This window comes from Sus scrofa, chromosome 13 (assembly GCF_000003025.6).
Source record: "Sus scrofa isolate TJ Tabasco breed Duroc chromosome 13, Sscrofa11.1, whole genome shotgun sequence".
In the NCBI taxonomy this organism is placed as follows: Eukaryota; Metazoa; Chordata; class Mammalia; order Artiodactyla; family Suidae; genus Sus; species Sus scrofa.
Window position 1 is genome coordinate 61,702,865 of NC_010455.5, and position 71,860 is coordinate 61,774,724.

Sequence of the window (71,860 nt, forward strand, 5' to 3'; positions counted from 1 at the left end):
TATTTCCTGGAATTGTCGGATACTAAGAATTGCCGAAGCGTATTTGTTAGACACATTGCCCGGGCCCTCTATCTATAGGTCTAGGACAGGACCTGGGAATGTGTATTTTACAGTCACCGTGAGCGCTTCTTACAAGTTAGGGCGTTTTAATAAAAAGGGTTCAAATTTTAAGTTAAAAGAAAACAAATTAGGGTGTTTTAATAAAAGTAATTCAAGATAACGTTTTACGGCAACATCCACCCCCCACCATGTAAAAAAAACTTGCCCTTGGTATGCCAAAGTAGCTGCCTTATATAGAAATGTCCTTTTTTCGTTCCTTGTTCCTTATGTCTTAATTGTTACCGTCCCTAACATACAGCTCCGGTCCCAGCGCGGAGCCGGTTCTACTGGAGCGGGGCGGGTCCTGGGCCACGTCCCTGTCCAGCCTTCAGCTGCAGGTTCCGTGCCGCGCTCCCATTGGCTGGAAGTTCCCTCCTCCGGAGCCCGAGCTGCTCCTACTCGCCACGCCAGCCCAGCCGACTCCGGACCGCCCTGGGGGCGGGGCCGAAAGGACGGGGCGGGGCCTCGTGGCGTTGGGGGCAACCAGGTGGCCTATGGCGCCTGAGGGAGTCCCACGCCTCGCACAGCGAGGCCGGGCCGGGGCCGGGCCAATCCGGGCGACTGGGCGGGCGAATGCGGGGCCTGGCCGGCTGGGCCCGGAATGCTGGGGGTGGGGGACAATGGGCCAGTTCCTGGTGCGTCACGGGGAAGTTCCTTAAAGGGGAAGTGAGCGGGGCTACGAGGCGGACGTGGGGTGCGGTGGTCGGCGGGGAAGGTCCCCAGCGTTTTAAAATAATGCCCGCGGCGCCCGCGCGACCATGCAATGGCGAGCGCTCGTCCTGGGGCTGGTGCTCCTCCGGCTTGGCCTCCATGGAGTGCTGTGGCTTGTCTTCGGGCTGGGGCCCAGCATGGGCTTCTACCAGCGCTTCCCGCTCAGCTTCGGCTTCCACCGCCTGAGGGGCTCCGACGGCCCCGCGTCTCTTGCCTCGGGGCCCGCGGGCAGGCCGGGGACGCCTGGGGGGCCGTCGTGGCTGCAGCCGCCGGTTCCCGCGGCGGCGGCGGCGGCAGCGTCTGCGGGGCGGCGGCGGGCTCCGCGGCGGCCAGGGCCGGGTGTGTGTGGCCCGGCCCACTGGGGCTACGTGCTGGGCGGCCGGGACCGCGGCCGGGACGAGTACGAGAAGCGCTACAGTGGTGCCTTCCCGCCTCAGCTGCGCGCACAGATGCGCGACCTGGCGCGAGGCATGTTCGTCTTCGGCTACGACAATTACATGGCGCACGCCTTTCCCCAGGACGAGCTCAACCCCATCCACTGCCGCGGCCGAGGGCCGGACCGCGGGGACCCGTGAGTACCCCGCGCCGGCCGGACGCCCGGGACCGCTCACCGCACGCACTTCCTTCCGACCCCGGGGGTGGGTGCTGCCGTCCGTCCTCTGGGTCCCCCTAAGGGTGCCGGGGTGTTTAGGGTGATGGGGGCTTGGGGGTAAGTGGAAGGGCCGATGTCTGCCCTCTGTCCTGATTCTTCCGGAATCCGAGTTACTGGACTGCTGTCTGCGCAATCTCTTTTACAGATGGGAAAACTGAGGCTCAGAGAACAGAGGGCACAGTAGCAGTACCAAGGGGTGACTTGGGGGGACCTTAAACTCCCATCTTCACCCTTTCTCCAGGTGAACATAAAATCAAGATGAAATCCCTTGTAAATGTAGCTTCAGAACTAGCCCTTACCTTCCCCCACCTAGCCTACTCCCCACTTTTCTGTATAGAAATATATAAATTCAGAAGTTGATCCCGGGAAGGGACTTCTAAAGCCAGGCAGTGAATCTGAGGCAGAGCAGGGCTACAATCTTTCTCCTTCATCACAGAGGCTGCTTTTTAGGCTGAGGATGGTTAGGTGGAAGGGAGGGAGGCTGTGAGGCCTACATTTGGGTTCCTGATGCTCAGGATGGGATTCCTTTGCCTTACTGTAGGGTCTGTCCTGCAGGTTCTCCCCGGTCTGGTGGCAGGGCTGTCAGGAAAGGTGGACCAGTCCTGTCCTTGGATCAGGCTTGTTTGCAGAGTGAGCTTCAAGGGTCATTGCTGTTGACTTCAGAGTCCAAGAGGACAGCACACCCAGCTGAGGACCTCCTGGCTGGAGGGAACCGGTGTGCTCTGACTGACCCTGATGGCTGGATAGGTGACTGTCTTCCCCTGGGTTCCTCCTCTCAGGCGGGAGTGGAGGAGTCCGTTGCTTGGCCCCTTTTGACAGTGAGCCCTGTGTTTTCCTTCACCTGGTGAAAAGCAGCAAAGGCCACTTCTCAGGTTCTAAAAAGGAAGCCCATAGAGTAAAGGAGGCAGAAGAGCTTTAAAAATGGTTTTATTATCTACAAACTCATGTCATAAATTTCAATTTGAGAGCATGAGGGCACAGGGCAGGTTAACTTAAAAGGACTGGGTCTTTCTAAAATTGTAGGAAACTGTTGAGGTACTTTTCGTGTTTCACTTTACGTGTAAAGGTTGATATAGTTTAAATGTATAACTGGCCATATGTATAAATATATTTTCAATCAATTTTTTTGAGAAAAATTTTTATTAAATTTTGGAAAAAATTACTGGGCCTTTTCATATTGTATGAAATTGAGTTGTTTTCCCTAATTAGCTTAACTATACCAGACTTTATACCCATGTGTTTTCTTTCTTTCTTTTTTTTTTTTTGTCTTTTTGCCTTTTTGCCTTTTCTAGGGCCTCTCCCGCAGCACCAGGTGTTTTCTTTTGATCTCAGTTTTTTGGGGAAAAAAGTTAAAATTAAAAAAAAAAAAAAAAGCCTAAAATCCCACCAGGCAGTTATTTTTAATTTATTTTTCCTGCCAACTCCTGCCCAGATGCCTGCACACTTTTAATGTAGTTGAAATCAAAGTGTGTGTACGTATTTCGGATCTTAATTTTATTTTCTCACCAGTGCTCATGGTACTGCAAGAGCAAACACACTGAGTTGTTCTCCCTCACAGATTTTTTTCTCAGGCTTCCTTTTATGGCATAGACCTAAGGAGAACCATTTAAGGAGGACTTGTGATAACACTTTCTATTGAGAATATGATGGTCTGGGAGTGAGTTTATGACATTTTAATGCTTTTCCTAATAAACTTTGAGAACTCTCTGCAGAGTTGGAGCCTCCCTCCAGCAGGGTGAGGTGGCCCTGGCTAGCTTGCTGGGGCCCTGTGGTAGTTGCTGGTGGGGCTTTGCTTCAGGATGATGACTGCTGAGGTGTGGTTTGGTTTGACTGTTAAGTGACAATCTTGGTAAGTTGAGGTCAGGGTGCTTTGAGCAGATATGCTGCTGTTGGAAAGTTGGAAGTGGAAAGACTGAGGCGATGCATTTGGAAAGGGTTGTGCCCACAGGTAATAATCACCCTTGTGGCTGGTAAACCTTGGTGTCTTTCAGAAGGTAAAAGAACTCTGGGGTTATAGCGGCCTTGACTAGATCCTCATAGTGGCCACTTGAAAAGACTGGAAAGTTAATTTTTCTTGCTCCTTTTCCTTTAACTTAATTCCTCTCAGACTTCAGTATTTTCAAGGCAAGTTTAGAACCAGAGTTTTGTCATTCTGGCACACTTACGTCCCCTGAAATAAGCAACCAGTAATGAAAATTCTTTCAGATATTTATTTATTTATTTCGCTTCTTTGGGCTGCACCCACTGCATATGGAGGTTCCCAGGCTAGGGGTCCAATTGGAGTTACAACTGCAGGTCTATACCACAGCCATAGCAACTTGAGGGGATCCATGCCACATCTGCAACCTACACCAGAGCTTATGGCAATGCCAGATCCTTAATCCACTGAGTGAGGAGGCCAGGGATCCAACCCAAATCCTCAGGGATCCTAGTCGGGTTTAACTGCTGAGCCATGAAGGGAACTCCTCAGATACTTATTTTAATCAAAGGTATTCTAATGATGGTTATCAAGTGTATTTCAGTGATTTGTTTGAAAAACCAGAGTGGCATGACCATAAGAATATTAGGTGAAAGGTACACAAGCAAAATATAAGCACTAAACTTGTGTGTCTTTTCTTTGTAGTCACATTTACTTGAGGCTTCTCTTGCCTCTTTTGTTTGACTGGAGGTAAGATAAGGAGTATTTACATGAAGTAGATAAAACCTGAGCACATTTTAAAAATAGCAAATCTTTCTGCCCAGCTTTATATCACTATGCAAATTCTGTTCCTTTCACATCCCCAATTTGGGTTGGAGGATCGAAATTCAAAAGTTTCTTCAAGTAAATTTGGATGTTAACATTTTGCAATCTTGTGAATAATATTAGTTCAGACCTTGGGCGCATGATCCTTCTTTGCTTTCTCCCCAGCCATATTGTTCTTCAGACAAAAAAGCAAATCAAACCAAATAGATATTGGCCTCCAGAAGGACTCCTACGCACCCCTAGTTTTACATGGCCTCCGCTGCATTCCTCTTTCTGAAATCCTCACCTCCTTCACGGTCAGGCTCAAGCCTTTTTCCATGACACCTTTGAGGTGTTTGAAGATAATTGTCCTTGTCTACTCTGTTCTCCTTTTAGTTCCTTTCCTCTGAGTTGCTGTTTCGCATTTTGACATTGACTGAGAATTGAGTACTGTTGTGTGCTTTCCTTCTTTTCCCTTTGTCTTGTCTCCCCAGATTATCAATCCTTGAACACAGGGACTACTTCTTATATTACCTTTCTGCCTACGCAGCACCAGATAGATTTCTGAACAGTTGTGACAGATTAAGTATATGTGGGAATTTTTTTTTTAACACATAGGTTTAATTTTGCACATGTTACTTTACCATTAGGTTAGCTGCGTAATCAGAAATATTCTATCAGAGGCCATAGTTCTTTCCAACTTCTCTGTTTTGAGGTGAAAAGAACTTTACAAATTCATAGTGGGGTGAATGTCATGAACAGTCACACATGGTGAATTAAGTGGAGCGTCTTCATGGTTCAGCAGCTGGTTGTGTGGAAATATGGGCACTTTTGAGCCTTGCCTTGTACTGAAAGATTGAGTTCTTGGCTTGAGGCACTTAGAAGGGATCAGGTAAGGCTGGCCGTGGATCCAGATCTGCATGGGACAAATGCACAGTCTCACCTGCGTGGTGGGCTGGCATGTGTGGAATCATGATAATTTGATACTGTTAAATAGGGTTTTGTGGAGTCTACTTCTTCCTCCCTTCCCCTCCCCACATTTTTTTTTTCCTTTTCTGCACATTTTGAAAGAGTATGTAGCAATTATCTGGTAGAAGAGAATTAAGTGATCTTTGAGTGCATTTGTCTGAGTTGGAGAGAAGAAACCACCACGGTTATTACAAATAGGCTCCCCCCCCACCCCCCGCTGCCGTGGCCACTCTTACAATCGTTCATTGTCAGCGACTGCTTGGATGTTCTATGGAGAAGCATTTAAAAACTGGATCCATTTTAGTTATAGCCTGAAAGGAAAAGCACGGTAAAATCTGGAAGGAGTGCAGTGATCCAAATTAGTCAGACATGCCAGGGCTGGTGCAGGTGGAGGGTGACATGCCACAGATGGGGTGTTACCCAGGGGAGAGCCGTTACATGTGCTTCACTTGCCATCTAGCTGCATGCTGAATGATGGGAGTTCCCGTTGTGGCTCTGTGGTTAACGAATCCGACTAGGAACCATGAGGTTATGGGTTTGATCCCTGCCCTTGCTCAGTGGGTTAAGGATCAGGCGTTGCCATGAGCTGTGGTGTAGGTTGCAGATGCGGCTCGGATCTGACATTGCTGTGGCTCTGGCATAGGCCGGCGGCTACAGCTCTGATTAGACCCCTAGCCTGGGAACCTCCATATGCTGCGGGAGCAGCCCAAGAAATGGCAAAAAGACAAAAAAAAAAAAAAAAAAAAAAAAATGACAAGGTACCCATTTTCAGATAAGGAGGGTTTTTGGAGCCAGCTCTTGTTTCTGGGCAGCAGAGCAACATACATAAATATTTAAGGTCAACAGAATGTTCTTGAGTTGGCAGAATTGAGAATAAGGATTTCCCTTCTACTTCGACCTTCTCCTCTCCTCCAGCTTTCAACATCTCCTATATCCTTCCTGGCTGGCACTGCCTTTGAAGTGCTTATTTGAGCCCACAGCTCTTGCCTCTAGAGGACCTCTTGCAATCATATAAATGTATTTGGAAGAAATCAGCCACCCGAAGAAGCAGGTGCAGTTTTTCAGCCATGCAGTGTGCTGGCTTCACAGCCTGTGAGAGATGAAAGCTTTGGTTCCTAGATAGCCCCTTCTAGATAGCATGTTTCAAAAAACGCATCTCTGATTCTGCTTGCCTAGATTAAGTGGCATATCCAGCATAAAACAGAGGCTCAGGCAGGATCAGAGGACATAGGAGGTCTAGAGCAGAGCCAGCCATCAGGGACCCGGGAGTTACTGCCACAGGGAGGCAACCCATTAGAGACATCCAAGGAGTAAGTAAAGTGGTCTGGGGAATTGATGGAAGACATCATAATATTGGTGAATCTGGTGAAAACCAGGGCTTTTTCACTGGTCTTTCATGAATATTATCTTCAATCGTCATCCTCTTTCTCTTCTTACTTAGATCTTTTTCTTCTCCCTTACTTTCAAGTCTTTTTAAGCTTCTGCAGTTACTTGCTGGGTGTGTGGGAATGGGACAGAGGAATAACTGAACTGCCTAGAATTTGTCAAGCTGACTTTATTACTTTCACTCTTGATCTTTCCTCACCTTTCCCAGATGTACTAGTGTCATCTTTGTCATTTTTAGTGTCATTTATTTATTTATCCTCATTTATCCTTATTGTAGTCCTGAGGTTGGTGTCTTAAGATTGTTTTGGAGTCGGAAATTGGTGTTGGTTGTGGGGCAGGAGGTGTGTGGCAGAAGCATTAATGCAGCTCCGATAAAGAGAAGTCCTGCCTTGGTTCATGTTAAAAAACAGCTCTTTAGTTTTGATGGAGCAGGAGGGGATCCTTGGGGTGAGATGTTAGTGAAAAAAAAGAAAGGGAATAAAGCAAATAATTTATTACCCCCACCCACAGGACAGATGAGTGATATTGAGACTGTAACTGAGGTATTTATTTGCTTCTTTTTGTGTGTAATCTGCTGGAGTGTCTGGTTTCTGAAGTTTTATTTGCAGGTCATGTGACAAGGCTCTCCTTTTTCATTCCTAACGATTTCGAAATCAGAGCTTTTTGAAGCTGGACGGAGAGATCATTTGTGGTGATAAAACAGAATCTCAGAGAGGGCAGTGACTCTTGTTCCCGTCCCCTGGCTTCCTGTTTCCGTGTTCTTTCCACCATAGTATAAGTGTGCATGTGTCTGCTATCCTGTGACACTACAGAAACCATCACTTGTGAGGTAGAACCACCATCACCATACTAATCCATCCACAATAATCCCTGAATAAACAAGAGGTTCCAACAATTTTAGTTTCTGATGGTTGTTTAGTTTTATTATCTTTTTTCTCTTTTAAAGTAAAGTGCCTTTGTTTAATTTGAATTTTCCTTGTTTTTCAGTTCAAATTTGAACATCAATGATGTCCTTGGGAATTATTCATTGACTCTTGTTGATGCATTGGATACACTTGCAGTTAAGTGTTCAGCTTTGTTATTATTTTTAAACATTAATTAAGATAAGGTATTTTTGAGTTAATTAACATTAATTTTCCTCCAGGAATGAGAGTTCCAGGAAGCTTAATACTCAAAATGTATTCATAGCTCTGATAGCTTTTGTTTATTTTAATGAGCTTAATGCTGGGAGCAAAAAAAAGCGTCGGAGGTTAAAAGAGGGGAAGTGTGATTTCCCTAAAAAAAGGGAGAAGAAAGTATTTTTGTTTTGGGAGAAGCTGTTTTTCTCCCAGCTTCCCACTATTTCATTCCTTAAAGGAACCAGTGTACAGTTACTCTAGTTAAGATTTGAGAAGTACAAGATAAGTCATCAGGATCTTAAGGCCTTCACAGGACAAGATCCCCTGAAACGTCAGCTGGGTCCTGGCATCCCAAGAGCGAGAGCGAATCTGAGCCCTGGCCCCCCACCTCTGCACAGAGACCCTCTCTGTTAACAGCCTCCTTTTATTTGCTTTCCGTGTTTTGTGGACACCCCCCTTCCAGCCTTGGGCTGCCAACTCAGGGACCACCTTTACCTCCTCATCTCTTGGTTCCCTCAAGGCCTCCAGAGACCTTGGAACAGATTTTTAGAAGCGCACTGAAAGCAGTAAAGCCCTGTGGAGGGTACCTGTTACCAGACTGCCATGTGTGCTTGCTCTGCTTCCTGACTTTTTGCTCTAGAATCCAGCAAGGGGACTCAGTTCCACATAGCGTTTAAAAGTTTTCTGAGTAAATAAGATTTTACTACCTCTGCTCCCCTTCATTGCCCAGCCAGGCTTTACCAGTAGAAAATTTTTACTCTCATCAATGTCAATCCTCCATTTTCTTTCCTTAAAAAGAATTTAAAGCTGTCCAGAATTAGAATTGGGTGATGCTATTTCAAGCTTGCACTATGAATGAGCAGGATCTTGTTAGTAGTAGAACTGCTGGAACTTGAGAGGTCTGTCTACATCCTCCTAGGCTGGTCAAATAGGAAATCCGGGGTTTCATCCTGCCAGTTGCAAGGCAGTTAAAGTTTCCCAATATCTCCTGCTGAAGTTATTGCTGCTCCATTTTTGAGTTATCCACCATCACTGATCAGAATGTGCCCAGACATGTATGTTCACCCTAATTACACTTGTTGAAGGTGGCAGAGGCTGACTCAGCCTGCAAGTGTTGCTTTAAACAAAGTCCCAGGACTCATAGATAGCTTATGAAAGCTGGTCTTTTCTCCCTGAGCTCTGTCTTTTTGCTGTATTGTGTCTGTTTATCCCCCTGCCATGCTCATTAAATACAGAGACCTTGTCTCTGTTAATCACTGCTCTCTCTCCACACCTAATGGTGTCTGATACTTAGTAGGAGTGCAATTATATGTCAGGAAAATGAATTTCTACTAATCTGAATTTCCCAACACAGATTCCAAGGGTAAATTCCCTGAAAGAAGAATTCTGTTCCAAATGAACTGGAGAAATTTTCCAAGTCTGTGATCTTATTGGAGAGCCACAGTATACACCATCATTTTAAAGGCTCTGAGAAATTCTACAGTAGAGAAACCCATTTAACTCTTCTGTCCAATCCAGCTTTTCTTAAGTGAATGATTTCATAGCCTCGTTACTCTCTTCTGTTCCTGTCTAAAATGGTAAATTACAACACGTAATTGAAAGTTGTTGGCTTCTTTCACCACCCCCCACGTGATTTAGACCATATTAGCACCTGCAGCTGCTAACAGATATTGCTGCTGGTGAACATCTGTAAGGAAACAACCCCATCTCTGTGGTTTTCATTGCAGAATATCCGGTCTTTAAAGTATACTTCAGGCTTATTTTTCAGGTGTCACTTCTGTTGAGGTTTCCCTTTTCTTTTGCTAACATTTTAAACAAACTTTAATGGGTGTGTTTTGGAAACATTTGGACGATAGCAATCCCTTGACCATTTGATGCAACTTGCAGCGTGATTGCATAATCCTTTAAAAAGAAAGATCTGAAAGCCAGAAAAGAAATGTCTGTACTTTTTCTGCATGTTACAGCAAAATAACAATGAGGGGGGTGAAAAGAAAAAAAAAATGCACAAGACCAATAAATACTAGGAAATAAGACATACCTGAAAGAAGTAGTGTCTGAATGGAATTGTTTTTTCTAGTTTTCATGTGTGTCCTTATGATGTCATTACAGTCCCAGAATTGTCATGAAATTTTGAATAGCATGAAAGCATTTCAGTTCAGTGTTAAGTATCAAATTTTACACCCAATTTGCACTTCATATAGGAGAGAGAAGCTTAGAATACCTTATCCACGCACCCAAAATAGAAATCATAATTCTAGATCACTTTTTACAAAGGACGTAGAGTTGATTATGTCTATGTTTTGATTGTCCTGAATGTCATTAGTTTTATGCTGTTATGCTCTAAAAGATAACACCACTGTTTCTCAAATTGTTCAGATATCTGGGTAACAAGTCACAAGTCGGTTTCCCAGATGTTTTGGTCTCCTGGGAGCCAAGCGCCGAAGCTGTCCAGTTACTTGAGGAGCAGCAAAGTTATGTTTTTTGTTTGTTCAGTTTGGGGGCTTATTTTTACTCATTTCAGTAATTTCAGGAACTATAATGCCTTGCATGCTAAATAAGATCAGGTTGAAGTTGAGGGAGAGTGGAGTGGGATCAATGAGGAGTGCTAATGATCTTATGAAGAATTATTTTCCCAGTTTCGCCATTTGGAGTTAGGACTCTTGAGTTGTTGGAAATGGACTTGATGTCTGTCCCAGAACATATTTTAAGAGATAACTGTGCTTTTCTGCCTTTTGTGTTTCTGTTCCCACAAATGGTAAAACCACACATTAGAGACACTCAGATGAAGTGGCCTACCTCCCTGCCATCATGTAGCCTCAGTTTCACTTCAGGCTGTGGTAATGGTTTGTGTTCCTCTTTTTAAAGATAATGGGAAATTCATCCGAGTTCCAGAAAGCAGTCAAGTTAGTGATCAACACAGTTTCATTTGACAAAGATTCCACCGTCCAAGTCTTTGAAGCCACAATAAGGTAAAAGAGTACCTAAAACGGATTGAAGCCTTCTTTTATGTGTGTAAGGAGAAAATTCCTGTGAGGGTCCACCAGCCACGAGGTCCAGGTCGAGGGTCCAAGCCTGTGATAGCCTACCACCTATGATAGACCACTGCTGAGCATTTGGGTCTACTCGCTCCTCATGTGTCTTTCTTCCTCCCTCCCTCCCTCTAATGTGCTGGGCCCTTGTGTTATATCTTGCCCTTTTGGTTTGCTAGATTGTGACTGTTTTCCTTTTCCATTTAAACTTTTTGGAAATTGTATCACCATATAACTTTGCAGATGTAACACTTCTTTAAAACTAAAGTTATGAAAATATTCTGAAAAAATATCATGATCCACTTTGGATCATTGGAATGGGACATGAATTCATGGTTGTTCAGGGATGGAGATCGAAGCTGGTGGCCCCTACCTCTGAGTCAGTCATCTTCTTTTTCTTCTCTTTCTCACCTCGCCTCTCTGCCTGAAGTTGGAGAATTTCCTGTTGCTTGGCAGCCAGAACTACAAAAGTTGCTTAGTATTTGTTGTCTTGCTCTTTTCTGTTTCTCATACAGCTAAGTTTTTCCTTCCAAGTCAGAAACCAAGAGTAGTTTATTAATACTAAGAGGTGATATTTATTCTGAGAATGAGTAGCACGCTCCCTTCCGATGAGATGATGAAGATTACCAAACATAGTTATTACTTTAAGTGGGATTATTCTCAGTAGCCTCAGATGAATGGTTCGCTTTCTCGCTGTGGTTCGCCAACAGCTGATGGCTTACTATTAGGGCAGAGAGAACTTCAGGGGTATATTCAGTTCTGTCCCTCTGATTTCAGATAGTGCTAGGTCCCTGGGGAATGTGAGCCTGCTTCTGTCATTCTGAACTGGATTGTACACATTTACAGTCGACATGATTTTATTATTTTTTTGTTCTTCCTCTTATTAGGGTCCTGGGAAGCCTTCTCTCTGCCCACAGAATAATAACTGACTCCAAGCAGCCCTTTGGTGACATGACGATTAAGGATTATGACAATGAGCTGTTGCATATGGCCCATGACCTGGCCGTGAGGCTCCTCCCTGCCTTTGAAAACACCAAGACAGGCATCCCCTACCCTCGGGTAGGTAGACTGCCTCACCACCTTCCTGAGGGAAAATGCTTTGTTGATGAATTTATTGGGGGTCAGGAGTGGGGCTGATGTGGAAGAGGAAAGCCATGTCCTTGAGAGAAGAATTTGGACCTAAATATGATATAAATAGTTTTTAATTCATTCATCATTTACTGAACACTTGCTGTGTGCTGGGCATACAGCGACATATTTGACTTCATTCTTTCCCTTAAGGAAATTATGTTCCCGGGCTCAGTATTCTTCCTTCCTTCCTTCCTTCCTTCTTTCTTTCTTTCTTTCTTTCTTCCTTCCTTCCTTCCTTCCTTCCTTTCTTCCTTCCTTCCTTCTTCCTTTCTTTCTTCCTTTCTTTCTTCCTTCCTTCCTTCCTTCCTTCCTTTCTTTCTTCCTTTCTTTCTTTCTTCCTTCCTTTCTTCCTTTCTTCCTTTCTTTCTTTCTTCCTTTCTTTCTTCCTTTCTTTCTTTCTTTCTTTCTTCCTTTCTTCCTTTCTTTCTTTCTTCCTTTCTTTCTTCCTTTCTTCCTTCCTTCCTTCCTTCCTTCCTTCCTTCCTTCCTTCCTTCCTTTTTTTCCAGGCTCAGTATTCTTAAGTCCTTTTGCATGTGGCATTTATATCCAATGCTACCAAACAGTGGCGGGAATTTATTTTCATTTCTGACTTGGGTCCATTTCCCAACACTTTCACATGTACATATATTGTAAGAGCTCAGTGAATGTTCTTAAAAACGCTTCGAGGAGTTCCCGTCGTGGCGCAGTGGTTAACGAATCCGACTAGGAACCATGAGGTTGCGGGTTTGATCCCTGGCCTTGCTCAGTAGGTTAAGGATCCAGCGTTGCCGTGAGCTGTGGTGTAGGTTGCAGACGTGACTCAGATCCCGAGTTGCTGTGGCTCTGGTGTAGGCCGGTGGCTACAGCTCAGATTCGACCCCTAGGCTGGGAACATCCATATGCTGCGGAAGCGGCCCTAGAAAAGGCAAAAAGACAAAACAAACAAACAAACAAAAAAAAACACTTCGAGTGGATCTTTCAAATAAAGCCTGCACACACCAGCAAATTAGCTTCAGATTTAAATGCAAGATCTGGTAAGAGATTCTATCTTTGTGGCATTAGATTTGCTGAGCCCAGAACTCCTCTGGGAATTGAGTCAGCCTTTAGGTAACCAGTAGATAATTGCCTTACCACCCAGCCTCAGTGATGAAACAGGCTGTTACATACTCACTCATTCTTTCCCGGTTTGAGATTTGTTTCTGTTTGCTGAGCAGGAGTGAGTTCATAGCAGCTCACTTAAGATTTCTAAGTGATTCCACAGCTTGCCTTTGTTCCTAATGCCAAAGCCTGGTGCTGTGTAACCATGAAGAGAACCTGCTGAAAAGAGGCAGATTAGTGAGTAGTGTTATAATGATTCCCCTAGGACTTATTCTTGTTAATAACACAAGGCTCTGCTGTTGGTATTGTCTCGTTTGTGTCTTTTAAACTTACTGCTATATTCATCTCGATGTAAAGTGGGAGGCAGTGAGACTCACACTGCAGGAAGCCTGATTATTAGTGGAGTGTGGTAGCTGTGACCTGGCCTTCTAGCCCCGTGGGTTCCTTGAATTTTGCCACAAGTTCTTTGTCTCTTCCTGTCCCCAGGTGAATCTAAAGACTGGTGTTCCTCCTGACAGCAATAATGAGACATGCACGGCCGGTGCTGGTTCCCTCCTGGTGGAGTTTGGCATTCTGAGCCGACTGCTGGGGGATTCCACGTTCGAGTGGGTGGCCAGGCGAGCAGTGAAAGCTCTTTGGAACCTGCGGAGCAATGACACAGGATTGTTAGGTATGGGCACCTGTCAGGCCCTTGGGACTGCACGCATTGCCCCTTTTCTCTCCATCTCTCTGGAACTCTCCCTCCTCTCCACTGCTCCTTTTTTGTACCACTGACTCTGAAAATTGACAACTCAGAATGGCCCTTGGTGTCAGCTGCATCTAATTTCTCTATTGGGACTTTTTGCTTAGAGTGAGGCTGTAAGGCTTGATGGGACAGAAGGTCTTTTGCTATTTGAGGACTCCCTTCTGATATGATCTCTGGGCATATTTTGCTTGGAAATAATTGCTAATGGGAATGCTACAAAGAGCACTGTCTCTGAGGTAGATTATATTGCTTTAGTAGAAGGTTCCAAATAGAGGGATCTAGAGGTACTGGCAGAGTGGCTTTGTCTTTTTAAAAAATCTCAGCATGGAGTAGTAGGTTGAAAGCCCAGATTAAACCTGTACTAGATATTGTTTCGTTTTGTTTTTCTTGAGAATTTTGGGTTAAGATGTTATTTAAAAGTTACAGAAAATTTAAAACACATATGGAAGTAGGAGGAAGTATAATGAACCTTTATGTACTCATCATTTACCTTCAATAATTATCTGTATTTTGCCAATTCAAGACATTATTTATTTATTTTTACCTTTTTCAGGGCTGCATATGGAGGTTCCCAGGCTAGGGGTTGAATCAGAGCTGTTGTTGCTGGCCTAGCCACAGCCACAGCCACAGCCACGCCACATCCGAGCCACATCTGCAACCTATACCACAGCTCATGGCAAAGCCAGATCCTTAACCCACTGAGCAAGGCCAGGGATTGAACCTGCGTCCTCATGGATACTACTAGTCAGATTCGTTTCTACTGAGCCATGTTGGGACCTCCTCAGATGTTATTTTAAAATAGATTTTGCCTCTTGTTTGTCTTACATTGAAAAAAAACTTTTTCCCCATTTCATGGGAACTGGATTGCTGGCCTTGGAGACATAGAATGTCATTGCAAAAGCACTGCTTTTTAAAAGTGATCTTTTTTTTTTCTGTCTTTGGTCTTTTTAGGGCCGCACCTGCGGCATGTGGAGGTTTCCAGGCTAGGGTTCCAATTGGAGCTATAGCCACCAGCCTACGCCACAACCACAGCCACAGCAATGCCAGATCTGAGCCGCATCTGCCACCTTTACCACAGCTCAAGGCAACACTGGATCCTTAACCCATTGAGTGAGACCAGGGGTTGAAACTGCAACCTCATGGTTCCTAATCGGATTTGTTTCCACTGCACCATGACGAGAACTTCTAAAAGTGATTTTTGATTATTCCTTAAGTTCTTAAATTTGTTTACAAAATTGTATTTATCAATAACAGTGGGAATAAAATAGTTGCCCCATTGGTCACCCCATCACCAATATCACCCCAAATTGTCAACTTTAAAATTTCCATAAGCCCTTGCAGCCTGGTGTTTGCATCTTTTGTAACCTTTCAAATTATAATATAAATATTTTATTCTGCCTTAATGTTTGGCAAGTCACGAAGGTGTTTCAAATTGTTATCTTGTTTTCATAGCTAGTGTCTTTAAAAATCTACATGACAGTCCATTAACTCTTCTTCTGATGTTGGACTTTTGGATTGTTTCTCTCTCTTTTTTTTTTCCATTTTATACATAATACAAATCATGTGGTTCATAATTCTCTGAGGAACAACACTCCTGGATTTTGAAACGCATTGGGTATCTGGAAAAGCACAATGGCAGACAGACGGGTTTTTCTTTTGAATTCAGTGTTTTCCCCATTTTTGTGTCAGTGGTTAAACACTGTATATTTCAAAAGATCTCCTGACTGTTCAGGGTGCTGATAGGACTGATCCCAGTTGTGAGGGCCACTCAGTCAGTCTTTCTCTTCTTCCCTGTGAGGGACAAAGGTGCTGAGGAGCACTGAGGCTGAAGTAGAAGAGGCCTCCACTTCTCCGCTTCCCTATTCCCCCAGTCCCAGATGCCCCCTGACTGGGACCTGAGGAGCTTTGCTTGTTTTCACAGGCAATGTTGTCAACATTCAGACGGGCCATTGGGTTGGAAAGCAGAGTGGCTTGGGTGCCGGACTGGACTCCTTCTATGAATACCTCTTGAAATCTTACATTCTCTTTGGAGAAAAAGAAGATCTAGAAATGTTTAATGCTGCATATCAGAGTATTCAGAACTACTTAAGAAGAGGGTATGCTTCCTCAACATCTCTTTTATTGCCCTGCAAAGAAAATAGAATGTACCATGAAATGTTCACATTTTTCTCAACATAAATTCACAGGGTCTCTTGGTCTCTTTTTTCATTTTACCGCCTCCTAGTTGTTTGTTGGGCATTTAGGGGTGAAGAGGTATATTAGCTACTTACTGCTGCCTAACAAATTACTCTGGATGTAGTGGCTTAAAACTGGCTTAACACCCAGTTTCTGAGTGGAAACCAGGAGCAGGGTCTCTCTTGAGGTTGTCCACAGCTACTGATGGGGGCCGCAGCCATGTCACAGCTCAGTTGGGGCAGGATGGTCCCCTTCCAGGCTTGGCTGGAGGCTGGAGGTCTCAGTTCTGTGCCATGTGGGCCTCTGTAGGCATCTGGCTTCCCCAGAATGAGCAATCTGAGAGAGAGGTCAGAATGAATGCCCTAGTCTCAGAATAACAAACACCACTTCTGCCTGACTTTGGTCACATAGACCAAGGCTGATGTGGTATGGGAGGGGACTGATAAGGATGTGACAGCCAGGAGGCAGGGGTCACTGGGGGCCACCTGGAGACTGACTGCCACAAGAAGTGACACATCCCTTTGTTTCACCATGGGGCTTTGCAGATACAGCTGTGATATAGCACAGTTATTTGGGTTCTTTTCACTTCCCAAAGAACTGTTTTGATTAGCCTTTATACTTGATGAGAGAAAGGACAATTACCACATTTCCCTCCTCTGATTTATTTAAAACAGCATTATTTGCTGCTTGTCCATTTGCAATCAGCTGCCCTTCGAAGCTGCAGTGGTTTCTATCCTGATTCCCCCTCTCTCTTCCCTGGGTCTTCTCTTGTGTACCTGTGTATATTTCTTTGCTGATGCAAGTGACAGCTACTTAATTGCCTGCATGGTAAGATTGTCTTGGAACCATTTCCACCTTCACTCATGCAAGTGCTGTGTTTTTAGTAAGAGGCTCCTTGGCCAGAGTTCAGTTCTTTATTCTTCTTAAAGCCCCAATATAAATTGAATAGTAATACCTGAGCATCTTGCTCTATTGTGTTCCTCCAGGCCCAAGGTGCAGGGTTTTATTAAAGAAGAGACTTTTTTTGGGGGTGCAGAAATAGCCAGGTTTCCTTACTTAGGTCAAATCTGGCCTGTGCTGTATACCAAATTATGTGGAAGTATTTTCAAGCCTGAGTGTTAAAGTGCTTTCTGCAAAATGCAGTGAATTCCTGGTGTTGCCATGGCTGAGTTTAGAACTTTTATTCCATGGTAGATGTCCTCTTTATGCTAGAGTCTCATAGTGACTGGTAGAGGCAGTCTGTCTCCAAAGGTTTAAAGAGTGAGGAGAAAAGGTTAATGTTGATTCCATTTACGTGAGACTGCCAGAGGCTGCTGGAGGGACGGAGCTGGAATTCTGTTGTGGGTGTGGGTCTTCTTTCCCTTTGATGTCTCTGTTTGGCTCTGCTTGGATCCTCAGTCGGGAAGCCTGTAATGAAGGAGAAGGGGACCCGCCACTCTACGTCAATGTGAACATGTTCAGTGGGCAGCTGATGAACACATGGATTGACTCTCTGCAGGCCTTCTTCCCCGGACTGCAGGTATTTTGCAATCACATTTGCTGAGAAAAAGCAGTCATTAGAAAAGGCTCCCCTGCCCCTCTTTTCTTTTTATGCTACCAGAACATTTTCTGGCTCCTTCTGATTTGGGATGTTAATAGCATAATATATCACCATTGTTCCTTTTGAAAATTACTCCATAAATATGTGCAAAGCCATGCTCAGAAAGTGACTATGTGTGATTTTTGGCTGATCCATCTATCAGTTGCCCGAGTTTGTCTATGGATACACTGAACCTCCTGTTCTGTGCAGTTCAGATGAATTTGGCACTGATGGCCACATTGGGGGAAGAGGGGTGGTGTCTGTCTGGGATGCAACTTTTGGGTTGGTTTCATCTCCAGTCATGTTGGTGGGTCAGATAAACGGTGGGTAGAGGGGGCAGCCCAGGGCCTCTGTGTCAGGTCTCAATATTCTGAGAAAAGTATCTTAGCCTGGTGACCACGCTTCTCCTTAGGTTCTGATAGGCGATGTGGAAGATGCCATCTGCCTGCATGCCTTTTACTATGCCATATGGAAGCGCTACGGGGCCCTCCCCGAGAGGTACAACTGGCAGCTGCAGGCCCCTGACGTGCTTTTCTACCCGCTGAGACCAGAGCTGGTGGAGTCTACTTATCTCCTATACCAGGTACTAGAATTGGCTAAAGTTGTGTGAGTTTAAGTATTGGGGAGACCTGTAGTAGTTGGTTCTTAGCACAATTGCTGCCCAGTGGGGAATTGTGCTGTTTCACAGTGACACTATTGGAGCCATCGCCTGCTCAGAGTCTCATTAGTGCCGAGTGGCCATCACAGTTCCACAGGACGGGGGAAGGTATCTGTCATCATGTATGTTTTTAAGCTACATCCTGCAAAGCCAAATCGTATCTTTACTGGAGGGCTTGTTTCTCATATCCTTAAACAGCTAAGAGGAGGATTTGGTATTCACTGTCTTCCAAAGTTTATTTGACCAAAGAACTCTTTGGGGATGCTTTTTTTTTGTACTCGTGTGCTATGGGACGTTGGTCTGTGTAAATTATTCAGACAAAAAAGTTCTTTTTCTTAGTTGGAAAGGGAATCATCTGGGTTTCGTCTGAACATCTATTTTTGTTTGGTTCTTAAAAAAAAAAAAAATTTAGTGTTCATTTTTTGTGAAATTACTTGAATGCCAGAGGGAATCTCACTTGAACTGTGAGAAGTCCTCTCTCCCACAGTTTAAGGCAGGTATTTATACATGCATCCATACCAAAAGCTGTCAGCCATTCACAGATACCTCGGCAGGAGCTGCTCGCTTTGCAATATGCAGGCCCTGCATGCACTCAGCAGACCTGCAACAGGTGTGTATAGTGGGCAAGCTTATTTTTATGATCTCTGGTAGTAAGATTAGTACTGTAATATAGATTTATTTAATCATTTTTTAATATTGAACCTCTGACATCTGCTTCTGAAATGGGGAGAAATCTTACAAAAATGCTGGTTGACCCCATGCTTAAAGAAAGACCTTGTGAGTTTTAGGTAGCCTCTCAGGAGTGGGAGGAGATGGCCTCGGCCTCCCTGAGCTCAGCATAGAGTCAGGCCACTTATGCCTGAGGAGGATGTGCTGCTGCTGCCCAAGTTCTCCTCTGAAGCTTGTGTCTGTTGCCTTTGAGTTTCTTCTTTCTTTCTTTTTTTTTTAAGGGCTGCACCTGAGGCATATGGAAGCTCCCTGGCTAGGGGTTGAATTGGAGCTACACCTGCCGGCCTATATCACAGCCACAGCAACACAGGATCCAAGCCATGTCTGTGACCTACACCACAGCTCACGGCAACACCAGTTCCTTAACCACTGAGTGAGGCCAGGGATTGAACGCGCATCCTCATGGATCCTAGTGAGATTGATTTCCGCCGCACCACCATCGGGACTCCTGCCTTTGGGTTTATGCCTCTGTATCTCTTGCTACATCTTTCCTCTTGCAGCTTCTTCCTCACATTGACTGTTTTCTTAGAATCCAGAAAAATCTTTGGCTTTCTATCTTTGCCTTCTGAAGCCACTCTGTTCGCTTAATCCAAAGACAGCTAACCTTGTGGGCCTTTGCTTTTGCTGCTGCAGGTTGGAACTGGGTACAAATTGTAGATGATCCCTGACTTTCAGACTGTTTTGGGGTAAAAGTCTCATCTTCCCAGAGAAATTTTTTTCCCCTCACAAAGCAATCTATGAGCATGTGACAGAAGAGGAAATACCCTAGTTACTGAGTTCTTGGGGCAATTAGAGCAAAGCTTGTGGAGGCCTCTTCAGGTCTTTTGAGAGTAGTCTTGTTTCCTAGCCCTGCTTCATAAGCTGTAGGTGGAATGGTGCAGAGTCCTGTTTCTCTGTGCCTGAAGCTTAAGTTTCTAGCGCTCTGAGGCAAGATAGAGGCTGGGTTTGTTCTCAGATATGGGACTGTCAGTGAGGCACTGTTTCATTTTTGTTTGGGGTGGGCCTCAGGAGAGCCAAAGATGGGGTGTCTTGTTACCCTGGAGCATGTTTTGGTCTCTATTAAATAGATTGAAGGTGCACTTTGACGTGAACCTAGTGAGCGCCTTGGTCCTTTAACATTCGCCACCTTTCACGATGAAGTGAACCAGTCTGTGCCTTCCCTTGGCCAGTGACTCATCTCTTCAGGAAATTCCTGCAGTCACCACTATGTTTGCTGATGGTGTGTTTTCCAGGCCCTTGCTGGATCACATTCTCTCATGTTCTCTCTAGGCAACCAAGAATCCCTTCTACCTCCACGTAGGAATGGATATTCTGCAGAGTCTGGAAAAGTACACAAAAGCCAAGTTAGTTTTCTAAGTTCCTTCCTTTTTTCTCTTGGCCACCTTTGACTTATTTTGAGTTGTTCTAGGGAAATGTTGTTCTATTTTGCATTTTAATTTCTACAGCAGGTCATTAATGTTAATTTTGTAGGGAAATCACTTGTTTTTGGTGTAGTAGAACCTTTCCATTATAGTGGGAACCAAAAAAGAAAAATGTTTTTCACTGTTATCCCTGTAAGGTTCTTGCAGATTATATGGTTCTTTTTAAGTAATGTATTTCCATGTGCAGAGAGAATCACAATCAGCATTTAAGTACATAGGCTTATACTTTTTGATATATTCATGTGTGTGTGTGTATAATGTATGTATATATAAAAAACTTCATATTTCAGTTTTGTCACCTACTTTTTTCACCTAGAATAATATTGTAAGTATTTTCCTACAAAATACTATTTTCGACTATCCATATATGGTAAGTCCATTTACAAGTATTGGGACATAAAATTTAAATCATTCAGTTTGAATTTGCTACCAGTCATTTTCTTGGTGTTGTGTTACGTTTTTGGCAAATACTCTCCACTCCTCACCCCCTTCTCCTATCATTAATGTGATGATTTGGCAGCCACACCACTTTTTAATGAATTTGTAGGCAATCTAGGCTAAAAAAGACAGCCCTTAAACCTGCTGTAATTAGTTTTTCATGTGGTATTTGGTTATTCTATTAGTAGACTGCTCAGCTTCTTAAATTAACAAGCAGGTGGAGAGGAGCAGAGGCAAGGCTCACTGGACAGTTGTCTTGCAGGTGTGGGTATGCTACATTGCATCACGTCATCGACAAATCCAAGGAGGACCGGATGGAGAGCTTCTTTCTCAGTGAGACCTGCAAATATTTGTATCTGGTATGTGTGCTGTAGGGTCACTCCAGAGTACTGCCAGTGGTACTGTTGAAAGCCAGAACTTCCTTCTGCCTTCATCCGACATAACTTCCTGGGCCCTTGGACTGGACCTTGTGCAGAGACATAGCACTCTCAGAGCAAAGGTGTATTGCTATCTCCTCCATGGTTTCCAGCCTCATGGGGCCTCGTGCTTTGCCAAGTGCATGTAGAGAAACTTACAGTTACATGTTGTATGACATACTGGTAACAGTTCCCAGAGGACCCACATTAGTGAGGTGCTTGGGGCAGCTTCTCAGAGGAAGACAGCAGCACCTTATCTCTTACCTCCTTTGTGCTCTCACCTGAACCCCACATCCCACCTGGCTTTCTGTCCAAAAACATCCACATGTGTTTGGGGAGAGAGTAAATTTTTGGACCTGGAAGGAACCTTTGGGACCATCTAACCAGTGTTCATGGGAACTACCATCTATGTGGAGAGGTCAGGCAACCTTCATGGGTTCTCGGGGTGACTGCATGGCAGACCTGAGCCCTATGCCCAGTCCTGGGTCTTTGTCCAGTTCCATTTCCACATCAAAGTTCCATAGGCCACGTGGGGTCTGCACCAGTGCATGAGGCTGTGCTCTTCCCCTCTGGTAGTGCTTAGTGTGGCTGCACATGAGGGGATACTTTCTCAAGGCACAGAGGGTCAGGATTTTCTGGTGGGGAAATAATGTGGAGAATTTGGGCTGATCCAAAGATAGCCATCACTAGCGACAGTTTCCCAGGCCTGGGGGTGGCTGGATCCAAATCACCCAGTGAAGATTATAGCCATGTTGAATCAGACTCTTTAGAAGCAGGCTCAGGAATCCATATTTTGACAAGTTGCTCAAATGATTGTGTCAAAGCCAGGTTTTGGAAACATATATCTAATCCTTTAAGAAGATGATGCTGCTGCTGCTGGCCTCACGCTTCATGGTGGACAGCAGAGGAGGCGTGCTCACTGGCTGGCCTCAGGGTTTAGTGGGGGTGGGGGGCGGGGCGTCACCTGTCCTGCTGCTAGGTTCCATGGTGAGCGGAGGTCTCACACATGGCTCAGTAGGTGGGCTCAGACCAGCTGCCCAAAGACTGGCAGGCATCCCTTTCCAGCATCTCTTGGTTTGTTCGTGTCTGGGATGTTCACAGGCAAGTTCTAGAGTGAATGAAAGAGTCCCTGCAGGGTGCTCCAGAGGAAAGAGCTCAGGGTCTGGGGCAGGTGAGGAACCCTTGCTGTGTAAACACAGACATGCTGGGCTGAGTCTGTTTTTCCTCATCTTTAACATACTTGAGGTGACTGTAAAGTTTCTTCCATCTATCTCTAAGAGTTCTTTTTCTAAGTTTTGCCTCATTCATCATTCACTGAACACCTACCTTCTCTCCACACCTACCTGTCCCCTCCTGGGTCAGGTGTTCTTTCTAGATGCCTCTGTTGTACCCTCCTCCTCCCCACACCCACTCTTGAAGGAAAGGACTGCCTTGGGTGCCCTTTTGCCAGCAGAGCCCCCACAGGAATGAACCTGATGGTGGCATGTGTGTCAGGCTCTGTGCTAGGCCCTGGGGACCATGTACCTCCTTCCTCCCAACATTTTACAATTTAGGGCTTAGGTGTGTTTGAGGTGAATTGCAGCTTGGGAACTCTCAGGAGAGTGAGGGGGGACTGTCCACGGTGTTTACAGGCTAGTGGCACTTGGGTCTCAGTCCCGGGCTTTCTGAATCTCTAGGTCTAGGCAGGGTCAGGGAAGTGCTAGCATCTGCGTTTTCACACAGCTGGTGATCCTGCCCTGCAGCCAGGCTTAGCCTGAGAGGGAGCAGATGCTTCTTGCTAAGAGGTCTGGGACTCACCCCTGGGGGTTAGTTTTAAACATGCTACAATTGAATCTTCTTTCCCATTTCTTCCTCTAGCTCTTTGATGAGGAGAATCCAGTACACAAATCTGGAACCAGATACATGTTTACAACTGAGGGACATATTGTATCTGTGGATGAACATCTTCGGGAATCACCCTGGAAGGAGTTCTTTTCTGAAGAGGGAGGGCAGGACCAAGTGGAAAAGTCTGTGCACAGGCCTAAATCTCACGAACTGAAAGTCATCAACTCCAGCTCCAATGTGAGTTGCTTTTTCCAGGAGTGGTTTGCATGTGGAGGAAGAGAAAATACTACTAATCACAATTTCATCCAGAGTTTCCTGGTAGAGTATCCATGGTGCACTCAGATGGGGAAATGTGAGAAGAGTTTCAGGAAGAGGCCATTTCTGTAGGTGTCATCAGGATGTAAGGAAACCACTGAGCAGTGGCCCATTACCAGCTTCCGGCTGAAGGGTACAGTAGGGAGGGAGTGGTCACAGGCACCGGCCGCAGAGAGGCACTGGCAGGGGGTGGTCCGGGCAGGAACCACTGCTCTGGGTTGGCTTCAGTGATTGTAGGAAGGGAGCCAGCAGAGTGGACACTCTGTGCTCCTTCTCCCTCTTCTGGTCTGTTCGAGCTTCCCGTCAGCTGGCTTTGCTAGAAGCCAGAGGCCAGGGAACCTACTGATAGAGCCCATCCTGTCAGCCTTTGGGGCCAGGGTGGCGAGGAGGATGGAGAGGCTCCAGAGGAGCAAACGGCAGAATCACCCCCCGGCTGGAGAGGAAAGAAGGGCATTCGGCAGTCATCGTGGTGTTTGATGAGTGTGCTGTCCAAGTGCAGGAAGTACTGGGTTTCACTGAAAATGGGGCTTTGCTGAGCATATGTGGATATTCCCCGGACACGCTGGGGAAGGTTTGGGAGCAGAAATCCTTGATTCTTGTAGCTGTCCCAAGTAGTTGTGTTGATTTGAATCTAACAGGATGGTTTGGATGTGAGGATCGGGAAGTGGACATTGCATCAGGTGATATTAAATCTGCATTAGGTGACTCAAACCTCCTTTGCTCACAATGGATTGGGATGCCATCTCTCTCTTCAGAAAAGACTCAGGTGCCAAGAGCCCTGCCGCCCACCCCTAGGCCACTTTGGTTACAGGCCCTCTCATCCCAGACTGTATTTTTCCCTTAATGTCTCATCCTAGAGCTACATCATCAGCCTCTGAACTGAACTGATAGGCCCGAGCAGAGATAAGTCCCTGAAGTGTCCATCAGGCCGTGGAGTGTAGATTAGGTGAACAGAGCATGATTGGAAAGGAAAGGGAAGGCCACTAGAAGGAGAAATAATAATCATAGCCAACATGTATTTATAGAGCTTATCACCTGCTGAGCACTGTAAATGCTGGGGTGTGTTCACTGCTCACAGCAGCCCTGTGAGGGGTAGGTCCCCTCAATATCCCCAATTCACAGATGGGAAGAGGGAGGTACAGAGAGGTTCAGGTCACATGGAGCTGTGTGGTGGAGCCAGGATTTGAACTGAAGGAGATGTTCCTTTAATAGGCCTGATCCGGTTGTGCCAGGCCCTGGGCTTGTGGGCCCAGCAGAGGGGTCCTGGTGCTGCACAAGCTCAGGGCCCAGTGCAGAAATTTGTTCCCCCATAGCCACTGCCAGTGGGAGACTGTATGATGTGCTGTTGAAAACAGAGGAGGGAGACTTAGTCTGCCTAGAAAACAGGGAGGGCTTCATTGAAGAGATGGTATCTTAGTAGCTCCTGGAATGGTGAGGGGCACTTCTCAGGAAAGGACGTCCAGATAGAAACCACAGCATCTACAGAAAGCTAGGTGGGGGAGGGTCAGGACCAGCCAAAGGGCCTGTCAGTCTTGGTCTTGCCAAGATGAGGATCGGGACGTAGTGAGTTAAGTACATAGCAGTGGGAAAATGCTTCTTTGGGGCAGAGCATGTAATGAGTGTATGTGGAAACTGTTTCCAGACAGCATGTTGGGTTCTCAAACTTACATTTCCTTTGAAAGAGAGGGGCGGGGAAGCCTTTAATTAAAAAAAAAAAAAAAAAAAAAAAGCACCTTAGCATGTAGGTTTTAGCTGTGGGTGAAAAGAACCATAACCTCAGAGAAACAATGGTATTTTCAACTAGCTAAAGCAGTTTTTACAATTTGGGGTGGATTAAGGACCCCAAGAAGGATGAAGCTTTTAGTGCTGCTCACTCTGCACTTGCACGAGCATGTCTTTTAGCCTCCCTGGGTCTCCATTTCTATAAAATGAGGAAATTAAATTACACTGGTGGTCCTCAGGGGAACGGGGCGTGTCTGGAGACACTCTTGGTTGTTATACAGGGGGCTGGAGGGCGGGTGGCAACTAGTGGGAGAGGCCCAGGGATGCTGTTAACATCCTGCAGCGCACATGACAGGCCCACAGTGTTGACAGTCCCTCAGTTAAGAAACCCCAGGTGATGCCATCCAGTCACGTCTCCTGAGGAATAACACATGGGTTTTTAATTCAGAATTCAAACCCATCCCTCATTTTGTTTTCTTTCAGTGCAATCGTGTTCCTGATGAAAGGAGATACTCCTTGCCCTTAAAGAGCATCTACATGCGGCAGATTGACCAGATGGTTGGCTTGATTTGACCTGCTCTCCCCCGTGTGGCCTCATTGGAAACTGGACCTAAAACAGCTGAACATAGGCTGAGACCCAGTCTGAAGTGGAGGAGGATGGGAGCCTGGCCGTCCACGATGCTGTAGGAATTCTCTCCAGCTCCTCCCCTCAGCACGTAGATTCTTGCATTCTTTAGTGTTTCTCTTCTGTTCAATAAAACACCCTGTTTGTCTTAAGGATTTACTCTGAGGTGAGAAGGTATGAGGAAATCAGCTCCTTCGGACAGGCTGCTGTTCCTCAGCAACTTGGACGGGCGTCTGGCTGGACCTTTAGAGTTCCCGACTTTGGAATCACCAAGCCTGGCTACCTCTCTGCCCGAGGATTGTCCATGGATTGATTTCTGTGCAAGAGGGCCTGAGGTTCACTTGACATCCCTACTTACTGCATTTGTCATCCTCTCTCTTTCATTGGAAAGGTGGGGTTTCTCCCAGCTCCCCACCCGGGATCGTCGGTCACCTGGGAAAAGTCATCCAGTTATGCCTTTGTGCCCCAAGTGATCATCACAGTGTTACAAATTATTTGCTAATGAAAAACAGTTTCATCCGAATTCTAACAGGCAGTCTTTAAAAAAAAAAGGCAAAAGCTTTATACGACCTGAAGAGAAACCAGAGTATAACAGGCAGTCTGTTAAGTTGTCACATCACCATTTAAGAGCTTAACAAGTAGATCTTTTGGACGATGTTTTACATTTACTGTGAATTTACCCGAGGAGCTCCCACAGTTTCAGAAACAGGTGCCTTTTAGGGAGAGAAAAATACCCATGATCATCTGAGCTTCCATCTGTCTTATATTTACTAACTAAGGATTCTTAATTCTGACCATGTTTGGGTTAGAATTATTTTGTTTTTGTTTACTGTGTCTAGTGCCAATTAGCTAAGTCAGGGAGAAAGAAATGATCAGATGACTTTCTGGCATCCTTGAGCCACTTTTCTGTGTAATACAGGCTTTAGATTAGTGCCTTATACTATTTTGGTTTGGGCCACTGGATGTCACAGCTGCTGCTAGGATTTTGACAGGCTGGTTCTATATTGCTTTGTGGTGGACCACAGTGAAAGGGGAATGGGATGGATATCAATAAGGAAGATTCTGGAAATGCCTTGGCCATTCCTTGCCTTTCAATCTGATATTTTAAGCAAGCATATATAAGGAGAAACTTGTGCTAAAACGCCTCCTTCATTTTTTGTTCTATTTCCTAAGCCAAAACGGAACTATGTCTCTCTAAACTTGTGCTGAGTGCTCATAGAAAGCTGAGGTAGGTTTGAACTCCGAGCTTGGCTTCCCTGTAATGTCAGAGGTTGAAATGAATCTCAGCAGAAAGGGGAGGATGTCTCTTAAAAACCTCCAACTTCACTCGTCATGTTGTGTACCCGTCACTGCTGGCATACTTCAAAAGATTTTATTTTGGTCTTTTTAAAGCTAGAAGGAAGTACTGTGTAAGCCATTGCATTTTCAATCAAAAGGGAGAAATTTTATTGTTCTTGAAAATTTAAGTGTTAGTGGATTTTAAATAGTTATGTAATTCAGTTCTTTGAGATTTTTAGAAAAGGGATTTTCAGTAATGTGTCACCTCTGCCTTTTAAATATTTGGTGTGCCAATTGTTTTAAAGTAAAAAAAATCAAATGCTTCTATTTTATTTTTTATTTCAGAAGCATTCTGTTTATCAACATTGTCTTGTCTACTGAATAGAAAATTTTCTTTGAGAATATTATATATATTTTAAATGTTTTCATTGACTCAGTAAAACCAAAGTGTCCCATTTTAAATACACACACATGCACAAATGTCCCTGTACCTTTTCTCCAGGTAAACTGAGGAGGGACTGTTTGGGAGAATGGGGCACCTCAGGGAAGAAAGTGGGCCCTTCGTGTATCTGTTTCCTTTGTTGCAGCACCCACCCCTGGTTTTCCCTGGTTTCCTGCTCCAGCTTCTGTGCTCACACTGTTAGGTTATCACATCCCAACCTTCCCCCCTCCTGTGGGCTCAGGCATCCCACCGCTCTTGCTCTGGAACAGGGACCTGGGCTCTTGTTCTGCCGAGACACCTCAGGGGCTACCAGCTGACATGATGTATGTTTTGTATTACGTCTCAGACCCTCTTGACTCAGGCACTGGACTTGTACCAGTTGTGAGTCTGGGGGTGAGTGACTCACTCTGATCCTGGTTGTTGAGCTTCTAGACTCCCTTGCCTAGGTGAACGGTGCTACTCGATACCAGAACGCTGTCCCATGCTAGTTACAGAGAAGGTTCTTTGAGCCATGTTCAAAACTTAATTTCTTTTTGAAGGTCAGAATGACAACACCTGGACAGATCCTGCCAGGTGTTTGCTGTTCCTTGTGCTCTGTGTCCTGAGGTATCTGGGAGGGGAGGGCCGAGGAGAGGAGATTTGCCCTAGGAACACCCTGATCCTGATCCGACATCATCCTTTGGAACTGCTGTGAGCCTGCACCATCCTTGTATTCCCACACAGAGCTAGTATCTAGACTGATTCGGTTGACACAGTGAAAATGGTTTTGCAAAATCTTTGTGGAAAGCTGCCTTATGGTAAGGCTTGGGTGGAGCTGAAAACTCCCACCCCAGATTTCCCAAGCATTACAGGGCAGCCTTTGCTGGCTGAGATGGTGTGACCGAGGAATTCTGTTTCCTGGAGGAGGAGGTGACAAAGGAAGTGTTTGCTGACTTGCTCGTTGTGCTGGCCTTCATGAAAAAACAGCTTCCATTTTCTCATCTTTTCCTTCAGAACTTTCAAATCTTCTGCCAGAACTCGCTCTGTGCTGGAACCACCAGGTTCTTGAGGTGGTCGTGAATCATGGGACATGCACACGCCACTTCTGTAGTTGGCTCTTTACTTAGGCACCAGGATGGTGTCTACAGCTCCCTAGACAGATAAGTTTAGTTGTATATTCTAACGGTCTGAGTTTGGGTCCTCCCTCTTTCCCTCCACCTACAGGTCCCCCACCAAAGAAAAATAACCCTCTTAGCTATTTTCTTAGCTCAGTTTACTAAATGATTGCAAACTGTAATCCTTTGCTCTGGGTTTTGTAGACTCAACATCAAACATTCTTTTTTGCCAGAGGTCTTTCTCTTGTGTGGATTTCCAATTTAGTGCTTGTTAACAGATCAGGCTGGATGTTTGCCCTAGCCCCAGGGTGGCTGAGCAGGGACGTTTAAGAAAGTTCTTTGCTTTTCCATTCCCAGGTATCCAGCCTGTCCCCTGCAGGGCAGGGACTCTTAGGAAAGTGAGAAGGTGGGGTGGCTTGGCTGTGTGTCCCCTGGTTTTGCAGGGCTCAGGGTTATTGAACTGGGATGTGAATCTGGTGAAAGTGTTAAGTACCTGTGGACCTTCCTGATTCGTTATCTCCTTCCCTCTTTCTGAGAGGCAGAGAAATAATATTTTTAAAGGTATGTTGTTTTAGTTTTAAAAAGCAAAACACAAGCTGCATTTTTATTTATTATGCACAAAAAAGGTAAATCTGTTTTTACAAAAAATCTAGAGTTGGAAACTCTGGGGAAAATTCTATTGAAATATACAAATGCTTCTCTCTGTAATGTGCAATATGCTTTGCAACTATAGATGATATTTTATGTTTAATCTGTAAATAAGAAATGTATTTAAATTAAAAGGGAGGTTTTTGTAAAAGGATCAAATGTTCTTTTATAAATGTACTAAGGAATATCTTGCTCTTTGAAATTTATTAGCATTTTTATGAGTAATTTTTATTAAAAGATTCTTTTGAGTTGTCATTTTGTTTCCCCTTTATATACTCACATGTACACATTACACACAGGACAAACAAGGGAACAAAGTCTTTAAAACTGTAAACCAGATGAATAAAAATTTTATTTTGTTGGAGTTCCTACTGTGACTCATTGGTAAGGAACCTGGCTAGTACCCATGAGAATGCAGGTTCCATCCCTGGTTCCATCAGTGGGTTAAGAGTCTGGTGTTTCACATCCTGTATTGCTGTGGATGTGGCATAGGCTGGCAGCTGCAGCTCTGATTCAGCCCCCTAGCCTGGGAACATCCATATGCCACAGGTGCAACCCTGAAAAGCAAAAAAATTTTTTTTTTGTTTTTTACGGGTAGATCCTGAGGAATACCACTCCAGGTTTGTCTTTCGCCCCTTCATTTAAGGGTCCTTCACGTATGGCTCAGAGCCACTTTTAATGGCCTTGTCCTATCCCTGCTCTCCTCTCCGCCTTAGCCTCTTTTCTCCCAGGCCCTGACTGGTGCCATTTATCTGGTGCCATTCTCACTTCTTGGTGCCATTTATCTGAGTCTCTCTAGAGCCTGTTATCTGAAACAAGGCAATCTCTTTCTGCTAAGCTTTTACAGCTGAGGATGGCGGTAGTGGTACAATGAGGTTGATGTGGGATGTGGGTCCAGGGGAAGCCCCAGCTAGGAGGGCTTCAGAGGGATGGCCTTTGTGCCCACTGCTGCCTGAGTCGTGATGGGAGCTGGAAGGAGATGGCTGATTCGGCCTCTCCAACATCTGGGTGTCCCAGCTCTTTGTTTTTGTGAATTTGATGGGCCTTTAGAAAAACCATGAATTACAACAGGGTGAAGGGCAGTTGAGATTGGAAGCACTTGCTGACGTTAGAACACTTGCGTGTTAATGAAGTACTCTGGGTTTATAATCCTTTTGACAAATTCAGGCAGGCCCAGTAGCCAAGCCAACAGCTAAAAAGCCACAGATCCCGCCTTAGCCGGGATCTTCCCTATAAGGTGCTGGGCCCTGGTGGCGTGGAGTGTGTGCCCTGGAGCATTGTGTGTGGACGTGGCTGGAGAGCAAGGGGACTCAGCACCCATGACGTGTGAGGTACAGTCCTAGCTTTACCAGTGACATACCTGGTGCCAGGTTAAACCTCTTAAACCATCTGGTTAGGCCTCAGTTTTCCCATCTATTAGACGGGGAGATGATAATAATGGTCCATATGCATAGGTTGGATTGAATGGATTAATATGGGTAAAGTGCTTGCAGTGGTACCTGGCACACAACAGGCTCTGTGTGTGTGTTTCCTGTAATCAGGGCTGTTAGATTTGATACCCAGTATAAGCTCTAGGATCTTTAAACTGGGACCCCAAAGAAGGGTAAGAACTGAGGCTGGCATGGAGAGGCTTGGACCAGGGCCCTTCCCTTCAGCTCGGAATAATCTCTGCCTGTGTGGGGATGGGTGAAGGAGGCAGTAAGACTCCCTCACCCAACAGAAATGCCCTATTTCATGAGTTTGGTCCTCAAAAATCTACCTTTCCAAGGCAAGAATTTCTTGCATCATGGAGTGTATGGAGGAAGCCCTGCTCTGGGGGGAGCAGGGCTAGGGGCCACCTTTAATGTCAGGCTAATCTAGTTCTTGGAGAAAACAGCCTGATTATTTGAAAAGCTTGACACCTGCTTAGCAAGAAGACCAAAAGGGAGCCAAGGAACCAGCTTCCTTTGCTGGAAAACCCATGTGGGCCACCCTAAACTGATCTTTTGGATAAATAGGGAGGTTTTAAAATAATACTGAAATTTACACTTTTAAATCCATCTAGTTAAATCTACAAACCATTGCGATTTGTTACTTACCACACCATCTGTCTTTCTCTCTTTCTTTCTTTTTAGGGCCTCACTCGTGACATATGGAAGTTTCCAGGCTAAGGGTCAAATCAGAGCTGCAGCCAATGGCCTACAGCACAGCCATAACAACACTAGATCCTTAACCCACTGAACAAGGCCAGGTATCAAACCGCATCCTCATGGATACTAGTCAGGTTTGTTAACCACTGAGCCATGATGGGAACTCTCATCATTTCTAAAAATACATTCAAACAAGTGTTTTTTTTTTTTTTTTTTTTTTTCCTTTTCCACCACAGAATTTCATACAGATTTAGTACATTTCGATCTTTTAAAATTTGCTGTGTATGAAATCAAACTGTGCCACAAAAACATAATTTGACAAATAGAAGTTTTAACACATTTTCTGTGATCATGACGCTCTAAGTATTAAGAAATTTCAGGATTTGGAGTTCCTGTTGTGGCTCAGTAGGTTACAAACCTGACTAGTATCCATGAAGATGTGGGTTCAATCCCTGGCCTTGCTCAGTGGGCTAAGAATCTGGTGTTGCCATCAGCTGTGGTGTAGGTCACGTATGTAGCTCAGATCTCGAGTTGCTGTGGCTGTGGCATAGCTGGCAGCTGCTGCCCTAAAAAGTAAAAAAAAAAAAAAAGAAATTTCAAGCTTAAGCTAACATTACAATTAGTATGTAAAGAGCATAAACATTTTGATAATTATTTATAATTAACAACATTTATAAATTTACTAGTTATTTTGTTGGTAAGATTTCCTTTTATTTGATAGCAGTTTTCCACCCCCTTCTCTAATTGAATTGTGTGTGTCTGGATGAGCACTACTTATTGCTAGAATGAGGTGGGTTTCAGTATCAATTATCATCGTAGTTCTCATATTTGTAGATCTAACTCATTCATATAAATAAGTGTGTGGGACTAGATAGAGTTTTTAAAGATACTACAGTAAATATCTATAGATACAGATACCTTAATTCTTTGAACTTCTGAGCAATATGCCAAAAATTACACAATAATTTATGATAAGAACTTATTTTAAAAAATCCATTTGCTGACAAATTAATGGGGCTTTCTTTCATTTTCATTGCAAGCAAAGAACAGGAAACCACTGATTTGCAAAAATATTTGTTATTCAATCATTAGTCATTCATTTACTTCTGCAATTTCTGGCATGTTTTCCTGAAAGGCCTTCCAAGATTTATCAAGTGATTATTATTTTTTTTAAGATTTTTATTTTTTATTATAGTTGATTTACAATGTTCTGTCAATTTCTGCTGTACAGCAAAGTGACCCCATTATAGACATGTATACATTCTTTTTCTCACACTATCATGTTCCATCGCAAGTGACTAGATATAGTTCCCTGTGCTACATAGCTGGATCTCACAGCTTATCCACTCCAAATGTGATAGTTCGCATCTATTAACCCCAGATTCCCAGTCCATCCCACTCCCTCCCCCTCCACTTTGGCAACTACAAGTCTCTCCTCCATGTGCATGATTTTCTTTTTTGTGGAATGGTTCATTTGTGCCATATATTAGATTCCAGATATAAGTGATATCATATGTATTTGTCTTTTTCTTTCTGACTGACTTCACTTAGTATGAGTCTCTAGTCCCATCCATGTTGCTGCAAATGGCATTATTTGTTCTTTTTCATGGCTGAATCCTGATATCTTTCTATTTTTTTGTTTGTTTTCAAGAAGAACAAAGAATAATCTTGTATTGCCTGAAATACTCAGAAAGTGTTGGGAAATTTAAAAAATTTATTAATCGTGATATCCTTCTGATAATAAATATCAAAAAATAAGTGCCTTTATCTTATGACTTCTCAAATATATTTGCATGAAAACCTTGTAGCTGTAGACCAAACTCATGTAATTTAGGAAACATAACCATCATTTAACTGAATTGGCCAAGCTGGTCCTTGTTTTCAAACTAATTGGCCCTATCAGACTTATACGCTAAGCATAAAAGTCTGACTTAATTTTTCAGTCCTAACAAATGTAGCGACACAAGGCCAGTGTCAGCGCCTCCCTCTGAGTTCTAGGATGGAGGGATGTTGGCAGGAATAGTGCTATAGTTGACAGCAGGGATGGGCCGAAGTGGTTCAGCCTCTGTTCTCATGGAACCAACGTCTGCAGTGAGACATTGTTTGCCAACCAGTAGGAACAGGGAAAGGTCAGGTCTCAAGCTGATCTATTTCAGGTACAAGTACAAATGCATATTTTTGCCTTGAGGACCTGAAGTGGATTCCAGTACAGCCAGTGGTTTGTAGACTTGAGAGTGCCTCTGGTTCACTGGAGTGTCTGTGAAAACACAGATCATTGGGATGCAGCCCACAGTTGATGACTCAGCAGGTTTGGGGTGAGACCTGAGAATGTGCATTGCACAGAGGTTTCCAGGTCAGGCTGATGCTGCCAATCTGGGGCCACAGTATGAGGCCCCTGCTTAAAGCTTTCCTTGCAATCGTGCCACTTGGAAAATCTCCCAGAATGAAGGATGCCTTCACCTTTTCCATGTCCTGCAGGGGTTGATCCAAGTTTTATAGGGATTCCTTTAAGAAAAATCATCTAAAGTTATGAAAGTGAATCTAAAAGTGAAGGTGATTTAGGATGAGAAGAGAAATTGCTGTAAAGCACAATGATTAAAAAGCTAACAAAACCACAATAACACAAAATCCATTAAAATTACAGTGTTTTAATTAAAACTACCTGATTCACCTCTTTTGTTCCTGTACTTATTTTGGCTACATACCCTTTGACTACTCTCTGTATGTTTATATCTCTATATACACATTTCATGGCTCACATTTTTATACTCTTTTCCTAATGATTACAGAGCCTCAGCTTCCTGGCAGCTAGAGCAAAGAGGGAAATGAGTTGGGTTCTTGGCATCTTGTTCAAGCCAAGCCAAGCCTAATTCTTCATTAGAAGACAAGTGTTTCTGAGGCAGAAAAGTTTACATGGATTTATGTAAGGGATATGACATTATATCCTGATTGGATTTTTTGAAACCAACTAAGACAGCAACGGCCAGCATTTAGTGCTTACATTTTAAGCCTGATACATAGCAAGTTTTCCCATGCATTATCTATTTTAACACTTAGACTAACCCAATGAGAGAGGTTCAGTCATTACTCCCATTCTTCACATGAGAAAGAGCCTCAAAGAAGTGAAGCTTCAGCCCAAAGGCACCCAGCCAGTAGGTGGCTTCATCACCTAGATCTTAAACACTAGCTCTATTGTACCAGTCAGCTTTCTGGTTCCATGGAAATGGAGGCACAATTGCACTATGATGTTTTACATAAGGGACTTGAGCATCTGCCCGTTTTGGTGTCCACAGGCGTTCTAAACCCAACCACTTGCAGATACTGAGGGACAGCTGTATATCCATGGGCAGTTTCTTGAAGTGGCTTTCTGTAAGTTAGACTAATATGAACAATGGTTTATAATCTTTTAAACAAGCATATAAAATCTTCAAAAAAAATACACAGTGATTGAATTTATAAAACAGATTACCCCACAAGCAAGTAACCCAGAACTCATAGCTCTGGTGAAGTAGGGGTGGGAATGGGGACCCTATCTACTTGGCACATCCTCCCTAGGCACATCCATCCTAACTTCCTACCTCCCCCATCCAGCCAGTTTTACAAGGCCTGGGGTCCCTTGGAAACCACTGAGACAGCTGCTTCCTCTGCCTTTTTCAGTAATGGGTGGTTTTAACAATGGGCCATTTGTAGTTCCAAAGCAACCCAAACCAAATGTCTTTCTTAGAAATACAAACAAGGGTGGAGAGCTATCAAGAAAACCCATGGAATGATTATCATAAAAGTAAGCACAGGGATCACCCCTGGAGAGAACATGCTTAGAGAGGGAGAGGCACCCCAGGGCCAGCAGTGTTATTCTTAGCCTGGACCCATTCTTAATTGCATTCTTTATTTGGTCCACATATTTTTTAGATGTTTATCAAGTTTCATGATAGATGAATTTCATTGTATGTGAAATCAACTTCCCAAATCAGGAAATACAAGTCACAATTTAGTTTGCTCCAGTACAGCATAAAAAATTAGCAAAATGGAGTTCCCAGTATGGCTCAGCATGTTAAAGACCCAATGTTGTCTCTGTGAGGATGTGGGTTCCATCTCTGGCCTCTCTCTGTGGGTTAAGGATCCAGTGTTTCCACAAGCATAGGTTAGAGAGGCCGCTCAGAGCTAGTGTGGCTGTGGCTGTGACATAGGTCACAGCTGCGGCTATAATTTCACCCCTGACCTGGGAACTTCCATATGCACAGGTGCAGCTGTAAAAGAAAAAAAAAAAAAAAGCAACATGTTCATCAAAATTGAGGAAAATAAAACAGTGTGCATCATTTGTTAGAGAAATCCTCCAAGTATTTTGAGCATCATCCAAGCCCTTGAGTTCTGTTACACCTATGCCAGTCTCAGGCTTTCCTTGACTTTCATAAACATAAACCAAGAGGAGAGGCTGTGGTGGGCTGCAGCCCATTTTTCAATGGGCATCCAGGAGGGCAAGTCTTTCAAGTAGTGTGGCCCCACCTGGAAAGTGATATTTGAAGAAAGGACAGTTTTAGGCATAACACAATGCCAGTACAACTCACTGGAACCCTGAATTTCAGCAATGTCTCTTGAACACCTGCTCCAGACTTATCTGGGTAGCGGAGGAGGACAGAAGGAAGAACATTTCCTTGGCCCAGAGGAAAGGCTCCCAAGTATGGCCTCAGGTGTTAGGCATGCACCTTCCCAAACCATCCACTCTGAAAACAGGGCATTTTCTACCAATGGGCCTCAAAATATCCTGTGTGATTTCAGTTCTATAAATTTGTTGTACATACTGTTAAGTTCCACAAGAGACCACTGTTGCTTCACTTTTTCTCGTGATGCCTTTAAAAATAGAGATTTAACCCCAGTAGTACAGAAAAAAATGCCATTGGCATGCCTTAAACACAGCATGCAAAAATGTAATTTCATGGTCCTTCGGAATCTTGCATCGGATTCTGGCCGTGTGCTGCTCATTGAAATATGAGTAAGAGTAAGAATGACAGTGAGGACAATGGGCGTCAATGTAAGGTCTGCCTCCCAAGATCAAGCTCTTTTACAGATATTGTTAAGACTCAAAATGTCGTGTGTCTTGAGGTTGCTGTTTGTGTGTGTGTGTGTGTGTGTGTGTTTACCTTTTCTAGGGCCGCTTCCCGCGGCATATGGAGGTTCCCAGGCTAGGGGTCTGATCAGAGCTGTAGCCACCAGCCTACACCAGAGCCACAGCAACGCAGGATCCGAGCCGAGTCTGCGACCTACACCACAGCTCATGGCAATGCCAGATCCTTAACCCACTGAGCAAGGCCAGGGATAGAACCTCATGATTCCTGGTCAGATTCGTTAACCACTGAGGCACGACGGGAATTCCAATGTTGCTGTTTTCCAGGGAGTAAAACTGGGGAAATATCACAAGTTGCTGAGTTAGGTGATAATATTTCAGAACAAGAAGAAGTAAGAAAGGACAAACATGGGCCTGTTGGAAGTGCACCAGGCCTTCCTCAGTGTTCAGGTGGATGGTTTCATTTTTATCTTGTGAGGTTGCTTTCAGCTTGATATGAAATTGGACAGGTGCATCCTTCTAGAGAAAGCTGGGGAGGGGGTCTCTCAGTGCCCAGGGAGCATTGCACACCTCGGATTTTCCCAGATGATCACTTCCTTGGGCTGTCTTTCCTCACGGTGTCTCACCATGAGCCTCCACTCTGGACCTTAGAGTCTTCTGGTTCCTGTGGAATCTTATCTTCTAGAACTTTATGCTGGTGATATTCCTAAAGGTTGGGTTCTTATCTCATTGCAGAAAGAATTCAGAAATGAGGCAGAACTTGAGAAAGAAAATGGAGGATTTATTTAAGTGAGAAATATACCTCTAAAAGAAAGGCTGGCAGAGAGGTGAGCAGCTGCTCTGCCCTTCTCTGACACGCTGGTTATAAGGGGCCTCCAATTGCATGGGCAGGATATTACTGGGAAGGTTGGGTTTGGGGGTCATATTCCTTACTTTTCAACCCAGCTTCACCTTCCCAAAGGGAGGAGGAATTTTTGCCCTTATTTAGCTTTTATTGTAAGTGCCATGGTGTCAGTGCATGATAGGTACTTTTAATCTGCATAGCTAATTTTATTATAATCAGGGCATAATAAGCAACAGTTTACTTTGGGATGCTGAAGATTCCTACCCCTTTCCACCTTTCTTTGTCTGCCTCCCCAAATCACTTATCACCCCAAAATGTGTAGTTTCCTGTCAGTCTGGAAGTTCCGGGTTTGCTTTGTCTGCCCATGGACCCTGCTGTTTGCATGATGCATGGTTTCCTGCCATGTGGCCCCTTGTCCCCCTTCTCTGCTCGTACCTAATTATCTGCCTGCTCTAACAGTTACTGCCCTGCCTTGTTCCCATTATCTGATCTGGCAGACAGCTGGCAGTATTTGGAGTCCACATTATGGGTTTGATCCTGGCTCGTTATTAGCTGAGCATGCTCGTAAACCTCTCGAGTCTCAGTTTCCTCATCTGGAAAATGGGGCTAATTCATCCCATCCCAGAGGGTTTTGCAAGTGATTCAAGCAATTGTGTATATAAGGGGCCTGGGACATGTGGCACACATCTGGTTAGAAAATCCTTCTTTCCTTTCTTCCTCTCTTGCCCTCAGTCAGCTGCTTCAGTGGCTGGGGGCACTGATTCTAAGAGAATCTGGAGAATTCTTGTTACTGACCTAGTTACATTCAGGCACAACCCAGCAGTCCTTGAGGCAGTGGTTCCCACACTTTAAATATGAATCTCCTGTTCAATTCGGAGATGTAGGACCATGCCTGGTCTCTTTGGGGATCTTACCTGGGAAATCTTGGTACCTCCACCCTGGTAGCTGGCCAAGGAATCAAGGTTGCTCTCACCAATGTGGTCGGCTGTCACCCATCCATGGCAGGCCTGATTAGAATAAAAGTGCAATGGAAGGGCAAATTACCTCTCTGCATAGACATCCTTCTTCCTCTGCCTGGTACATCAGCACTCCTGCCTCTCAGGTGTTCAGACCTGGACTGAACTAGCTTTCATGGGTCTCCTGCTTGTGGTCAATGGTCCGTGGGACATCTCGGCCTCCATCACCAGGCCAATTCCTCACAACAAATCTCTCAAATCTCTATATATATATTTTTTGTTGTTGTTGTTGTTTCTTTTTAGGGCTGCACCTGTGGCATATGGAGTTTCCCAGGCTAGGGGTCAAATTGGAGCTGTAGCTGCCGGCCTATATCACAGCCACAGCAATGTCAGATCTAAGCTGCGTCTGCGACCTATACCACAGCTCACAGCAATGCCAGATCCTTAACCTACTGAGCAAGGCCAGGGATCAAACCTGAGTCCTCATGGATGCTGGTCAAATTCGTTAACCACTGAGCCACTCCCAAATCTCTATGTATCTTAACAAACAAACAAGATCCCCTGGTATGACTGCTAAACAATTCCTGGGTGGTCCTGAGTCAGAATCGGCTTTTTAAGGATCTTTCCAGGAGGTTATGAGGCCGGTGGTCAGAGCATCATGGTTTGAGAACCACAACTCTGGGAGTTTGCTGGGGTGACCCACACAGCATCCTGTGTCTAAGAGCTTCTCTTCAGGGACTGATGGATTAAAATTCAAGAATCTGGCTCTTCTAAGCAGTTCCCTTGCTGTATAGTCCCATGGATACCCTGGAACTCAGTAGCTGCCCACTAACATTGGAAATATTTTAGAAAATGCCATCTTTTGGAGTTCCCATTGTGGGCTCAGTGGTAATGAACCTGACTAGTATCCACAAGGACACAGGTTTGATTTCTGGTCTCACTCAGTGGGTTATGCATCTGGCGTTTCCATGAGCTGTGGTATAGGTCACAGATGCGGCTTGGATCCTGCATTGCTGTGGCTGTGGCGTAGGCCAGCAGCTGTAGCTCTGATTTGATCCCTAGCCTGGGAATTTCCATGTGCCATGGGTGTGGCCCAAAAAAGACAAAAAAAAAAAAAAAAAAACCACCAAAAAACAAACAAAAAAAACACTTTGGTGGCTGGTCAGCTTGGTTCTCAGACTGATTCCTGAAGCAGTAGCACCTGGGAAATTACCCAAATTGCATATTCATGGGACCCACAGAGGAATTATGGAATGGGATCACCTGGGGGGTGGGGCCTGAAAGCTGTGCAGTGAGTGGCAGGATGCCCTCCTGGGAGGGCCGGTGGGGCTTCCTCCCAACCCACTGGGACAGGTCTCTGTATTTATCCAGTTTATCTTGTTCCTGCTAGAGGCCTGGGAGTTGGGGCTAGTTCGCTGGTCTCTTAAGTAGACATGTGCTGAGCATTTACTAAATACCTACTGGTCTGCTGGTCATTTATCCTCCCCTCTAACATGCTCCATCGCCTAAACTCTATATTGTTTCCAGTTGAGAGGCAGGTTTGGTGCTTCTGATTCATTCATTCTTTTATGGAACAAATATTCAACAGCTATTCTGTGCCAAGTGCTCTACTAGATACTGGGGAATATACTGATAAGATTGTGCCTTTATAGAAATAAATACATTTATACTATAATGTCAAAGCATGGTAGGATCTATGAGGGCAAAAGAGGGTAAGAGGACAGAATTTGGGGTTGGGGAGGAAGTGGGGGAAGGGAGGAGAGGCTGCTTGTATTTTCTGGATGATATACAGAGCTGTATTTTGCTGCCCTAATCATTGTTCTGGGAAAAGCATCCTGATCTCCATTGCTACTCATTTTAAAAATTTCTGTGATCCTTACCAACAGTTTGTGGGGGTTGCCGCTTGACCCAGATCTGACCAATAAGAGCCTTTTTTCACTGCCCCCAGTAGTGAATGCTTCAGCCATGGACTCTGAGCTTCCCTAAGGAAATTCAGCCCTGGGGCTTGTCCTAGAAACTGGTGGAGAGAGAAGGAAAGGAAAAGCCTCTTTTTAATAACTGCTGCAGTTTACCAAGCTGTGAGAATTTTAAGCTTGGGATTTTCAGGGGCTGCTATGCAGGATCAGCTTTCTTGAGAAACAAAGCCCACCAGAAGAAGTGGATCTGAGAGGAGGAGTGAGTTCTGATCCTGTTGTATGAACCACTAGATCCAGCCATCCCTGAAGTGCTTACTCCTGGACTTTTCAGCTCAAAAGGACAGTGCTTTACTTTTTCAGCTAGAACTTCTTTCTTTCCCTTGAGTCTCAGAGGGTCATAATATTAGACTCAAAAAACATGGTTCAAATCCTGGCTCTGCCACTTTTCTGGCTAAGTCTTTACCTCTTCTGTTACAAGGGCTGGATTCAGCAAAGGCAAAGAATTTGCTGAGCAGCTGTCACAGCCCTTGGCCCATAGTAGGAGTTCAATAAAAATTGGCTTGATTGCAGAGAATAATTAGCTGTCAAGCTGATTTCTTTTTACCTTAGCTTAATTGTGTTCATATTTTGAGTTTCAGAAACATGTGACTAGGCTCTTAGTGGTGGGGTGATCCGCGGTTCTATTTTTCATCTCTATTCTGGCGGTCCAGATGGTCTAGTGCAACCCCTCCCTCTTCTCCTCCTCCCCCTCCCCAAAGAAGCACAAGCATGTGGAGGAGAGACGTTTTTTCTTTTTCTCAATGAAATACAATTACATGGAATTCATGGCATTGATGATATTCATTGTCTCAAATTACACTGTTTCCTGGCCCTGGGTTGAGAGCTGTATAATAAAGTACTGATAAGAATGTTCTCTTTCTAACCCAAATTGTATGCAGATAGATGACACCTTCTAAGGGCAGTAATTTCTCTTTTGCTCAGAATTATGAAAAACCAGTCACTCTGAGGCTAATCTACATTGCATGTGCTTTTCACACATCCATCAATTTCAAAATAGATTTCAGTGAGGAAAGAAGTAAAATTCTCTCAGCCCAGACATTGAGATGATTTGGTTTTAATAATATGCAAAGCAGGGGTGAGGCACGTGGGGGAGAAAATCACCAGGCTTGGCTGTAAATGTGCTGCTAACTGGAAGAAGCAGAAAGCATTTTTTTCCCCCAGATTGAAACCCTGATAGCCTGGGAGGGGATCTGGAGCGGGTGGGGGTACAGCTGCTGGAAATGCAGATTGGACTGACCAGTCCTTAAACTCGGAATCTGCCCAAGTAACAGAATGATTCCATTTCTATATTTCAGACATTTGGAACACTTGAGGCTCTGTTACCACCAGCACCATAGTTATTATCCATCTAGGGCAGTGTTTCTCAACGATTTTTGCATTATTTTCCCCCATAAGGAACTCTTCTAATCCTTCCCAAGCCTGCATTATGAAATTTTCATACCATAGGTATACTACATTTCTGTTTATTTGGGGTAGGCATACCTGTGCTTTATGCATAAAAATATAAGATTTTTTTCCCTCCAAGAACCATTTTACTCACTTGATAATATTGTCCCCATTAAGTGTTCATGATCTCAGGCTTAATATGTAGGACGCCTGCTCTCTTTTGAATCCTTACTTATATATTAGCTAATTTAATCCTTATAACAACCCTATCCGCTATCACCATTTCAAAGTGAGCCACCGAGGTGCAGAGAAATGACTTGTCCAAGATCACTGAGCTGGTAAGTCCTTGTCTCAAGTTAACCGAACTGCAGAGTTGAAGAAAAAAGTTTCTATGTAAGATTTTCCTCACTCTGACCCCAAGGACAAGGAATTTTAGTCAACTAAAAAATTAGTGACCTCTTCCAAGCCACCTTTAGGATTAATAATTTGCTACAAGGACTCATAGAAATCACTGCAAGCCAGTGGATTCATGGTTACAGTGTATTATAAGGAAAAGGTATAGGTTAATTAGCCAAAAAGCAAGATGCATGGGGCAGAGTCTAGAAGAGTTTTGCACATGATGTTTTTATGATCCTTGAGGTGCATTACCCTCTTGGCATCAATATGTCACAATATGCATGGAGTATTGCAAACCAGGAGATGTTTATCCAAACTTTGGGGTCTAGAGCTTTTCCTGGGACTTCATTATATAGATCTGATTGCTTAGTGATTGCCTTGTGGTTGAACACAGTCTCCAGGTCAGCTGATTCAACTTGACCAAGGCTTACCCCTCAAACCCAGATCACACATTTGGTATTTTGGGCATAGCCAGCACCCAACCCCAAGACTGACGGGTATGGCCAGCCCTACTCTAAGACTGGATGTGGCCTGTCCCTGCCTTAAAGAAAGACAATCCCTTCAGGTAGGACATCAACTACCTCTCAGAATCTGAGGTAGAGTTTGGACTCTCGCAGAAGAGGAAGAGCCTAATATTTGAGTGTCATAATGAGCCTTAAAAAATGCAAAGAAGACAGGTATATTCCCACTGCACATATGAGGAAACTGAGGGTAGTTTGGGGGCTGAATAATGGCCCCTCTGGATCTAGGTCCTGATCCCTTGGGGCTAGTGAATAGTACCTTCTATGGCATAGTACCTTCTATGGACTTGGCAGATTTTAAGTCAGGGGTCTTGCAAGGGGGATGGTATCCTTGTTCCTCTTTTAGTTCCTAAATATCATCACAAGTGTCCTTTAAGAGGGAGGTGGAGAGAGAGAGTTGATATAGAAGAGGTGATGTGAGCAGAGATTAGAGTGATGGTCTTTGAAGATGCAGGAAAGGCCCAGGAGCCAACAACTACAAACAGCCACTGGGATCTGAAAAAGGCAAGGAAGCAAGTGCCCCTCTCAAAGCCTCTGATGGAACTAGCCCTGCTGACACCTTGACTTTGGGCCCATGTGACTGATTTTGGACTTCAGGCTTCTAGAACCATAAGAGTATCGGTGTGTGTTGTTTTAAACTTCCAGGCTGGTGTTCATTTGTTACAGCAGCCATAGGAAATGAACACAGTGAGACTCAGAGGAGGTGGAGGCTTGCCTGAGGCCCTACGACTAGTCAGCAATTCTGCATTTTTAGGAGTCACTGGCTCCAAAGCTTGGTTCTCACCTCTGCTCTTCAGAGATGGCTTGTCCAAGGCGTGTAGGGTGGTGCATCACTCCTGACTTGAGGTCAGTTATCACTAATTGATCATCCTTCTCTTGTGCAGATCTGGGAGGGGAGGATCAGAACCATTGTCACCATAATGCTCTTGGTGACCATGAGCTGCAGCCAACCAATAATGGTCCAGGGTCAATACCTTAACTTACCTCCTGGAGAATTGCAGCCCCATTCTTGAGCAGATCTCTTACTCTTACTCTTTTTTTTTTTTTTCCCCCTCAAATACCTGAGCTTATGATGCCAGTTCATTTATAAACAACACATACTCCTTTCAAAAAACTTTTTTTATGGAATTCCCGTCATGGCACATTGCTTAATGAATCTGACTAGGAACTATGAGGTTGCAGGTTCAATCCCTGGCCTTACTCAGTGGGTTAAGGATCTGGTGTTGCCGTGAGTTGTGGCTTAGGTCACAGACTCGGCTCGGATCCCGAGTTGCTGTGGCTCTGGCGTTAGGCTGATGGCTACAGTTCCAATTAGACCCATAGCCTGGGAACCTCCATATGCCATGGGAGCAGCCCTAGAAAAGACAAAACAAAACAAAACTTTTTTATTATTATAGTTGATTTAAAAAAGCACATGCTCTTGGGGAGAGAGGATTAAGATGGCAGAATAGCAGAACTGGAGCTCAACTTCTCTCCTAAAAACAACAAAATTCACAACTAAAAGCTGAGCAATCCCTACCCAAATGGGCCAGAAACCTTAAAAAAGATACCCTACTTCAGAAGACAAAGAGGAGGACATATCATGAGGTAGGAGGGGTGATTTTGTGATATAAACAACCCCATACCTCCCAGGTGGGAAGCTCCACAGACAACTGGTTCACAGAGAGAGACTCACTTACAAGAGTGAGAGTTCTGAGCCCCACATCAAACCCTCACGTGCGGGGATCTGGCACTGGGAGAAAGAGCCCCTGGAGCATCTGGCATTGAAGGCCAGTGGGTCTTATGCGCAGGAGCTCCACAGAACTGGGGGAAATGGAGACCCCATTCTTAAAAGGCACACATAGACTTTCACGTGCACTGGATCCCAGGGCAGAGTGAGGTCTCCATAGGAATCTGAGTCAAACCTGACTGCAGTTCTTGGAAGACATCCTGGGAAAACAGGGGTGAATGTGGCTTGTTGTGAGGGAGTGACATTGAAGGCAAAGCTCTCAGGAATATTCAGCAGCTGCCTCTCTCTGGAGGTGGCCATTTTGGGAAAACCTGGCCCCACCCATCAGCACTGAGAAGCCCCAGGGCAAACAACATTGAGGTGGGATCACAGCCCTGCCCCTCAGTAAACAGGCTACCTAAAGAACCCTCAGGCACACAGCAGCCTCTAATCCCATCCAGAGACTAAACCCCACCCACCAGAGGGATTAGAATCCGCTCCACCTACCAGTGGGCAGGCATCAGCCCCTCCCATCAGGAAGCCTACAGCAAGGTCCCATACCGACTTCAGCCACAAGGGGGGCAGACACCAGAAGTAAGAGAGGCTACAACTCTATTATCTGTAAAAAGGTCACCACACCAAAAACCTATAAAAATGAAGAGACAGAGAACTATAACTCAGATGAGGGAGAAAGGAAAAACCCCAGAAAATCAGCTAAGCAATGAGGAGATTCTTAGCCTCCAGGAAAAAGACTCTAGATTGTTGATGCTGAAGATGACGCAAGACATTGGAAATAAACTGGAGGCAAAGATGGATAACTTACAGGAAACACTGACCAAAGAGATACAGGATATAAAACTTAAACAGGAAGAGATGCAAAATACAATAACTGAAATAAAAAATTCACCAGAAGCAGCTAATAGCAGAATACAGGAGGCAGAAGAACAAATAAGTGAGGTGGAGGACAGATTAGAGGAAATTACGGATGCAGAACAGAAAAGAGAAAAAAGATTGAAAACAAATGAAGAGAGCCTCAGAGAACTCTGGGACAACGTTAAACACACCAACATCTGTATTATAGGGGTGCTAGAAGGAGAGGAGAGAGATAAGGGGACAGAAAAAATATTCCAAGAGATAATAGCTGAAAACTTCCCTAACATGGGAAAGACACCACTCACTCAAATCCAGGAGGCACAACAAGTACCATATAAAATAAACCCAAGGAGGAATACACCAAGACACATATTAATCAAACCGACCAAAATTAAAGACAAAGAGAAAATCTTGAAAGCAGCTAGGGAAAAGAAACAAGTAACATACAAGGGAACCCCAATAAGGTTATCAGCAGATTTTTCAGCAGAAACTCTGCAGGCCAGAAGGGAGTGGCATGATATACTTCACGTGATGAAAGGAAAAGACCTCCAACCAAGATTACTCTACCCAGCAAGGCTTTCATTCAGATTTGAAGGAGAAATCAAAACCTTCACAGAGAAGCAAAAGCTGAGAGAATTCAGCAACACTAAACCAGCCTTACAACAAATACTAAAGGAACTTCTCTAGGCAGAAAAGAAAGGATAGCAACAGGAGACAAAAATTCCACAAATGACAAGGCTCATCAGTAGAGGTATATATACAGTCAAGATACGAAATCGTCTATGCACAATTATACCACCAAAATCAGAAATCCTGAGAAGAAGTGGGTACAAATGCAGGACACTGGAGATGAACTTGCAATTAAGAGAACAACAACTTAAAACAATCTCATTTACGTATAGACTCTTATATCAAAACTGCAAACCAAAATTCTACAATTGGTACACAAACAAGGGATCTCTGGAAAAGAAATATATCTCATAGTAAATAAGTGCATAATCCACCATGAAGGGGGTCATTTGACGTCATTCTTGGAATGCTGAAGTCTTCTTAGATCTGATTCTGATTTCCTCTCCATCAAAGAATTTATTATAATTATAATTAAATAATGCAACTGTACAATTAAATAATACAGTTCTACAATTGAATTATTAATAACCATTTCTCTCCATGGTACAATGTAAGGTCTATAATGTCTTGTTTATCACATCACCTAGAATGGTGTAATGCCTATATTGAAGAATCAATAAGATGTAACAAATCATGAGGACATGTTTATATAGGTACACTGTTTTTTAACCAATTTATGCATTTTATATTTTACTTATTTTCAGAGGGTATATTATTTTTGTTATTTTTCCAGTTAAGTTATTCTTTTTATTATGCTATATAAAATATTTAGTGGTATATAAGGCTTTCCTCTTTATAAATTTTAGTTGCATAATATAAAAATTTTAATATAATGCTAATTTTTAAAGAAAAATTGAAACGTAATAGATAATACTAAATAGTAAGGATGAAAGTCATACAAAATGGGATAAAGTATAGAATAAATTTCCTATCTGTCTCAGCATATTTTCCATTCCACTTCTCCAGAGGGAGTCAATCTGTTCCTTAAGATCCATGATATAATAATCTGTGTGAATGTAATTGTGTTTAAATACATGTATTTTATTTTGTGAAAAGAAAAAAAAGTATAGTTGATTTACAATGCTGTACCAATTTCTTCTGTATAGGAAAGTAACCCATATATTTTCCTCATATTATTTTCCATCATGTTCTGTCCCAAGAAATTATATATAGTTTCCTTTGCTGTATAGTAGGACCTCACTTTAATTGAAATAGTTTGCATCTACTAAGCCCAAAATCTCAGTCCATCCCACTCCCTCCCCCATACCCCTTGGCAATCACCAGTCTGTTCTCCATGTCTGTGAGTCATTTCTGTTTTGTAGATAGGTTCATTTGTGCCATATTTTAGATTCCACATATAAGTGACATCATATGGTATTTGTTTTTCTCTTTCTGACTTACTTCACTTAGTATGAGAATCTCTAGTTGCATCCATGTTGCTGCAAATGGCATTATTTCGTTATTTTCTATGGCTGAGTAGTATTTGATTTTATACACATTGTATCACATCTTCTTAATCCATTCACCTGTTGATGGCCATTTAGGTAGTTTCCATGTCTTGGCTATTGTGAATAGTGCTACTATGAACATATGAGTGCATGTATATTTTTGAATTATAGTTTTGTCCAGATAGATGCCCAGGAGTGGGATTGCCAGATTATATGATAGTTGTATATTTAGTTTTCTGAGAAATCTCCATACTGTTTTCCATAGTGGTTCTGACAATTTACATTCCCAACAGTGCAGGAGGGTACCCTTTTCTCCACACCTGCTCCAGCATGTCTTATTTGTAGACTTATTCATGACGGCATTCTGACTGGTGTGAGGTGGTACTTCATTTTAGTTTTTATTTGCATTTATCTAATCACTAATGATGTTGAGCATTTTTTCCTGTGTCTACTGGCTGTCCATATGTCTTCTTTGGAGAAATGTCTATTTAGTTCTTCTGACCATTTTTCAATTGAGTTTTTTTTTTAATTGCAAATATTCCTTTTAAAAAATGTATTAGTGTATAGTTGATTTAGAATGTTGTATCAGCTTCAGGTGTACAGCAAAGTGAATCAGTTTTACGCGCACATATATCCATTCTTTTTTCCCATATAGGTCATTAGAGAACACTGAGTAGACCTCCCTGTGCTCTACAGTAGGTCCTTTTAGTGATCTATTTTTTGTATAGAAATGTGTATATGTTAATCCCCAAATCCTAATTTATTCCTCCCCATCTCCCACATTTCCCCTTTAGTAAGTTTGATTTTGAGATCTTTGAGTATATTCTATAAATGAGTTCATTTGTATAATTAGTTTAGATTATGAATATAAATAATATGATATTTGTCTAACTTCATTTATAATCTTTATTTCCATCTATGTTACTGCAAATGGCATTATTTCATTCTTTTTTATGGCTGAATAATATTCTATTATATACATGCACCACATCTTATTTTTCCACTCCTCTGTCGATAGACATTTAGCTTGCTTCCATCTCTTGGCTGTTGTAAATACTGCTGCAATGAACATTAAACAAATTCTCTTCATAGGATCACTTTATACTTCCTCCTCAGTACCCTCCCTGTTGCTAGGGTAAGTAGCTTTTACCAATTGCAATGTTTTGGTACCTGGCATACACCCTGGGGGACAAGCCCTTTCAGCTGTGCCAGGCATCTTGTCTCTTCTATCACTATCTTAGGTCAGTACCCCTATAAGCAGAACTTGAGGTGCATATTTGGATGTATGTGACTTTTGAGGGAAAAATCCTATAAGTGTGTAAGGGAAGCATATGTTTAAAGGGAAGGAGCAGAATAGGGCTGTAGAATCAGGGGGTCTGGCCTTGGCACCACTGTGCTATCCCCTCTCCAGGCAGGCCCCCTGCCCTTAGTTGGGGTGTGCATGCAGCTTTCTGGGACAGCAGGATCCTGCCACCTGAGAACAATTCTCCAAGGAAGGGAGAGCTGTGCTCCTCTGGAGGCCCAATACTCTGGGTGGTGCTGTGGGGAGTAGGGGATGGGTGCCCCTCCCAGGAGGCAGAGCTTCCTGCTCTCACTCTGCTGAGTATCTGTGTAGTTTCTTTTCAGAAGTTAAAAAAAAAATCTCTTCTGGCCTTGGCTGAGGCCTAGTTCTAAGGACACCCTCCAGAGAGAGACCCGAGTCGCCTCTGGCTGCACATCTGTGCTTCTCTAATATTTGTCATCTTCAGTCTTGATGTTTACACAGGTGATCTTTCTAAATGTTTAATCCTTTCTTCACTGTCTGCATCTGCTTCTTCTGTGTTCCCCCTGATGTCTGGCTCAGTGGAAACCAACAGGTGTTTAAAATCTGCTCTGTTCTGTTATAATTGCTGAGGGTGAAGGGAAAGGCCAGGTGAGCTTCTGATCCTGTGGGATTCCCTCCCCTTGCGTGTGGGCTGGACTTGGGTGTCTCTGTAAGCTCACAGCAATCCTAGGTGCAATCCATTTGTACAGCTCCTGGGGCCAGTAGGTGAACACTTATCTCGGCATTGAATGGCATTGAGCATTGAATGGCAACATTGCTTGCAAGGGCTTTTGCAGGGTGGACCCCAGTCAGCAGGTGTTTCGAATGAATAGAATATGGCAGAAGAAATGGATATCCCTTGCAAGTCATCAATGACTGTGACTTCTGTCTTACTGGCAATGTTTCCTGCCTTCTGGCTTACTTGATATGGTGTGAACTGCTCTGTGTGATGAGAAACTGAAGAAGGCCACTGGCCAATAAGCCACAAGGAGCTGTGTCCTGCCAACAACCACCAAGGTGAGCTTGGAAGCTAGACTTTCTTTAGCGGGAGTCTTCAGATGACCTCGGCTCCATGAAATGACCAGCACAAAAGAACCCTGTGAAGCTGTTCCCAAATTCCTGACACACCAACTGTGATATGATAAAAGGTGTTTTTTTAAGCTGATAAATTTGTGGACAATTTGGATGTTCCTGGGCTAGGGTTGAGTCAGAGCTGCTGCTGCCGCCAACCTATGCCATAGCCAAGCAACACTGGGAATACTTATCCCATTGAGTGAGGCCAGGGATTGAACTCATATCCTAATGGAGATAGCTTTGGGTTCTTAATCCATTGAGCCACAACGGGAACTCCATTATTGGTTATTCTGATTGCCTTCATCGTTTTCTCTGATGCACGGTTCTACCAAGATTTATATATAAACTTGGATCCACATCACTGTTCACTTCCTAGGATTTTTTTTTCTAGAAGTGGAATTATTAGGGCACAATTATGTTTATGATCCTTGGGATAGATTGCTGGATTGCCCTCTGGAAATTTTGTATCATTTTATAACCTCCCTAATAGAGTATGGTGAGCTTATTCTATTAGGCTTATTCTAGACCAAAAATCTTTGATTCTGTATGATTTAAAAGGCTTTTATTAGTTTCTGGATATGTAGGCTCTAGCTCAGTGCCTGACACGTTGTAGGGCCCATTTGGAGATGAATAGTGATGGAGAAGACTTTGTAAGTGCTGGATGAGCCTTGTTTCAAGATTCTTTATGTTTGTTTCCAGGAGTGGCAGCTCTTAGGACAACTACTGCTCCTCAGTTTGTGACTTCTGCCCAAGAGGGTAGAAAAGTGCAGTGAATAAGAATAACCTGAAAGGCTTGTTAAAACACAGATTGCTGAGCCCTACCCCTAGAGATTCTGAGTCAGCACATCTGAGCTGGGGTCTGGGAGCCTGCATTTCTAACAAGCTCCCATGTGATGTCTGGTCCCTGGACCACACTTGCAATAACACTAGAGTAGTGGACAAGTGCCACCATGTGGTTTGTTTTTTATCACCTTGTTTGAGTTTCTCCCCTCCCTACTCTATGTGATTTGAGTAAGGCTGCTGACCAAAGGTGGAGCATCTCCGCCCTAGGGTGGAAATGGGTCTCAGGTTCGTCTGGGAACCAGAGAGTGGTCCATGGGTTAATGTATGACCTAGGCAGGGTCATTCAGAGCATTTATAGAGAGATTTAAATGGATGGAATGAGAGGAAATTTCCCTTATTGTGCGGTTATAGATAAAATAGATCAAGTGAGACTTGATCTTGCCTAAGATTAAGGGCAGCAAAGGCAAAATGGAGCCAGGGAGATGCAGGGAGACATTCTCTGCAGAATGAATTTTAGCCCCATCTCTAGTACTGCCATGGGATCCCTAGAAATGGGAACCAGTATGTTCCTCCTTTGCCTAAGCTTGTTTGAGATCTATTTTTGTCTTCAACAATTAGAAGAGAACCCTAGTCCAGGACTCCAGGATTCCCAGAACCTGGAATATGGGAGGATGCTAATGTGGACATAAGTAACTATGCCCCACTCATAGGAGTCTCCTTGTAAATTCACATGTAAAAGAAAATTTTTGTACTGGATATTTGTTAAGAAAGGCAAGACAGATTTTATTTAAGCTACTGCAATCAGAGGAGATGCCAGTATAGAATGGAGCTTAATTCTGAATATGGCAAAGACAGCTAGGAATTTATAACCCATGAATAGAGGGAGTGGGTCAGTGGATGGAAAACTGCTAAAAGAAAATTAATAGCAATGGTGGGGAGATTTTTGCTAAATGGACTTAGGGTCTTTTGTTAAAACTGGGATCATCAGCAGGCCAAGGATGTGGAAAGTCAAACTCAAGGCCTAGTTGATAAAAGGGCTCAGGATGAAGTTTGGTTGAGGAGGGAGTCCTCATCACACAGGAATCCTAAGTACAATCTGCCAGCACAGCTCCTAAGGGCCATGGATGACCCCTCAGGCATAGGAAGGAAACCCAACCCTGCCTGCCAGGGTCTTGCAGGGTGGACCCTTGTACAGAGATCTTTGCAGATAGTCAGAAGTGTTGTCAAACCCCTTTGCTGCCTCAGACTTGCCCAGGAAGTGTGTGTACACAGAATAGGTTCAGAGAATGTTTGTGGCATTACCCTCTGCTTACCTGAGGCCTGAGTTTCCTTTAGGAGGGAGAAAGCTTTGATTCCACAAGAAACAAAATGGATGATGAGGAGACTTCTGGAAGAAAGGCTCTATGATTATAATTCATTGAAATGGATGGTATGTGTTTGATTTGGGTTTTTGATAGAAGAGGGTGAGGTGGGAAGAAAGTGCCATGGGGCCTAGATTCCTGAAAGTAGGAGCAAGGCACAGAAGTAGGCATTTATAGATACCCAAGACAGAGGCAGAGCAAGATTGCGTCTTGAGGGGATCTCTGCAGCAAGAAACATGTTTGTTAATCAAGTGGCATGAGCTTCATTCATTCTGAGCTGTTCTCCAAGTAACAACTACTTCCTCTTAGGATTTTCCCCCCCTTAACTTCCTACTCTGTGCAAAAGCTCACAGGTCCACTCCTTCCTTATGTTCATTTCCTTATCTGTGAAAAAAATATTTACTGCCAGACATTGTGCGAGAGTAAGTATTAGGACCCGGCAGTGGTTTGAGAAGGTGATATAGTCTCTGTTCTCATGGGGTTGCAGCCTAGAGGGACAGAGAATTGTTAATGAAATAATCACCCATATGCATACTTACAAGTTCCCACTGGAGCTGAGAAGAAGAGAAATCCACAGCACCCAGCTCAAGGAATTCACCGACAAAAGGTTACTGTTGACTGTCTACAATAACGGGACTTACCATTCCAGAAAGTTGATGTTACAAATAGTTCTGTTGCTTGGGAAAATCTATTTATCCAAATTGAGATTTCGCAACTAGCTCTCATTAGGGTAATTACTAATTTTTCATGGCAATAGTTTTCTTAACTAGGCTCATCAAATGACTTTCTAAGACTCGTTCAGAGTCCTTGCCTGGCAGTGCCCACCAATCCTAAATGATTGTTATGAACTTTTGCCAGGCCCCATCAGAACTTGCATTGAATAAGCTGCCTTAAGTTCCCCCCAAATCTCTTAAATATTCCAGCTCTGTTCTCCCCCTCTGAGATGCTACTACAATTGTGACAAGGCCATAGGCCATAGTTCCCCTTATTGTGGGAGCCATGAACTTGAAATTAGCAGATGTTGGGGCTCTGATGTTACAGACTACAATCATAAGACATTTTACAATAGGGGGTTGGGACCCACACTGGAGGTGTCCCTGGAGAAGTAATGCTTGAGCTGAGAGCTCAAAGATATGAAAGAATGAATATAGTAGAGAAAAAGAGGGATGAGGAGGGCAAAGAATGGTAAAAGAAGAATGTGCAAAGGCCCTGGGGCAGGTAGGAGCCTAGAGCTTCAAGGGACAAGGATAGGTCAAATTAGCTGGAGGCAAGAGGGCAAGGGCCTTACAAGGAGAGATTATGCTGGGAAGGTTGGAGGGAGCAGACCACAAAGGTCCTTATCAGCTGGCCCTTTTGGTGATTGTGTCCTTCACCTTGAGAGCATTGAGAAATAACTGATAGATTTTTTTTTTAGCTAAATTTTTATTTTTTTTAAGTGCGATTTTTATTTTTATTAGTGCTTACCATCTGCAATTAGCAAAGAGGATTAGGAGGCCACAGTAGCTATCCTGGGTAGAGACAGCTAGAAGAGCTTGCATTAGGGAAGCTGAAGGCTGGGGAAATTGAATTACTTGACCAAATTCATATAGTGGCTATTTATATTAATTAAAATGACATAAAGTTAAATATCTCACTTTCTCAGAGACATCAGCTGCATGATGAGTGCTCCGTAGACACATAGGGTACACTATTGGAGAGGCAGAGGATAGAACATTTCCATTGTCACAGAAAGTGCTGCTGGACAGCACTCATCTAGCATCCAGGTCTTCTGAAATTCCTTGCTTAAAGCAGGACCAGTTTCCCTGCACAGTTAGGAGGCAGTGTTTAGGGGCTGAGGTTAGCAACTCTAGGCTATGCTTGACAGGCTGCTGCAACCCAAGTGCCCTTAAAACAGAGCAGAGTCCAGAACAACTTTGTTATTCCTGCCCTCCTCACTTCAAAGTAGTAACTGAGGAGGAGGAAGCAGCTGTGACTAAGATGCTCATGTGAATTTCATCTTAGAGCCACAGAGGCTACATAGGGACCTACAGGGACGAAACACAGCCCCCTCTTCATGTACAACCAGCACTCAAGGATCGCCCAACTTCTGAATATGTTGGCATGCAGCACACACATTTCACAGCTGGAATTGCCCATTTCTGAATTAGATAAAAGTTGTCAGAAGAATAATAAAGTTACTTTTGGCGAGTACATATTATCTGTAATGAAATAAAATGAGGATTGCAGCAACTACAACTCAATCTTCCGTCTCAGAAGTTTATTAACTCTAATCCCACTAGAATCAGTAGCAAGATCTGGGAGTGTAATAAAATGGACTCATTTTTCACATTTTTTTTTTCTTCGAGTGCTGGTGGTATAAAAAGAGCGACATTAAAAAAAACAAGAATTTGCTTACATTTCCTCTGCTAATTTATGACTGATTTTTGTGGCAATTTTTATAACAATCCTGTTGTTTTGCAAGAGTGGCTTCCATCACACTGTAGTTTAGAGCCAGGATAGCAAATCCAAGGCATATCTATTCCCGCTCCCCCTTGTAGACATCATTAATCAATCACAGAAAATTTTCTCCATCATTCCAGCCAAGGCCTAAGAGTCCTCTCCCCAGGAGTCCTAGGAGGGGTAAGAATAGGAAACCTAGATGTTATCTTTGGATTAGGGACAGCTATTTTATTGGAAGTGGAGCAAGATAAATATTCAGTTCCTCAAACAGTCATAGAAAATTGTTCAGAACTGTTTACTTCTGAGAAAAAGGTGAACATTTTTGCTCTTTGGGGGGGCTATTAAGGAGGAATGGCATATCCCAGTCAAGTTGGCAATCGTTAAAAGGTGGTAGTAGCATCACAGAGAATAATATGATGCCTCAGTGTGATAATGAACATATTTCTTAGCACTTCTGTAGGTTTTTCTGTTCCTAGAAAACTCTTTTATTTACTATTTTCCCTGCCAGAGTCCTAAGGATGACACCTAGGGCTGTCCCTCAGCCAAATTTGGCAGAAAGTATGTTGTGTCTCTGATCTGGTTCTGACTCCGTTGGCTTTCCAATAAACCCCTTGGCAGGTGCCCCACTCAAGCAAACTAAGGTGGAATGTAAGATTTCTGGAACTTAGGAAGACTAATGAGTGAATGAATAAAGTAACATAGCCCTGTGTTTCCCAAATGGGTTCCAGACAACCATTCCCTGAGTGTCAATAGGAGTTACAGTTTAGGATTGTTCCATGGTCAACCATGTTTTGGACATGCTGAGTTACCAAAGTGAAACAAGCTTCCTTAATGTTGGACTTCTCAGAACTCTTATGTGTCAATGCATCTTGTGATTTGCCAATGGTGTGATGCAATATGCAGCATGTTCCAAACTTAGCTGGTCACAAGATCTTCCTTTTTTCTTTTTTAATCTATGAAACATCTTGTAAGACTAGTATTCTAAATAACACATTCTAGGAAGTACTATGCTAGTCCAAATTCCTCATTTTCCAGATTATGAAAATGAATTCCAAAGAGGTTAGTGTGACTTTCTCAAGATTTTGTAGGATGGTGGTTAGGCTGGGATTTGACTGGACTGAGGCCAGTAATTGGACCATTACTTCATGTCAGTTCTGGGAGAGTTGGTGGTAACTTGCACCTCATCCTTCTACATGAGACTCGGGGTTAATGCCGGCTCTTCCAGGCAGACTGTTAGTACCTAACATCAACAAGCCTGGTTAAAGAGGAGTCTCAGGAACATGCTCTCTGTACCATAGGGTTCATGGTTTGTTGCCAGCAGAGGCTCCAAGTGGAACATCCTTCTTGTCCTTGCTGATGTCATCATGGAAAATGAGCACCATTATTTTTGTTCCTAAAAAGCACTCACTGCATGTCTTCAAACGATCTAAAGCTTGTTGGTAGATCCTAGCTACTCTACTTCTTGGCAACAATGAATAGCTTAAATTGTGAGTCCCATGAAGGTACAGAGATGATTTGGGACCTCCTCTTGGGCCTTATTAAATCATTGCAAGTGCTTACTTAAGCTATATGCTAATATCACAGGAGCCCCTCAGAAAAATCCCTGCAGTAGGCCTTGAGACCCCTGATGACACTATGTAATGACTTCTTTATTTCATGGGTGATTGGTGGAACTGATGAACTGTAGCTAGTTTCTAACAGTCTTTTTGTGGGGTCTAAGGTTTCTGGGTCTTTTCCGAGATGGGCTGTATCTCCCTCTGCACAAAATAAGAGAATTATTAATGTTTGCAAACCCTCTGTTGACCAAGCCTTGATTGAAAACTTGTGGTTGCTTATTATGTCTTTTAGGCATGTTCTTATACACATTAGGGAGAAGCTTGTGTTTTATATCCTCCAAAAGGCCCAAGAGATCAGATAGCAACACAGCCTCACAATTTCTTTCCAGGAAAAAGATGAAAAGCCATCAGATAACATCTCTCCTTGGGGAACTGTAGCCCAATTGTACCTGCAAGAGTTCCTGTCCCACCCCATGGCTGAGTGGGCTCTGCAAGCCCTGGTGTCCAGTGGTGTTTGACTATTGAGGAAACTAAACTTTCCCAGAGGAGAGGAGCAGTGTGTAAAAATCTGGATATAGTTTAGCATGGTTTCTAGAAAGCCATGATGAGAAAGTAAAGTCATCTTTGCTGCTTACTGATTCTTGGTGCCCAAGGTACTATGACTGTGTGAAAAGTTACTGCAATATGCAGTGACTTATGCCCATGGAGGCCACTGGTCAGCAAAGCAAAGTATTGTCCTCCATGTCTGGCATGTTGGTATCCCAGGATGTCAGGGTCTCAGTTGGGAAGACTCAGAAGTTGGTGGTGATGTACCCTCAGGGGCCTGGACTCTCCTGAAGGTTCATTCCTGCATAGTCATGGTGCCTGGAGGAGGATGATTCAGAGAGTCTGTCCCTGGCGTGTCTTCCTCACAGCAGCCTCACGGTGGTTGGACTTGAGGCAGAAACTGCCTCACTGTTATGTCCCAACCTCCAAAGCCATCGGCAGTGACTCTGCTCTACTCACATTGGTCAAAGCACCTGCAACACTGCATTGTTTCCAGGCTGGAAGCTCACATTGCTGGCAATTTTAGGCAAACACAATTCTTTACCTCTCTTAGGAGTCCCTTGGGAGGGAAGCCAGACTCAAGAAAGAGTGGCAGCTTTCAATGTCTGAACTAGATGAGTGCCCAGGTTACCTACTGGTGCTCCTTTTGTGACAGGGAGATCTCCACAGGGTGTCATGAATCCCAAGCCATTGTGCACAGTAGCCAGCATGTAAAAATTTTGCCTAAATGCCAACTCACTTAGGCTGTTGTTAGCCTCTATGTGGCTTTTATGTAAATTAGAAAAAGATGTGTTCTGGACACCAGGAGGGGCAAGCAGGGTACAGCCCCTCGTGCTTTGAATGAGCCCCTTTTGCTGTGTACGTACTGCACAACTAAACATAGCCATCTTGATGAATATTACTGATGTAATTGGTTTTTACCATCACAGCGTTTAGCCATCTCCAGGTCCAGGGTCCCCCTGGCTGCCTTCTTCAGAGTCCATTCCTAGTCGCCCTTTGTGGTGGACCTCTGTTCTTGCCCTCTCTAAACCTCTCACCTTTTGCCAGAAACATGACACTCCCTTTCACAGTTCACTCCACTGGTGAGGAGGGAGAACATTCTCAGGAATGCTGATGGCTTAATGGAGCTAAATATGGGTTTTATAAATTTCTGAAAAGTTTTTAGATTTCTAAGTTCAAATGTAACAAATATGTCTTCTAAACATTCAACAAAACAATACAGAAAGGCAAAAAATATAGTCACGCAGAATTGTCTTTACTTGTGGGGATTCCCAGCCATCTAATAACCTGTGTGGAAATAGGGTAGAGGGCGTGTGTGGTAGGAGAGAGAGAGGTCAAGTGAAATATAGGACACTCTGTTAAATTAGAATTTCAGATAAATAATGCATTTCTTTTCAGTATAAATATGTCCCAAATATGCTTATCTGAAATTTTAATTGAACTGGCATCCTGTATTTTATTTGTTAGATCTGGCAACCCTATCTATTTGTTGTATGAGCAGGGAGAATATGTTGTGGTATGTGCGTATATGGTGTGTGTATGTGTGTTCTATGCATGCAGTAGGTATTTGGGTGGACGATTGGGAGGGTCCATCAGAAGAAAGAGAGATATAGGAAACCTGAAGGTGTTTTTAAAAAGTTTTCCCTGAATCAGCCTTATACCATACAGACTTGTTTTTGTACTTGTAATACTTTATTGTACTTTATTAATTTATGTATCCAGATCCCCACTAGACAGAGTGAGGGCTGAGTCTTGTTTATCTATAGTTCCTGTATGTGGTCTAGAGTAGACATTTAGCAGCACACACAGTGTCTTAGTCTGTTGGGCTGCTATAAGGAAACACCACAGCTGGGTGGTATGTAATCAATGGAAACTTATTTCTTACAGTTCTGGAGGGTGGAAGTCTAAGATCCAGGTACCAGCATGGTGGGATTCTGGTGGGATCCCTCTTCCTGGTTCACGGGTGGTGCTTTTTTTGCTGTGTTTTCCCAGGGTGGAAGACGGGAGGGTGCTCTGGGATCTTTTATAAGGAGCTGATCCTGTTCATGAGGCTCCACTCTCATGTCCTCATCAACACCCAAAGACCCCACCTCCTAATACATAGGAATTTTGGGAGGATAAAAACATGCAAACAGTAGGAGTCTGGGATTTAATTCTGGTGCATCACTCTCCCTGAATATCAGCTGGGAAGCCATCTGCTGCTTACTTTGAATATTTATATGTGCCAGAGGAACCTAGGTTTACCAGTGTTGGGCCATCAGAGTCACCTGGAATTTTATTTAAAATATAGGTTCGTGGGCCCTATCCCTCCCAGAGGTTCAGGAGGCCTGGGGTAAGAGGGAATGACATTTGGGAATTGAATGAACAGTAACTGTTCATGTTTAATTGTCTTCTTTGTAAAAGGAAAACATAACAGAATCAGATCTATGAGCCATGCTATGAATGACAAGTGTGTGTGTGTGTGTGTGTGTGTGTGTGTATGTGTGTGTATGCAAATAACACACATACACTCAAGTAGGCAGCACAGTGAAAAGGGAAACTTGGTTCACTGATATTTTATAAAGATTTTTCCACTATGAATTAATGTTGGCGCCACTGCTAATAAATCACTTGCCGTGAGCAAATGTGAAGTTGAGAAGATCAGCTGGCAATGATCTGGGCTCAAAAATGTCCCTAAGGAAAACTGAGTAAGGAGTTCCTGTAGTGGCTCAGTGGAAATGAGTCTGACTAGTATCCATGAGAACACAGGTTCACTCTGGGCCTTGCTCATTGGGTTAAGGATCTGGTGTTGCCCTGAGCTGTGATGTAGGCTGCAGATGTGCCTTGGATCCCACGTTGCTGTGGCAGTGGTGGTGGCATAGGCTGGCAGCTGAAGCTCTGATTTGACCCCTAGACTGGGAACCTCCATATGCCAAGGGTGCGGCTCTAAAAAGACAAAAAAACAAAACAAACAAACAAAAAAACAAAGCAACAACAACAAAAGGAACACTGAGGAAGCATAGATTTTATTTTCCAGTAGGAAAGCTCGACCACACTTTCCACAGTACAGTTGTAGCTTCAACCTAATTAAATCACTTCTGTACTGACATTAGGCACAGAGGGCTTCAGTTGGTAGAATGAATTCTTCCAAAAGTAATATAGAAATTTACAAAGAAGTCATAAGGTAGGAGAAAAGTAGACTTTGATTCTTTGAGTTCAAATTCATGAGGTTAAAAATGCTTTTAGATTTTTCTTGAGGGTGTTCTTTCCAAAAAGACCAATTCAAAAACAAGAGAATTACTCAAAACAGGTTATTAAAAAAAAAAAAACTCTGTGAAAATGGTAAAAACTATTTAATTGTATACTTTATTTATTTGTTTATTTTTGTCTTTTTGAGGGCCGATTCTCGGCATATGGAGATTCCCACGCTAGGGGTCTAATGGGAGCTGTAGCCACCGGCCTGCACCAGAGACACAGCAACGTGGGATCCGAGCCGTGTCTGCAACCTACACCACAGCTCACAGCCACGCTGGATCCTTAACCCACTGAGCAAGGCCAGGGATCGAACCTGCAACCTCATGGTTCCTGGTTGGATTCGTTAATCACTGAGCCATGACAGGAACTCCAAATCTTGATAAAGCTTTTATAAATAAAATTTTAAAATCAGGAGAACTACATTCTATAAATGCTAAGCTTTCTGTAAGTATCAGGTCATTTTTGCTGGAAATGAACAGTTGATGATAAGTCTTTAGGCAATTTATGACCTTGTTGAAGAATTTATAATGGAAATAAACGGTAAATATTTAAAAAATTGCAACAGGATGGATGGTACTGTTTAAAATACCATAAGAGTAGGTTTTTAGGAAACAGTAACGGCAAAGAGATGTCACATTAGTCTTATCATTTCTCTTTTGTTATCTACATTTATTCCGCTGGCCCCTTGGGCTTGATGGTGGGGGAGGGTAGCGAGGGCTGAGAAATACTGGCCAGTTGGCTGCTGTTAATTTTTCATATGTCTCATTTACTGAAATCTGTAATTTGAACATGGTTGTTCTTTGAAATGCTCCAGTCTCCTGGAGTTCAATCAATTTCTTAATCATGTAACAACGGCGGGAGCCATTGAAAAAGAGAAATAGGCTACAGATAACTATATATGTTCCTCTCAGAGGGAACAAAATATGGAATTTAGTGTTTCCTCACAAAACTTTAGCTAAGAACACTGTTCATCTGAGTGCCTTAGGGGAGGAAATGAAATGTGTTCTTAAGAAAAAAGAAAGTCAGAAATGATCATTGTTAGATGAATAGGCAAAAAAAAAAAAAAAAAATCAAGATCTCAACAGCACCTGATGAAAGGCAATTATACTGTTCACATGGATTGCTTTTTCTTCCCTTTTTTTCCCAGATGATTTATTATCCTTTGATATTACAATCACTTAGCTAGTTTGCCACAGCATAAATATTTAATCTTGGCGTACTGCTTTTCACAACTGCTTTTTGCTACAGCCAGACATTTTGATTTTATCTCCATCATTCCTTGATTAAAGCAAGGAGGCAAATATTAGGAGTGTGAAGAGAATGGAAATCATTGACCTGTAAATAATCCAAGTGAGGGAAAGCCCCAGGGATTAAAAAAAATATTAGCAGGGAGAAAGTCCAAATCCATATTTCACAGGTGCATATGTCTTTTTCAGTTTGTGTCTAGTTGCTGGAGGGAATCAGGATATTATGGAATTTATTTTATCTCTGAATCAACAGTCTTTTTGCACTTCTCATTGTATGTGTCAAAATTCAGTTCTGATAGATTGCAATAGAATGAACATTCAATTGCTTTGTGGTAGCATCCCTGTGCAAATTCTCCAGAAAAGGATGCTACTGTCAGAACTTGGCACCCTGCCCTCCCAGCATCCTGGGTTTGAGAGGACCAGTCTGGTACAGGGGAGCTGGGTAGGACTCTGGCAGCCTCTGCTACAACTAATGAGTGGAGTTCTGTGTTCTGAGGTCAACAAAACTAGTTCAGCTTCCCTAAGAGATAACCTTTTAAATACCTGCAGGTATTTGTGCCATATTTTAGATTCCTATCTACAAAACAGAAACAGACTCACAGACGTAGAGAAAAGACTTGTGGTTATCAAAGGAGAGGGTGGAGGGAATGGGATGGACAGGTAGTTTGGAGTTAGTAGATGCAAACTATTACATTTGGAATGCATAAACAACAAGGTCCTACTGTACGGCACAGGAAACTATATCCAATCTCTTGGGATAAAAGTGATGGAAGATAGTATGAGAAAAATTATACACACACACACACACACACACACACACACACACACACATATATATATATATATGTATGACTGGTTCACTATGGGTACAGCAGAAATTGACATGACACTGTAAATCAACTATACCTGTAGGCCCTGTCTGATCCCCACTCTCTGCTGCATTCTTTTTTTTTTTCCCCCCCGGTTAAACTGGTTTAAACCAATGCTCCTATGACATGGTTTAAAGTCTCACAATCTCCCTTATCACTCACATTTGCAGCTGCTATTCCAGATGGAAGTCTTGGCTTCTGTTTGGGGTCTGTGTGTGATGTGGTGGTGGTGGAGGAGGGGGTGAAGGGGAGGGGTGTTACGTCCCTTTATTCATCCTGCAAAACAGGGAGTGCAGTGCTTCTTACCTTATGGGGTTTTGGGAGGAGGGCATGAATAGTACTTGTGGAGGGTTTAGCACAGTGCCTGGCACAAGACCATCATTCTGAGCTCCGTGGCTAATATGATAATTCTCTTGGGAAGAATCTTTGGAAATCAGTCATGGTGGCTGCTGCCCTTAGCTGTGGCCTGAAAGTTTTGTCTTTTTCTTCTTCTTTTTTTTTTTTTTAGGACTGCACCTGTGGCATATGGAAGTTCCCAGGCTAGAGGCTTAATCAGAGCTGTAGCTTCTGGCCTACACCACAGCTTATGGCAGTGCCAGATCCCCAACCCACCAAGCAAGGCCAGGAATTGAACCCATATCCTCATGGATCCCAGTCAGGTTCACTAGCCACTGAGCCACCATGGGAACTCCACTGTCTTTTTCTTCTTACTGGTTGGCTCATTGACTTGCTCTGACCTTGAGTTTCCATAACAAGGCCGTATACCACAGCTAGATGCTGATGTGGCTCAGTATCCACCAGCTTTGCCATCTGCCTTGGGTGATTTTCTTGAGCTCTCTTAACCTCAGTTATTTCCTGGGAAAATTGTACCTTTCCTTGCAGCGTTGTGGGTTCACAGGAGATTATGTGCCCAGGGCTTGGTATATGAGTATCTGATAAGTATTATTACCTATTTTCCTACCTTAGATCATGCTTCTGCCTTCCTCCCATCCTTTGCTTGCTTGATAAATTATTCTTTGCCTCAAATCTCAGTTCAAATGTTGCTTTCTCAAGAAGGCTTTCTTTGACCACTGTATCAGAGACACCTTCCTGTTATTCACAGCACATTTTTTTACCGTAATGACTTCTTTACGGTAGGTGCATGTTTATTATCTATCTCCCCTACTGCTTTCTGCCTAACACCTGCACTCTCAATATATATTCACTGAATGAAGACACTATTGTTGTCACAACTGTGATGGAGAAGGCTAAATCATGACTCAAAGGGGTTTTCCATCCCTGGAATTATCAAACACAGAACACTCACCTTTTACGCAAACACTCAAGTGCCAGAGTCTGCGTTTCTGTGACTACAGCACTGAATCTAGGCTTGTGAAACAGGGTCAATGGCATAGGGCCTCCTGCATGTAAATGGATTCTGAAATTATTTTCCTTAGGCCTAAGTCTCCTCTCCTCACACAACACTGTCTCTGAGTCTCGTTTTTCCTTATCCTTTTCTCATCCATCTACCTGCTGTCCTGCTAAAAATGGCTCATGTTTATTTGGCATGTGTCATGTGCCAACCACCTGCTGGGGGCTTTATCTTCCAAATCATCATAATCACCCTTTGTGATTGATTCATGACTATATCTCATTTACAGAATTCCTAGCTACAGTTTATTCCAATAGTGTTAGGCTCTGCCCATGGATCTCAGAGAGAGAGGGGAAAGCAAATGTGGGCAAGAATGGAAATGCAGGATAAATTCTCAGTGGGGATAAAACTAATCAGACATAAGTCAAGAAAGCATCAGTCACCAATCCCAAATCCAAGAAGTTCATCCTGCTTCAGGAGCTCACAGTTCCCAGGAACAAAGATCAAGGACAAGTTGCCAGTCCAGACACACAAAGCCACCCTTCCCCAGCTCCATGGGATGTGGAGACCTCTGTGCTTTCCTGCTGGGGTACCCTCCTGCGATTAGGTCCCCATGGCATGTCCAGTCCAAGGATTATGATACAAATGGGGGTGGGAAAACAGAAAAGGCAGAGCGAGGGTATGGACAGATTCAGCGCCAGGTTGGGGTGGCATTCAGAGGTAAGAAGACATATTTTCAAGTGTATCTTCACCAAGGCGGTTATCTTCACCAGGACTGTTCTTTGAAAATGGGACAGAAACCTCTCAAATGTCAAGTGATAGGGTTTTTGCCAAGCAACAGAACAGTGAGGGCTGCAATTAAAGATTCTTATTACAAAAAGGTGCTAACTTCTGGAGTAGGGTTTAATTATACCTGAGATATTCTGACTTGGTGTGTGTGTGGGAGAAGCTCTGCCTGTCTATCTATGGCTGTTAGACACATGGGTCTACAGTTTAATTTTTCCCACCATGGAGCCCCTTAGTCATTTTTCCCATCCCCACTTCCCTCTGGGAGGCAGTTTCTGGCCAGGCACTAAACCACTAATAAAAGTTGCTCCCTGAGTCTCTGACTATTAGCCATCAAATTCCTGGCCCTGGCTAATCATCAGGTTTAATCATACATTAACCATTTGCTAGGGTGCTGTGGGGGCAAACCTCAGATATTCCTGAAGCTGAGTTTGCACGACGCAGATGTGTTCGTTAGAGAAATGTATCTGCTGAAAGCATTCCCCTGTGCATGTGGAAGCTGCAGAGAATGGGAAGCATGGCTGCATTTCAGACTGCCTCATGCAATCTCTCTCGATGGATTTGCTCTTCTCAGCGGCTGGCCTGTCTCTAATGCTGTATTTGATATGCTCCATCTCCCAGTCTCTCTGGCTGTTCTCCATTTGTCTTGCCAGCTTCTTCTGAATATTTCATAATCAAGTATTTATCAGCACCCCCAGAGGTCATCATGAACTGTCAGTGGAATTTTTTCAATGGATTTCAGTTCATTAAGCAGTGCTGAGCTCTCAGGAGCAAGTCAAGGCCAAGCTTCCTCTGTTCAAACCCTCCAAGGGTGTCCCATCTCATTTACCATAAATCCGATGGCCTGATCAAGGCACACAAAAATTGTGCATTTTCTGGCCTTGGCTGTCTCAGATCTCATTTTCTCAACAGTCCTGTTTGTTAACTCCTCTCTTGTCCTATTACATCCCTGCTGTCCCTTCTCTTCCCTTTCCTGCCACCCTGTATGTAGCATTTAGAACTTCCAGGCCAGGATCAGATCTGAGCTGCATTTGCAACCTATGCCACAGCAATGGCAACACCAGATCCTTTATCCTATTGTGCTGGCAGGCGATGGAACCCACATTGCGGCGCTGCGGAAATGCCACTGATCCCATTGTGCTGCAGTGGGAATCCATTCTTTACTATTTTTATCTGCTTTTTGTTGCTGCATAATAATTTTCTACAATTGCAGCAGTTCAAAACACACCTCTGTGTTGTTATCTCATAGTTTTGTAGGTCAACAGTATAGGCAGGCTCAGCCATATTTTCTGCTTAGGCTGAAATCAGCTGGTCTGCAGGCGTTTGTCAGGGGACTCCGGGGAAAAGTTTACTCTCACATTCTTTCTGGTTATTGGTAGAACTCAGTTTCTTGTGGTTGTAGGACTGAAGTCCCTTCTTCCTTGCTGGCTGTCAGCTGAGAGCCACTCTTTGCTCTTGCAGGCCACCCAAATGCCTTGCCACGTGGTCCCTCCATCTTCAAGCCAGCAAGGGTGACTTGGATCTTTCTCATGCCTCGAATCTGTCTGCCTTTCCCTCCTGCTTCCAGCTGGAGAAAGCTCTGTTTTTAAAGTACTCATGAGATCAGATTAGGTCCACTTGGATAATCTTCCTAAATAAAGGTCAACTGATTAGTAATCTTAATTACAGCTGCAAAATTCCTTTAACATAGTCATGGGAGTAATGCAAGGGAGGGAGGAGATCATGGAGTCCCTCTTAGAATTCTGCCCCCTACACTAGTGCTCAAACAGCCTGCTCTCAGTCTCACCTCAGGACGTTTACACTTTCTGTTCCCTCTGACTGGAACTCCTTCCCGGAGAGTCGCATGGCTGGCACAACAGACATGTTATATATTTATGTATTTATTTCTTTGTTATCTCTCCTCTGTCACTGCAACAGAGGCTCCCTGTACATAAGGGCTTTGCCTGTTTTATTCACAGCTTCATCCTCAGCTCCTAAAATAACTGCTGGGACTTTGCAGATGCTCTGCAAGTGTAAATAAATGAGTGCATAAAAGCAGCTTCAGCTTTTTCAATCCCTCTTCTCCTCTTCCTTCTCTTCCACTAAAATGTCTCTGAATTTTAGAATTCCCATGAGAGAATCGTTAAACATGGTTTTTCCTTCTCAGAATCCAAGTGTGAGCAATGAAAAGAATCAGGAATCTCTGCTTTTCCACTTGATCCACCTGAGGACAGAGTTTAAAGAGGGAGGCTCTTTTATCTCAGTTTGCCAGTCTCTCTTACCCTTCACACATTTTTCTCTCCTTATCTGGCACATTGCTCATGCATTCTGGGGTTGGAAGGCCTTAAGAGGTTTGATGGTAGCTTCCCATTCACTGAGAGACTCTCCTGAACCGGAATATGCTCCCTCTTCTTGCCAAGAATATTCCCCACTTTTAAAGGTCCATCTCAGTTCTCACAAGTTTCGTGCATTCTTTGATTGGCACAGTTCATAGCAAGCTATTCCTATTTCGAACTAATTAGCTGGAGGGTCTGGAGGCACAAGGGCTGGATTACGTGCACTGGTCTATTTTCCAGCTTATCATTTTAAAATGTTTGAGCCTTCGTTTGAAGGAGACGGCAGTCAAAACCCTAGAATTCTGATTTGTCTTAAAAATTCTGACACTGTGCTCCCATTTCCATATGGCAGCAACTGGGGCTGGTGAGGAAGCTGCCCTTCAGCTGGGGTGTGTGTGTATCTACTTTTTTTTTTTTTTCATTAAAGTACAGTTGATTTACAACATTGTGTGGGTGGCTCTGCTTTGCCACAGTCTCTACCTCTCCCATCCTCTTTCTCCAAATGGAGTGTTGTTGCAATTTATCATCATAATTGCACTATTTTTTTACAGTAAAAAAGTACTTTTTGATACGCTTGTTTTATCAAAAGTGGAAGAGTGAAAGAAAGATCAACCCATTCTACCTCATTGTTTTCTGTCACCTGCCTGGACCCTTAAGGGCTTTTGAGTTTTGCAGTTTTTACTCAGTCTTTAAGCTCTGTGAGGCTAGAATTATTCCTGTCTTCTTTTTGGCTGTGTTCTCGGAGCCTGAAGTGTAAGAGATCAACTGATCTTTATGGAATGAATGAATACCTGGTCTCTAAAATCTGTGCAGCTCACATAGCACCTAATAACACTGGGCTTTACTGTTGTATTTTTATTTTTTTTTGGCTGAGCCCATGTCATGTGGAAATGCCTGGGCCAGGGATGGAACAGTGACAATGCTTGATACTTAGCCTGCTGAGCCGCTAGGGAACTCCACTTTTGTCTCTTCATGTGTGAATATCCTGCAAAATCTGCCTGTGTTGTCCCTTTAGCTAATTTCTTTAAAGCCAGAAACCAGTAGTCATTTCCTGTGGCTGCTATAACAAATTACCACAAACTTGGAGACCTAAAATGACAGAAGTTTATTCTCTTACAGTTTGGTGGGTCAGAAGTCTGCACTTAAGATGCTGGCAGGCCCGTGTTTTCTCCAAAATTTCTAAGAGAGGATTTTTCCAAATCTCATCCAGCTTTTGATGGCTCCAGATCACCTTTCGTTTGTTACTCTTTCACTCAATACCCACCTGGGCTCCAGGGCCACCTCCTCTTCTGTGTCTCTGACTTCCTCTGTCTCTTAGAAGAATATGTGTCATTGGATTAAGGCCCATGCAGTGAATCAAGGATGATTTTTTTTTTTTGGCTACCCCCAGGGCATGAGGAAGTTCCTGGGCCAGGGATGAAACTCTTGCCACAGCAGTGACAATGCTGGATCCTTAACTGCTAGGCTACCACCTAATTCAGGATGACTTTACATGGAGATCCTTAATTTAATGACACTCACAAAGACCTTTTCCCCAAATAAGCACATTCACGGATTCTGGGTGGATTTTGGGGACTGTTGTGTCTACTACACTATCACAGGTAATATCTATTCGTTATTTGAAAATTCTTGAGAGTTTGCTGGGCACTGCAGGGAGAAGGAGACCAGTCAAACAGACAGGAGGCTTCCCTCTGGGAGGGAGAATGAGTATTATGCGCAGGGAGCTGTCACGGTGTGATGTTTGTGAAATATACTCTCAGAACCCACAGAACACTATGGGGTCTCAAAAGAGAAAGATAGCAAGGCAGCAGGGATGGTGTTGAAAGTGGCCAAGAGGAGTTGCCATTGCGGCTGGGTGGGTTAAGGATCTGGCACTGCTGCAAGCTGCAGCCTAGGTCACAGATGTGGCTTGGACCTGGTGCTGCTGTGGCTGTGCAGTAGGCTGGCAGCTGCAGCTCTAGCTCTGATTTGACCCCTAGCCTGGAAACTTCCACATGCTGCAGGCATGGCTGTACAATAAAAAAAAAAAAAAAGGGGCAGAGTAGCCCAGAGGTGATGAAGTGGAGAAAACCACATGGAAAAATTACTTATTTTGGTAAGACATCAACTATACATCCCTGAATGTCTTTTGTGTATAGGAGATGCCCGACAAACATTTCATTGGCTAGAAGCACTCATGAGTGTGATAGAGGAGGGAGTTTGGGGTTGTTAGATGCAAAGTATTACATTTAGAATGCATAAGAGATAAGGTCCTGCTGTACAGCGCAGGGAACTATATCCAATCTCTTGAGCTGGACCATGATGGAAAATAATATTAAAAAAAGAATGTATATCTATGTATGACTGGGTCACTGTGCTGCACTGCAGAAATGGACACAACACTGTAAATCAACTATACTCTAATTAAAAAAAAATCCTGAAAAAAAAAAAGAACATGTGAGGGAAAAAAAAAAGTGCCTATGAAACCTCTGTGCCCTTGGTGCCATCCTAGGGACTATGTTGAATTGATACACTTATAGTTTTCTGAAAAAAATTGGCAGTTCATGGTAGATAAGAAATAGAAACAACCAGGAAATTAATGATGTTGACATTATACATTTGGAGATAGTATTTGCTGCCAAAGCCCTGGGGGTGGCAGTGGGGGTGGGTGGGTGTTCAGACTGTTGGCACTTTAATCTCATAAGCATGCAACTCTCTGGTTTTCAGGTTCTAAAATCTGCTCCTGTGGGCTGCTAATCCTGCACCAATCCACTAGGAGCCCATTGTTTCTTCACTGTTTCCAAATTTGATTAATGCTCCTGCCTTCCTTCACCCTCCAGGTGGTGAGGCATAACACAACAGTGAATTACACCCACTAGTGGGTTTCAGGCAGGAGGAAAAAAACTCTTTTCCAACAAAGAAGAGCTCAAAAGGAAATTTCCTGAGAAAGCTACCTGATTACATCACAAAGGCCGTGCTGCCCTGGTCTTGAACAGGAAGGAGATTACTGTTCCCTAGGCTGGCAGGAGACAGTGAGATGCAATAGGCAAGCCAGTTTCAATAGAACTGAAGAGTAGCCTATGTGAGAAAAAACATTTGCAGTAAATGCTACTTGCCTGTATTGAAAATAATGATTCTGACTTTTTTTTTGGCTGCACCATGGGTTTTAGAAGTTTCCAGGCCAGAGATCCAATCTGAGCTGCAGTTGCAGCCTACACCACAGCAGCGGCAATGCAGGTTCCTTAACCCACAGCACTGGGCCAGGGATAGAATCCTGACCTTTGCAGTGACCCGGGCCAGTGCAGTTGGATCCTTAACCCACTGCACCACAGTGGGAACTTCTAGAGTATTGGTTAATGCAAATTTAACTTCATTTAAATCTTGATTAAATGTGGCTTTATTCTATCTTAGACTTAATTTAATTTAATTTATTTTTTTATTACTCAGTGAATTTATTACATTTATAGTTGTACTATCTTAGACTTTATTTTTTTTTTAAAGGTAGTATTTATTCCTCATAGAAACTTTTTTTTTTTTTTTTTTTGTCTTTTTGCTATTTCTTTGGGCCGCTCCCACGGCATATGGAGGTTCCCAGGCTAGGGGTCTAATCGGCGCTGTAGCTACTGGCCTATGCTAGAGCCACAGCAACGCAGGATCCGAGCCGCGTCTGCAACCTACACCACAGCTCACGGCAACGCCGGATCATTAACCCACTGAGCAAGGGCAGGGATCGAACCCGCAACCTCATGGTTCCTAGTCGGATTCGTTAACCACTGCGCCATGACGGGAACTCCCTATCTTAGACTTTAAAAGGTAGACATTTTAGTAAGATTTTGGATCCAGTGACTTTATCAAATACCAATGATGGAGTTGTTTTGTTGAATTTGGTGAAGCAAATTCTGCTCGCAGATGTTTGCGCATAGAGACAGAGTTTCCTGATGGCTTGGTACCCAGAAGGGCATCTCAAACAACTAACATCATGCTTGAATCCATCTCTCTCCTTGTCTGTATCATCTGGCGTGGCAGTTGACCAGGTTCTGCCCTGGTGATGGGCACTTTTTACCACAGGAGGAAACATTTCTGTAGAGTGGCATCTGTTATCCCTTTATTTGCACTCCAACAATATATGTTTAAAACACTTAACTCATTTATTAACAAAGAATTCATATACCTCTATTAACCTATCAGTATGGAAAGGGCACATTGAGAAACATTATTTCTTTTGCTTCCTGCCCTTGATGACTCTTCCCAGTGTATTTCATTTATATTTCCAGAAGTATTCTTGCCTTAGGCAAAGGAGTTTGTGAATGTTTGTGTGTACAGAGTCTTCTCACCTTCCATCGCCTTATTATTATTATTAATTAGTGCTAATGGGATCATACAATTCACAGGGCTCTGTACCTTGCTTTATTTAAAAAAATGTTTCTTGGAGATTGTTTTACATTAGCATATATAGTTCTTTGGTATTCATTTTTTGAATCTGTAGAGTTTTCTACTATATAGCTATTTTATTGTTTATAAACTGTTTTTTATTAATGGCAGGTTAGTGGTTATTTAAAAAAAACATATTTTTGGCTATCTCTCCTTGGTTTTTGTTTTTGTTTTTGTTTTTTTAATTTTTTTTTACTTTTTAATTTTTTTATTATAGTTGATTTACAATGTTCTGTCAATTTCTGCTGTATAGCAGAGTGACCCAGTTATACATTTATATACATTCTTTTTTTTCACATATTCCTTCATTATGTTCTATCACAAGTGATTAGGTATAATTCCCCATGCTATACAGCAGGATCTTTTGTTTGTTTTTAAAAATTTTTTATGGCCACACTCACGGCATATGGAAGTTCCTGGGTCAGGAGTTGAATCCGAGCCACACCTGTGACTTATGCTGCAGTCAAGAAAAGCTAACCTTAAAATAAATTGTGTGCAACTAGAGAAACTCAATCATTAACTGGATAATTGATGATATTAAAGAATTGTTAAAGTTTGGGAAGAAAAAAAAGGCAAAGAATACTATGCATAAACATTTTTCATGACAAAACTACCAGTCTTCCTCTACGTCCCAGATACCCTGCTTAAAGGAGAAGTCTGAGTGGCCTTTTGTGTCCCCGAGAGACCCAGACCGGGACTGTACTAGGCCCTCGAGTTAATAAGTGGAGCCTGGCCTAAGGGTGTTACAGTTTTCCAATGGAAGTAGAAGACCAGATCCACACGCACATCCCAGAGAAGGTTAAACTGTGCCGAACACTACCACAGAGGTGTGTGCAAAATGCTCTCTGAAGCACGAAGAGGAATTTGGGAAAGCTTCTAGTTGAAGGATAAACAGATACAACAGAGAATGGGATTGGGGATGTCTGGGGATTAATGAAAACAAGGAGAGTTCCCGCTGTGGCACAATGGGTTAAGAACCCAGCTCAGGTCACTGCAAAAATGCAAGTTCAATCCTCAGCTGGCACGGTGAGTTAAAGGATCTGGCATTGCTGTAGATTTTTAGTCAAGTTCCTGAGTGACTCTGATATGCAGAGCCAAGCTGGAGAACTTCCATTCTTTTGGGGCAAATATAGTAGTGGAAGGAAGTGTTTGACCTTCAAGGAGTTCATAGTCTAGCTGTGGGAACAGGGAAAATGGTGAGATGGAAGTGAAATTTCAGTATAGATAGAAATACATGCTAAGCAGGTCTCTTTGGGAGAGACCCACACAGGCTGGACCAGTGGAAAAGGCATCACAGAAAAAGACACTTTGGCTGGGCTGAGGAGATGGACTTTGTGGACTTGAGGGGAGTCCTTGTACAGACACTTCAAAGGGAGGCAGTGGAGTGTAAATACTGAGAACAAGGGCTTTGGATCTGGCTGCTTTTTTTTTTTTCTCTCCTTAATTTTATTGGCATATAGTTGACTTACATTGTTGTGCTAGTTTCAGGTGTACAGCAAAGTGAATCCGTTATACATGGACGTATATCCATTCCTTTTCAGATTTGTTTCTCTATACCAACCACTGAGTTATTACACAGTATTGAGTAGATTTTCCTGTACTTTACAGTAGGTCCTTGCTGAGTACCTATTTTATGTATGGTAGTGTGTATATG

The 71,860-nt window shown here is 43.5% G+C and overlaps 1 protein-coding gene across 2 annotated transcripts; it reads left to right on the forward strand.

Annotated features, from left to right (window-relative positions):
* On the forward strand, window positions 737-29,367 carry EDEM1 (ER degradation enhancing alpha-mannosidase like protein 1). 2 transcript variants are annotated; one of them, XM_021069285.1, is made up of 12 exons: window positions 737-1,381; window positions 7,527-7,599; window positions 10,523-10,626; window positions 11,574-11,745; window positions 13,381-13,564; window positions 15,561-15,735; window positions 17,213-17,333; window positions 17,806-17,976; window positions 20,050-20,123; window positions 20,902-20,998; window positions 22,913-23,116; window positions 25,400-29,367. In XM_021069285.1, exons 1-12 carry the CDS (start codon window positions 858-860, stop codon window positions 25,487-25,489), a joined length of 1,989 nt encoding a protein of 662 aa, XP_020924944.1. In that variant the 5' UTR covers window positions 737-857; the 3' UTR covers window positions 25,490-29,367. The 2 variants fall into 2 exon arrangements, with proteins under 2 accessions (XP_020924944.1, XP_020924945.1); XM_021069286.1 differs by lacking the exon at window positions 7,527-7,599.

Excerpts from the sequence above, each read along its gene's own strand:
- EDEM1 (XM_021069285.1), top strand. The coding sequence starts at position 858 with ATGCAATGGCGAGCGCTCGTCCTGGGGCTGGTGCTCCTCCGGCTTGGC. Across the intron at positions 10,627-11,573 it reads GTCTTTGAAGCCACAATAAG|GGTCCTGGGAAGCCTTCTCT; the intron begins GTAAAAGAGTAC and ends TCCTCTTATTAG. Across the intron at positions 17,977-20,049 it reads CTACTTATCTCCTATACCAG|GCAACCAAGAATCCCTTCTA; the intron begins GTACTAGAATTG and ends TGTTCTCTCTAG.